The following is a 72,089-nucleotide window of genomic DNA, read 5'->3' on the forward strand; positions in this document are numbered from 1 at the left end:
CAGACACTCCTAACAGTAGTGTGTTTTGCAATCTAGATGGCTAAGAACTCTCTCTTTCATCAAGTCCTGACTTCCTTTTGACTAAACTCTTTCCTCTTCCTTATCTTTTTCCTCTTCTATTTTACTCTAAGAAGCAGTAAGAAACCAAGCCATATCTTCAGCATCTTCAACACTTTCCTGGGTTCAGAAAAAATATCCAAGTTCATCACTTAAAAGTTCTGCTTCCCATGGAACTGTAGGACACAATTCTGCTAAACTTTCCGCCTCCATATAACCAGAATTTTTTTCTGCCAATTTCTGGTAATGTTTTTCTCATTTCCTTTTGAGCCTTTACCAACAATGCTTTTACATTCCTTTCAAGAGCCAGCTTATGATAACTAAATATTATCTAAGAAAATACAGCTTTTCTCTACTTTTCTTCTCACTTCCAAGTCTTTACTAGCAGAGTCATTCAAATCCATATTTTTACCAACAGTCTATTCAGAGCAATCTGAGCTTTTTCTATCATGTTCCTCAAAATTCATCCAGTATCTATCCAAAACCACTTGCCCATTTTTAGATACTTCTTTCAACAGCATCTCACTTTTTGTTACAGAAGTCTTAATAGTTTCCTATTGCTACTTTAACAAATTACTACAAACTTCCTGACTTTAGTGACTTAAAACAACACTAATGTATTGTTTTATAATTATGGAGGCCAGGAGACCAAAATACATCTTACAGGGTTAAAATCAAGGTGTGAGTAGAGTTCTAGGTGATATTTTTTCCTTTGTCTTTTGAAGCTTCTAGAAGTTTTGCCTATGTGGACAATCCAGGGACATCTTCCCATCTCAAGATTCTTACCTTAGTCACATTTGTGAAGTTTCTTTTTTTCCATGTAAGGCATTCACAGGTTCCAGGCATTAGGACTTGACATCTTTGGGTGGTGGGAGTGAGTATTATTATTTCTTACCATGAAAACATTTCCTACCAGAAAAACATCTGTTTCTGCTTTATTGACTATGCCAAAGGCTTTGACTGTGTGGATCACAATAAACTGTGGAAAATTCTGAAAGAGATGGGAATACCAGACCAGCTGACATGCCTCTTGAGAAACCTGTATGCAAGTCAGGAAGCAACAGTTAGAACTGGACATGGAACAAGAGACTGGTTCCAAATTGGAAAAGGAGTACATCAAGGATGTATATTGTCACCCTGCTCATTTAACTTATGTGCAGAGTACATCATGAGAAATGCTGGGCTGGAAGAAGCACAAGCTGGAATCAAGATTGCCAGGAGAAATATCAATAACCTCAGATATGCAGATGACACCACCCTTATGGCAGAAAGTGAAGAAGAACTAAAGAGCCTCTTGGTGAAAGTGAAAGAGGAGAGTGAAAATGTTGACTTAAAGCTCAAAATTCAGAAAACTAAGATCATGGCATCCAGTCCTATCACTTCATGGCAAATAGATGGGGTAACAGTGGAAACAGTGGCTGACTTTATTTTTTGGGGTCCAAAATCATTGCAGATGGTGATTGCAGCCATGAAATTAAAAGACGCTTACTCCTTGGAAGGAAAGTTATGACCAACCTAGACAGCATATTAAAAAGCAGAGACATTACTTTGTCAACCAAGTTTCATCTAGTCAAGGCTATGGTTTTTCCAGTAGTCATGTGTGGATGTGAGAGTTGGACTGTAAAGAAAGCTGAGCGCTGAAGAATTGATGCTTTGAACTATGGTGTTGGAGAAGACTCTTGAGAGTCTCTTGGACTGCAAGGAGATCCAACCAGTCCATCCTAAAGGAAATCAGTCCTGGGTGTTCATGGAAGTACTGATGTTGATGCTGAAACTCCAATACTTTGGCCACCTGATGTGAAGAATTGACTCGTTTGAAAAGACTCTGATGCTGGGAAAGATGAGAGCAGGAAGAGAAGGGGACAACAGAGGATGAGATGGTTGGATGGCATCACTGACTCAATGGACATGGGTTTGGGTGGACTCTGGGAGTTGGTGATGGACAGGGAGGCCTGGTGTGCTGTGGTTCATGGAGTCGCAGAGTTGGACACGACTGAGTAACTGAACTGAACCATGAAAACATACTACACAAAAATTTCTTGAGATCAGGGTTTGTACCTTCCTTTTTCCATCACAAATCCCTAGACCAGTCAGTGCCTGTTACCTAGAAGGCACTCAGCAAATTAATAATTGCTTCAGTAAAAATAAAAATGTATTTGGTATCTATTATAAGACACAGATTTTCTAACTGATGGGAGATGTAGTAAATGAAACATTGTTCTTGTTTTCCTAGAACTTATATTCTAGTGTGAGAAAGCACAAGATCTACACAAAAAATAGGTATCAGATGATAATATGAAAAAAATAAACCCGGGTAAGAAAAAAATGTTCTAAGTGTGCTTTGTAAGAAATCCCTTGCCATTTGATTGGAGATTGCAAAGAACTAGGTAATCAAGAATTATGAACATTTTGGCACATGAACATTTCAGAAAGAGGATATAAGAAGTGCAAGATTCTAAGGTAGGAACTTGTGTAGATTTTGAAATTTTTAAAGAATTGTAAGGATGTAGATAAGGCTTACAATGAGAGAGGATGGAGAATGGTATAAGGTGAGTTCAGACACTAGAAAAATGAAAGACTGCATATGACTTTGTAGTCTATGGTAAAGAGTTGACTTGTATGCAGATATGAAGTATAAAAACATTACAGCATTGGAATTCAGTTCAGTCGCTCAGTCATGTCCAACTCCTTGTGACCCCATGAACTGCAATACACCAGGCCTCCCTGTCCATCATCAATTCCTGGAGTTTACTCGAACTCTTGTCCATTGAGTCAATATGACAAGGGGACGACAGAGGATGAGATGGTTAACCATCTCATCCTCTGTCGTCCCCTTGTCCTCCCACCTTCAATATTTCCCCGCATGAAGGTCTTTTCCACTGAGTCAGTTCTTCACCTCAGGTGGCCAAAGTATTGGAGTTTCAGCTTCAGCATCGGTCCTTCTAATGAATATTCAGGACTTATTTCCTTTAGAATGGACTGGTTGGATCTCCATGCTGTCCAAGGGACTCTCAAAAGTCTTCTCCAACACCACAATTCAAAAGGAATAGAGGCTGGCAAAAATCCAACTTGTTTCTTAATAGATTACTCTTGTTGCTGTGACAAAAATTAACTGTGGGGAGGTAAGGGTAGAAGCAGTAAGACAAGACTGGGCTATTTAAATAATCCCAGGAATAAATGACACAGACTTGATTAGAGTCATAACAGGGGTAAGGGACACAGATGTAGAGAACAAACATATGAACACCAGGGTGGGGAAGAGGGGGTGCAATAAATTGGGAGATTGGCATTGACATATTTACACTGCTGCTGCTGCTAATTCGCTTCATTTGTGTCCGACTCTGTGCGACCCCATAGACGGTAGCCCACCAGGCTCCCCCGTCCCTGTGATTCTCCAGGCAAGAGTGGGTTGCTATTTCCTTCTCCAGTGCTTGAAAGTGAAAAGTGAAAGTGAAGTCGCTCAGTGGTGTCTGACTCGTTGCGACCCCATGGACTGCAGCCTACCAGGCTCCTCCTCCCATGGGATTTTCCAGGCAAGAGTACTGGAGTGGGTTGCTATTGCCTTCTCCAATATTTACACTACTATGTATAAAATAGATAACCAATGAGAACCTACTCTATACCAGAGAGAACTCTATTCAGTGGCCTGTGATGACCTAAATGGGAAGGAAATCCATAAAAAGAAAGGGATTTGTAATTGTTTAGACGCTAAGTCATGTCCAACTCTTTGAGGACCACATGGAATGTAGCCTGCCAGGCTCCTCAGGTCAATATAATTTCTGAGGCAAGAATACTGAAGTGGGTTGCCGTTTTCTTGTCCAAGGAATCTTCTGACCCAGGGATCAAACCCATGTCTCCTGCTTGGCGGGTCTTCACCACTGAGCCACCTGGAAATTCTACCTAAAATGTATGTATACATACATACAGCTGCTTCACTTTGCTGTACAACGGAAACTAACTCAACATTGTAAAATAACTGTCCTCGGTACAAATTTTTAAAAATCTATAGCTCATTCTGGATATACTTCTAAGGTGGTTCTTTTATGATTTACATGACAGATTGCATGTGGTAGACGTGGTGTGAGAGAAAGAGAGCACTTTAAGAAATGACTTCAAGAATCTGGACTGAGCATTTGGTAATTAGAGGCAGCATTTACTGAACTGGGGAAGATTACAGAACAAGAGCACAATTTCAGTGTTGGTTGTGTTTTGACTGAGATGCTTATCAGAGGTCAAGTAGAGATGCTGTGGAATCAGATGGATGTGGGAGACTGGAGTTCAGAAGGGAGACTGGGGCTAGAGATAGACTTGGAGGAATCTCAGCATGTAGATGACATTTAAAGCTATAAAACTGCATGAAATGCCAAGGGAAACAATTTCAGAAAATAAATATTGCCAGAACTGAGCCAAAAGACAGTCTTGTGTGTGGAGGTCAGGAGAATGAAGAAAATCTAGCAACAGAGTATTCCAACAAGCAGACAGCAGCAATGAGGGAATGCATGAGATAGGGATGTTCTAGATGTCAGATGAAGACAGTCTTGCAAGAAAGGAGTGATCAAATTTGTCAGTTATTGCTGAGATGTCAATGAGATGAGAACCTCAAAATAACTATTCATTTTGGCATCATGGAGACAATGGTGTTTTGATGGACTCAGGAATAAGAATACACATTGACAACACTGATCGTGGAGCCGCAAGTACCTTTACAATTCACTCAGCAACAAAGAACCATATTGCATTTCTTGTTGTTCAGTTGCTAAGTCATGTCTAACTCTTTAGCGACCCCATTGACTGTAGCCCACCAGGCTTCTTGGTCCATGGAATTCTCTAGGCTAGAATACTGAGTGGGTTGCCATTTCCTTCTTCAGGGTATCTTCCTAACTCAGGCATCAAACCCAAGTCTCCTGCCTTGGAAGGCAGATTCTTTACCACTGAGCTATCAGGAAAGCCCACGTTGCATTTCTAATGGTTGGTAAATACCTAGAGCTAATTGATGCTGTGTACACAGTTTGGGGCCAACATAGTATAAATACTGGAGTTTCTTTGAAATTAAGACTTGTAAGTTTTAATTAAGACTTCTTGAGTTTCCTTATTTGCAAAACTCCAAATATGTACTAGCTTTAAATTGCCTAAATTCCTTACCTCCAATTGTCTTCTTCCCAGTATAAGACAGACAAATCCATAAAATGTAGAGGCTACTGTAACTGAGGAAAATTCCATTTTTCTGGGAGAACACAACTCAATGTGGGTGAAACAATTTGAAGGCACTTGAACTTTTTACCCCATTTCCTCATGGTGCCGACAGAGATCAAGTATCAAGTATTCCAGCTCATAGATTGGTTATGGGAATTATTTATTTGAAAATGCATCCATTCTCTTGAGACCAATGAATATGTCCATAATTAGTGTTTAGCTGCATATTCTCCTCTTAGTAAAATCAACTATCAAAACATTGTTGGTTTATATGTGACTCCATATGTCTAAATCATAGACTCTATATTTGGTATCTTCTACAAAATATAGGAATTACAGTATAAATAAGTATATAAAATAGTATATAAAAAGTGTATAAAAATATATAAAATGAAACATATAGCCAAAACATTTTCATGTTTTCTGCCAGTGTTCATTATAGATCCCTTAAAATAAGATGCATAAATGAAAACTGTTCTACACATTTCATTCATATTGTATTCAGGATTTTTCACTTCCTTTCTATAGAGAGGAAATTTATAGAGGGCCTGGGATGAATAGATAGCAGGGGAAGATGATTGGAAAAAGGAGCATGCTAAAGATATTGGTCAGATTGAATTTACAAGTGAAACAGTGATCCAAGGACAGAATTCATCTTTCCTGTGCCTGGCTTATGCTAGACAAACCTCAGGTTTTGAAGAAGTTAGATTTAGCCTTGATGCCTCTTACAGTTTTGCTGTCTCCTCACTTCCATCTTGTTGAACATGTTCTTGCAGTGCTGTAGACGTATAGTTACAAATATCATTACTCTCCGTTTGAAATTCGTTAGTCTTAGGTTCTATCTACTTGATCATCATGCGTGTTCTTGGATTTTAATCTGGTAAAAAAAAAAAAAGTCTGTGCTAAAAATTGCTTGGTTTAATTCCACATTAAAACCAAACAGAATAGCCAACCCACTAGCCTTTACTAAGTTTAAAATGAAAGCAAGTAGAAAGGGGTGAAAAGATGGGGAATAGCTGGCATGTGGGCAACTCCCTGGTTTACCTATAAACACAACACTGTCCATGATTTCAGGAATGGACTCAAAAACCTCAGGATTTGAGCATGTAGGTCCTACTAATTTAGAAGAAAAATGGCAGGTCACCTTTTGTCACAGTTAGCTTTCTCATCTCCACTTTATTTAACTTCCATAGGTACCAAGTTTTATTGTTAGAATAAGACAGGCTCAAGTTTAAATCTCATTTTTGACACTTACTGGGAGATCTGACCCAGTTACCTACCTTCTTTGTGTTTCATTTTCTTCAAACACAGAAGGGAGACAATCCTGACATCCTGAGATTGTTGTTGATGAGGATTTTATCTACAATTTATGAAAAAAACCAGTGTTAAATATAGACCCTGTAGATCTTAATTGGAAATTGAATAATATATAACTTGGAATTAATAGATTTGACATGTGTGTAATACGTATAATAACAAAGGAAATTTGGGGGAAATATTTCTGGAGTATGGCCATTTTTCAGTTACAAGTAGAGTTTTTGGTTCACACTGTCAAGTGTTTAGTGCAGAAACATATATCATTACAGAGAACAGTTTGAAATCTCAATTAGATTTACTCACAAGGAATCATCAAGGTAAAATAAATGTAGAAGATTAATATCACATTGAAAGTTTCAGTACATGAATGATATTTTCAGACATCATTCCAGAAAACAAAGAAATTATTTATTCTTCTCAGAATGAAAGGATCTATTAGGTTTTGTAAGTAAATAGTGATTCTACTTCCCACTCCATCCATCCATCATCCATCCATTGTATGAATCTATGTTTTTATATATCCTATAGTTGCAAAATTCTTATAGTAAACATCAACAAAATCTCAGAATACAATAAATCTAGGACACCTTAACCTTTAATCACCTTCTTACTTAATTTCAGTTATTCTTTGAAATTTGGGAAAATCATATATTTAATTACACAAATTTGTCTACAGCTTGAGTTAGAATCACTGGTGACAAAATGATCATCTACAGTATGAACACAAAGTTGAACTGAATACATTGCATAGAGTTGGTTCTTCCTAATGGTTGTCATGAGAAGTGTGTGGCTAACGGTATTACTGACTTCACATTAGGAACTTGTGGCCTCAAAATAACACCTAGCTTAGTCCCAAGGATGTTGCCCAACCTAATATAAAAACAGTAATAAACCTGTGTCTTCTGGAAAACAAACCTTTGAATCATTTAAGAATACAGACAACAAAATCAGCTATTATCAGACTTTGGTTTATTGTAAAATTTAGCGAAGTTTATTTTGTAATCCCTGACCCCTTGCTCTGAAAACAAAAGCAAAGATATAATTATTGCTTATTCTTTTCCCCCTACTTTATTTGTGCCACTGTGAAAGAAGGGAGAAAAATCATCGTAATAAATAGAGAGACTTAAGAGAGAAAAAGAAATCAGTGTAGATGAGAAATACTAGGAGCAACAGAAATACCATCAAGCCATTCAAAATAAGCTTCCTTTTAAAAGGTTGTCGTACTAAAACACACACACACACACACACACGCACACACCAAAAATATAGCAGCGGAGAAGGAGGATAAATACAAGTTAATTGCACACCAATCCCATGCAAAAAACTGGGGCATTAGCCAAAGCAGTAGTATTCGGAATCCAGTTTGGGACGCTTGTACAGTGCGTGCGAGTCGCCTATGACTGAGCTGTCACTGAACTGGTCCAAGTCTGAGGGGGTCTGGTGGCCGGGGACATCGTCTGCCAAAGTGTCCAGGTAGCTCCCCACGGAGATGCCATCTAGCCCGTCACTGCCGTCGTGGAGGCTGCTGTAGCTGCCACGTAAGGAGGTGCTCTGACTCTCCAGTAAGCTGCAGAGGCTGCCGCTCAGGCTGCTGCCTCGGCTGGTGATGGTGGCTTTCTCTTCAATCATCCACTTGATGGACTCGATGCTCTCATTGATGAGGAGCAACTGGCGCATGAGCTTCCCATCTGTGGCTCTGAGGTTAACCTGTGGAGGGCAGAGAGAGGGGAGAGACCTGCCTGTTATTCTGTGTTCTTGAAAGACCCCAGAGTCATTTAAATTCTGTCTCCTGCAGCCCATCATTTTACATTCAGAGAATAAAATACAAATTTACTTGAGCCAGGATCTTTTTGAAAACTGCTGACAAAGGGTAGGAGTCATCATCAAAGAACTCACTTCCTGCCAGCCCTCACAGGCTCTGAAAGGGGCTATAAACTCTCACTGCATCTCTGACCCTCACCAAGCTGCCTGGAAATATCCTATTGAATGACAGATTCCGTCAAGAGACTTGTTCTCTCTGTGGCCGGATCGTTTGTTGTTGTTGTTGTTTTAGTTGCTTAGATGTGTCTGACTCTTTTGTGACCCCATGGACTGTAGTCCTCTCTCCATGTGATTTCCCAGGCAAGAATACTGGAGTGGGTTGCCATTTCCTTCTCCAGGGGATCTTCCTGACCCAGGGATCGAACCTGTGTCTCCTGCATTGGCAGGCAGAATTCTTTACCACTGAGCCACCAGGAAAGCTCAAATTTAATAGTTTATCCTTGTTAATTGAGAGTATGTGTGTGGATATTGAGAGAAGCAGGGGATAGCAATCTGTAGAAATTAAGGAATCATCATCATCATTGCAGCAGCTCCTATTTTTTGAATGATTATATGACAAACACCATTAATAAAAGCTCAACACACATTATATTGGGTTGGCCAAAAAGTTCATTCAGATTTTTCAATGTTACAGAACAACCCAAGCAAACATTTGGTCAACTCAATAATAGCCCTGTGCCTTAAGTATTATTATTTTTATCCCTCTTTTGTAGATGAAGAAGCTGAAATCTGCAAAGAAAAAAGAGTACAGAAAAGGTCTCCACCTTTTATGACTATACTGACAAATACGTAGTGCTGAGTTTAACAAGAACTTTCATGTTTAACAAGAATCAAATTGTTTCAATATTCCCTGAATCCGAAAGGCTAATAAATCAGACTGATCCACTTTACACAATGAAATGTACAAGTATTTTCTGTAGATTTAATTATTTCCTTCAGCTGCGTCAAGAGCAGCTCCAATCAAAACTGGCATATGAGACTCAGGGAAGGTTCCCTTAAATGACTTCTAGGCATATAGTCTTTCTGATGGTTTTAAATTACTTCAGAGAAATCTGTCTCCCTAGTTACAAAGCAGAATTTCTCTGTAGGCCCTACAGTTTAACAGGAATAACTGTTAACATCAAGGGTATTTCTGAAGGAAGTAGGGGGAGAGACGCTGCAAGATAGCCCTTGTTCTGGATGGAATTGAAGAGATAAGGCTCCTACAGAGATTCCAGTGGACTGGACTGTGAGGCAAGGACAGATTTAGCCACCAGAGGTCCTAGTCACCTTCATCAGGGTTTAAATGAAATTCCAGTTTTTTTCACCTGAGGTCTTTTAACCCTGGAGACTGGGCCTTGCTTATGCTCTCTTGAATACCCAGGACTGATTCAGATTTGCAGGTTTCTAGAATTACCCAAGGCACTCAGTTGTGAGTGACTCAAGTCAGAAGAGAGAAAGAAGCTTATATATGCATTCATATTGTAAACGTATTTCTAGGAATCAACCCATCTCTGAAGGGGAACTTTGAGTTGAGTGAATGTGACACACAGCTATTAGGAGAGATGAAATTTCTAGGATAAATTCAGAGATTTAAGATCGCAGGTAAAGTCCATGTGTATATGTACAAAAATGCTTACGTTTGTATGTATAAAGTATGAAGTATAATTTAAAAACTGTTAACCTGCCTAGGATATTAAATAAAGTGACTTAGGAGACTACCTTATCTTCTCTGAGAAATGTACCAAAAATTCTTAGGGAGTCAGCAAGGAAAATCAATTTTCTCTGAGATATTCATGAACAGAACTTAGTAAGTCTTAAGATGGTTTTCTATTTGTGGTGATGTCTCAGTGACCTTGCTTTAAGGTTGTGTGGGGGAAGGAGATTTTGTGGTGATTTTTTATATTTGAATTTACCCCCACACCCTATGAGTCATCAAGATACTGTTCAAATTACAAGTAATACACCAAATATTTACAAATCATCAACAATTTGCTTACGTCCACAGAGGAGCCAGGAAAATCAATAGGAGTCAAAGTCTTCCAAAATTGTTCAGTTAAGCATCTGTAGCCAATAAAACATGCTGTGCCCATTGTAGGCACAGTGCAATGTAATGTGACGATTTCCCAACAGCTCCCCAAATGAACCGCAGCTGCATTCGTTCACATCCCCACCCTGTCCTGGCAGGATGCGCCCGCGCATGCCCAGATCTGGACGTATTCCCTGCTCCTCCCTTCACTTGAAATACTTGACTGTTTGTTTTCCCCTCCAAACCCTCCCCATTCTTGAAGTCCTAATTCTTCCATGAAGTGTCTCTTCTGCTGGCCTGTTTACCCTCTACTGAGTAGTTTGTATCTGACAGTCTACCTTAATTTTGTACACTTATGTTGCTACCTATTATTGTGTCTTTTAGCTGTTTCTTCAGCTAAGCCTTCAGTTCCTTGAAAAAAGCCATGTCTTTATGTTTCGTGCATCTCTTGTGGTCTGTTTTAAGGATGGATTGATTTTGCAGAGGGGAAATAGTCGTAATTTTAGGATCTGAGAAAGTTCAGCTCTTCAGACAATAATAATGCCCATTCCCAGCAATGGTGTCACTGGAGGGTTAAAACATACTTATACTTTTTTCCAGCAGTTTTTGTCTGAGCTACACAGTGGCTGCATCACATAAGAAGTGTTCAGTTTTGTTGAGCAATATGAATGAGAGGGGAGTAGACTCTGAAAGGAACAAAAGCTTCCTTTGACCATGAAATGATTTATTTAAATAAAAAAATTCTTTTCTTCTGAAAGCAAACATTCACAAGGCCATTGAACCACTGTAGGGGAAAATATGACGAAAGCAAGTCACTAAGAACGTGTTGGTCAGGCTGATAATGATTACACACGTAACTGCATCTAACCCTGTGTCCTCCGGGGGAGAGAGTAAACAGCTTCCCACCGTGGGAGCCCTGGGTGATTCGGTTCACACGGCTGCCTGCCTGTTACCTGGCACCCCACCTACCAGTGCTTTCTCCTGGAATTAAGGTGCAGTTACGCTACTCCTGGTGAACCTTCAAAGTAGGAAGGATCCACCGCCAGGACCAAATCACCAAGTGGCTTCTGTCTCCAGCAGCTGCTCTGCCCTTCCTCACTGGTATGCACATCAGTCCTTAGGAAGTCTGGCCATTCATTCAGAAGAGTCTTGCCCAGTGGGCAGGAACCTGTGTGGTTTTCTCACTTGAGATCTTACAAGATCCCATGAAGTTTCTCTGAGGATAGTGGTTGTTGGGAGGACTTCCTCATGGTCTGAGTTTAAGTGACCCCTCCTTGGAGAGCCCCTTCCTGATCAATCATAGTATCTAATTCCTATGCTTAGTTGTACACAGCATTTCTATGTTTTTATATTCCCTTCGTAATACTTATGACTCATGGAAATCATCCTACTTATTACCTGTTTACTTTTTATTTTCTGTCTCCCAAATGAGCATGTAAGCCATCACAGAGGGCAGGGGACTTGGTCTATCCTGTTCGCCACTCTGTGCCCAAGACCTCCAAGACTGCTTAACGCACAGTGGATGTACAAGTCTTACTTGTCCAAGGCCTGAATGATTGCCGTAGGTTGAAACATCTGTCAAGAATGCCCTCCCTTGAGTTTTGCTATAAGTCAGTAATACAATAGGGCTTCCCTAGTGGCTTAGATGGTTAAGAATCTGCCTGCAATATGGGAGACCCAGGTTCAATCCCTGGGTTGGGAAGATCCCCTGGAGAAGGGAATGGCAACCCACCCCAGTGTTCTTGCCTGAAGAATCCCATGGGAAGAGGAGTCCATGGGGTCACCAAGAGTCAGACACAAATGACTGACTAACACTTGCTAGTGATACAGTGCTTGAGGGTAAAGAACAAGGTAGCAAGAAAGAGTTCTTCAGTATTGAAGAATTCCAAGCTTGAAATCCCACTCCCACTGATTCACAGAGTTCAAACACTGAGTAACTAGGGCAAGGTTATTCCCAGCTTAAATGTACAGGTTACAAGATAGTACCTCTGAAAGGAAGTGGACTTCATGATGTAAATCACAGTCTCAGCATTATTCTGTTTGTTCTGAGGTGATAACTAGTACTAATATAGCACCATTGTTCTGTAAACACTTGGTGAAAGAAATTAAACAAAGGGAGCAAACAAATAGGATGTTACCCAAAAAAAGATTTTTTTTAAGGTTTGCATTCATTGATCCAAAGAGATGTCAATGTCCTTTCCTCTTTTCTTCTTCACTTGTCACTCTGGCCCTTACAATTATTGCTGCAGCCCATTTTCATACTTAACAAGCCTCTCATGCTTCAATATTGTTGCATAATAGGTCTCTCAACTCTAGACAGAATGAAGACTGAAATTTCATGTCAATTATGATCAATGAACTGGTCTATAGAACTTAATAGTGGTGTCTTGAAAAAAGCAAATATTCTTAATAATAAACTTTTCCAGACCTATGTTTTTGTACAATCTATTATTTTTTAATACTACAAAAATACAAAGGTTATGAATTGTCTCACTGGAATCCAAGAAAGAGAGAATATGGTCATGTTTTCACTACATCACAAAGCTGCCAAATAAATTGACTTCTTTGGTGGTGGTGTGTAAGGAACACAGGCAGAGCCTCTGGCCTGTCACTATCACAGTCTACCTTTGGGCAAGGTGGCTTGGCATATACAATCTTTTTATACAAGAATAATCCTGGGGATTAATTTTCAGCTGCGGTGGACCCCAGGACTCAATAGACATAGTAAAGCAGTCTGTGAACAAAGTCTAATTTCTGCCCGATATTGAAAATTTAATTCAGTAGAGAAATCCACGTATCACTTTTCTTTGCTCTTTGTATTGAGATTTCATTGAAAATGTTATAAGAAGATTCTGTGGATCAGATAGTCTCAGGATTTCCCTTCATTCTAACACAGTCTCTGTCATTCCTGTGGCCGTTTGATTACTAAATTGTTTCTGCTATGAGAGAATCATTCAAGCTATACAGGAGACAGAGCCATTAATTTACTGCTCCATCTCTGGCAAATTACTTAGCTAGTAAAAGCTCATGGCTAGAGTTTGAGCTCTATGTGAATTTTAATCACCTTATCAGAAATTCTGTGGCGATAGTAATTTTAGCTCTTGCCATTTGGGTTTCACTAGAAGTAATATTTGTGTTCTGTGCCAAGATAAACATACATACCATGTTTAATGGGTCTGTATATTAACTGAACTGTGCACATGAGCTGCTGAATATATCTGCCAGATAGGGACATTGCTCACTCCATCTTGTCATCCTGCAGGCTGACATAGCACCAGTGTTCATCTCTCCCAAAGCTCTCCTGCACCATTCTTATCTTTTTATTTATGGGAATTGACTAATCAGATAAAAGCAGGCCATCTCCCAGTTATGCAACCTACTGTAAAATCCACAGTAACCATGACCCAAATCTCAAATGTCCAGCAAGCTGTTATAGGAAGAAGACTACTTTGCAAGCAAGTTTGTGATCCTGAACATGAAGGAAGGAGAATAAATTAGATTTGCTTTTTAATGTGATGCCCTAATCCTAGTGTCTAAGGTGAAGAACCTAATCAGCATTTTTTTTTCAAATTTGTAATTGATAGAAGGTCTTTTTTCTAACCATATTTATTTCTAAATATCTAAGAAAAAAAAATCAAAAGCATCTAATGTACTAAATTAAAGGGCTGTTGTAAAAATACTTAGAATATTGTTTCTCCAATAGTTTATCCCAGTTTATCTGCATGTTCCCTGTGTATAACCTCCTCTTGTCTAAATGTACTCCCTCCTCAAATTCACCACATCCTCAATTTGAAGAATACAGATTTCCTGTCTACTAATCCTTAAAATTTCCAGCAGTTTTATTAATAGCTGTATTTCTAAAACACTCCTGTTTTGTCCAGAGGACCCATAAGGATAGCACCATCTTACTGGAGTCTGAGAAGGCACAGTACAATACTTGCATCCAATGCTTTAGGTTTAGAATGCTTCAGAAGAGCATGCAGCATTTGCAAGTCAGAGCTAGTCTGCCAAAGTTTTGCTCTGCTTTCTCAGCCAGTTCAAAATTTACAACAGAATTTGTTTTGAATTGGGCAACAGAGGATTCCATTTTTATATCAGTCAACTTTGTCTTCCTCCATTTGAATTGTTTTTATGTGGAACTGAACAATAACTAAAACAGTTCACTGTTTTCCCAAAACCTCATGGAGGAGTAATTTCCCCAAAGACTAAATTACATACATAAAAACACTATCATCAGCACAGCTGACCAATTGATATTGTTTTGATAAATTAGATAGCTGCATCTGGTTTATTTGAAAGGGGCACATGTGACTCTCCTGAATCTTGAACATAAATTCCTGCCATCAGGCCTGCTCATGAGATCTGTGTAGTGTCTGCTGGTGCGTCCTCTGATTACCAAGGTAAGACAGAGAACTCTACCGCCTTATTCGGTCAGGTTTTAACTCCAGTTGATACTTAGATGCCTCTGATGAAAACTCCTTTACCATAACCTAATACAGTGAAAATTTTTTTCTTGAGAGATTTCAATATGTATAAGCAAAGTATAATTCTGGCTAATGTATGAGACTATAAATCAACTGAGCTGAAATTCATTTGGAATGATGTCACTGAGACACGGACTCCCCATATTTGTAATAGAAGAGCTCCCACACAGAACACAGACCAGAAGAGTTTCTGCTAACTCATAATAAATGTTCTTTCTGCATGTTCATTTTTCTTATTTAGAATTTAAAGTGGGATTTTTACATGGAAGGCTCGGATTTGGTAACGTGCCCCTCTGTGATTTGTAGTGCCCGTGTCTCCAACGGGAGGGAAACAGCAGGCAGGGTGGTGTGCTGGGAAAGGCTGAATGGTTGGCTCCCTGGAAAACTACACACACACATACACGCATACATGCACGTAATAGAAACTGTGCTGATACAAATAACTAAAATATTTATATAAAATAATATATATAATTTATATAAAATGTTTCATAAAATATACAGTACCTTTTATTGTAAATTTCATTACTGTAACTGATTCTCAGAGACTCCTTTTGTTTATTTTTATTGAATTATTGTACATACAGCAACTTCTAGTTTCAGTCCAACAATAATTGAACAAATAGAATTGATCCCAGTCCTCTCTTTTCTAAATAATTTTTCTTCCTTAAGTCTGATATGTGATCTGTTGTTTAACCATTTTCCACCCTAGTGCAAATTATATTCGTTAAACTGAAACCTGTTTCAGTCTCAGCATGAGTTACATCTGAGCTTTATGGATTTATCAGTGATGGGAGCAATTTGGCTGAGTTGGATGAGTTTTTGACTCCATAGACAGTTATTTCCCAGTAATTTTTTTTGTGCTATGGATAATGTAATAGCTAAGGACATGACACAGTTTTAAGTCGAATCTGTAGTATCAGCATTTTCCCCATTAGATCATTTTCCCCTTAAGATCATTGTCTTAATCAACAAAGTTAAGTCAAGTTCTGATTTATGAAGTTTTACGGTTTCTATGCTGTAAATACTCCTACAATGGACAGTGTCAAGCTGCCAACATGATGTCACTAAACATACAGTTGGTATGGAATGGAGTTTTATCTTTTCCCCTAAGTGGAATTTGAGGGAGATGTAAAATATTTATACCAAAGTTATTAGTGGTCTTTTATGGAAAGAGTTCAAATACTGAATATAGATTATTCTTTAAGCATCATTGAGATATAAAATCTATTTGGAAAAGGAATAATCAAGATACTTAGAACCCACTTAGTATTTAAATTTTTATATTATAATTTTTCATGGATTTATTTCTAAAATATGCTGTGTACTTCTCCATCTCTGTAAATATAGCAAAGTAGTAGAACCAAACAGAATCAAGTAGTAGTAAGAGGCCACCACCATGAACAGAGTGTTTCTAATTCAGAGTTATTCAACAATGCACTTAGGGGTTATTGTGGTAATAGCTTGTTAGTCCTTTTTTCATATGGTCCCTTCTTATAAAAGTGCTCAGTTTTCTCTTTCAGTAACTACTAGATATGGATATTCGACCTCTTTGCCACAGTTCTTATGCCCCCTTTTCTTCCTCAGTCCCTCATTTCTTTCTAATCTGCTATCTGCAGCTGAGCAGTACTTCAGTAATACTACAGTGACTATAATTTTCCTATTTGTTGAGTATGAGAGAACTGAGTTGCAAGGAAAATTAACCTTTGCAATTCTTAGAAAGTGACTTTAAGCAGTGAGTAAAATTAGGTGAAGAAGCTGCCTTTGCAAAGAGTAAAGCACGTGGGCCTTGCTCCCTGGAGCAGTGCTTCTCGACATACACATTATCTTGGAGTCTTGTTAAAATTCAGATTCTCTTCTCTAATTCTGTGATCCTGCATTTCTAACAAACTCTCAGCAGATGCCAGTACAGGTAGGCAGCCTCTAAGTCTCCCAATAAAACCCCCTCTTTCCTGGTATCTACATCCTTGTGTAATTCCCTGCCTGAGTATACACTGGACCTTTCGACTGCCTTCTTAGGAATACAATATGGCAAAAATGATGGGATGTCAGTTCTGAGAACAGATTACAAAAAGACTGTTGACTGTCTTGGGTACATTCTTCTACTTGCTGAGAGGAGAGGCATCTGCCAGGCTGTGAGGTGTACTATTGTGAGATCTCCATGATAAGGAGCTGATATCTCTGGACAACAAGGGGCTAGGCCTGCCCACTACTACCGCCTCTGTGAGTGAGCATGAAGCAGTGAGGGGGCTGTGAAATGACTGCAGCTCCATCTGATGTGCTAATTGCAGACTTCGAAGAGACTCAAGCCAGAGACACTCAGTTGACCTGTGCCAGATTCTGACTCACAGAAACTGAGATAACACATTTGTTGTTTGCCTTGCTAAATTTTGGAGTATTTGTTACACAGCATGGATAAACATATATCAATGCCATTGGTATATGGGCTACAATTTGAGTAGCAAGGACCTATATATCTTTTCTATTTGTGAGTAATTTGGGGTGATAGATACTGGACCACCATGTCTGTGGAATGCTTGTCTATTGGCATATTGTTTTATAGCTTGAAAAAAGTAAAAAATTGAGTAAATAATGAAATATGCATTGATGGAGACAAGAAATGTTAGAGGGAAGTCATGGTCTTCTTTGAAGGGCTATCTGCATCACCCACAGGACAAATGTGTGGTTTATTATCCTGAAAGAGAAATAACAAATGATATCTCTGATATTTAGTGACACAGATGATGCTTTAAATAGAGATCACTTATAAATAATACTCCTATAATTTAAGGGCCATAAAAAGTAGGATATACAATGATAAGATAATAAGCTTAGATGTTAACATTCACATAGCTTAAGAACTTAGAATACACTAAGACTAGTGACATCTTTGAATTTTCAATACTGACACATTGACTACATTTTAATCCTGCTTTTCTGGATTCAATTAATTTGAAGAATTCACTTTAATGTGTCCTCACTAGGGGAAAGGAAGGAGGAGATAAGGAAAGCGACACATGTGTTTATTGTCTCCCATGAACCAGACTTTGTGTTTCACATATTAACCCATTTTTTAAGAAAGGGCCTCTGTAGAATGGTCCTTGTGCATAGGGAATATAACTTAGACACAAACTTTTTTTTTTAGAACCATTCATTTTTTAGCTAATCTTAATAATTTTATAATATTTGGAATGCTTCCTTTTATGATGAAGATTAGTTTTATTTTTCATGTGATGCCTAAACACCAAGTAAATATTGGCATTTGGGAAAATTTGGGTGGGACTCTCCAGATGACGTGAGTTGCCGTGCAGCAGTGATCTCACTCTGAAGTGTGGCCAGTGAGAAACAACTGCCATATTCCATCACTCACTGATAACACCCCGACTTTCTTATTTAGTGATTTTGTCTGATTAAAAAAATCTTTAAGAATATCAATAAACATATCTTCCATTTATTATTTGCTTCCTGTATATCATGTCTTAAATATTAACTTATCTAATACATTTAATGTCATTATCACAATAAGTCTATAAAGCTGATTATGAGTCTCATTGTGGTTCCAGTCTGACATATAAAGAGGTTGAAAGTTATCATTCGCGTTTCCCCAACTAGAAGAAAATGGAATAAACTGAAGATCAACAACTCTTCTTACATCCACCCAGAGACTTAAGGTCACAGGGTAAACTGCTGCCCGCAAGGAGACAAAGAACTGGATACAGAGAATCTTTGCTTATCAAGAACAGATGCCCAAAAGCAGAAGGCCCCTGCTGGAGTTAGTAGGAAGACTTAAAACTATAATTGAAGAATCATTGGAGATTTATTGTAGACCAGCTTGAGTTAAAAACTCCACGTTAAAAACTTCAGGGGAAGTCCCACACTTTCATGAGTTTTACCTCCAGCAGCCCCACCAGGACCCAGCTTCCCTTGATCTCTGATAGGGGCAGGAGCAAAGAAACCATTCTAAAAATGCCCAAAGCTCTCTGTTCTCCTTCTTAGGGCCTGCTGTCAAGGAAAACTGTTTACCAGAGCCTCACTGACTGGGGTTTTACCAAAGCCTAACCAACCTTTTTTGTTGTTGTTTAGTCGCTGAGTCATATCCAGTTCTTTCGTGACTCCAGGGACTGTTGCCTGCCAGGCTTCTCTGTCCATGGGATTTCCCAGGAAAGAACACTGGAGTGGGTTGCCATTTCCTTCTCCAGGGGCTCTTCCTGACCCAGGGGTCAAAGCCTCATCTCCTGCATCTCGTGCATTGGCAGGTGGATTCTTTACTGAGCCACCAGAGCTGGCTAGGGGTGAAGGCTAGGGGTGAACCAACTAGGGGTGAAGAGAAATGCCCATCTCAGGCTCACAAAAAGACTGAGACCTAACCATGGACTCTAGACCGCCTCTCTGCCCTACACCATACACCACATCAATAGGGCTCCTGAGGATACCAGGGACTGCAGCTGAAAGTCCCACAGGCCTCAGACTCTATTTAAGGAGTCTCTAGGAAAACCCAAAGGCAAAAAGAAGACCAAAAAAGAAAAAGATACTAGAGGAAATATTAGTCTCTGACACCTACAGCTAACAGTAAACACGATTTAACTCCTATTCAGATAAATATAAAACCTCACATCTCAGGTCTCTCTCAGTTCCTTTTATATCATACACAGCTTGTAGCAAAAAATTACAAGACATTCTGAAAAAGCAAAAAGTCTAAAAAAAAAAAGCAAAAAGTCTGAAGAGACAAGTCATGCATCAGAACCAGACTCAGATATGGTACAGATTTTTATATTATTAGATTGGGAATTTTAAGTAAATATGATTAATTTGATAAGGAATCTAATGTAGAAAGTAAACAGCATGCAAGAATAGGTGTGTCATGTGAGCAGAGAGATAACATTTGCACAAACAATCAAAAGGAAATGCTGTTAAGTCAGAAACACTGCAATATAAATGATGAATGCTTTTGATGAATGTATCAGTAGACTGGAGACAGCTAAGGAAAGGATCCATGAGCTCAAAGGGTTTAAAAATCTCTTCAGCAATGTGTTGAAGCATAGCCTAAGAGGCTTACCAAAGCATAATTTAATTACAAATGGAGAGATACGTTTGTATGACCTGTAATTTACTACTAATTTGGCTCAGACTTATGAAATTGTAAGTTGACGTATAGATGTGTGTTTTGAAGACCTGAAAATGATTTTTGGCCCAGTGGAAAGAAAAACATCTCAAAGTTATGGTTTTATTGTTTGATGTTAAACAGCTTTGTCTCTAAACAGATTATTTCATATGTCTTTCCTGAGAAATTACATAAACTCTAATTCTCTTTTGGGCCAGCTGTATCATCTTGCTGCTTCTTTCATTAAATAAGCTAAATAAATCTTCAGCAAATGTTTCCTCTATGTTTGTATAAGAACCATGTTTTCAACTACTTAAAAATTACACTTTGATAGGGTTGGAGGTTGCCGTCAAGATACATAGTATGCTTGCCTCCTGGAACTAGTGAAACAGTTCTAGAGAAGTGGCCTCTGCAGTGAAATCCTGACTTGATTTTCTTCTGATTTGGTGCCTTTTATTCTGGTTTGCTTGCTTCATTATTATTGTTTTGGATCCTTGGCTAATAGTTACCAGCTTTGGTTAACTCATTGTGTAGGTAATGTCCATTTTCTCAACTAGGTACTGAACCCTCCTGTATTAAAAAAAAAAAAAAAAAAAAAAAGTATGCAAAACCAGTCAATTTCAGGAACTTGTGCACTGAACCAACAGACCAGTCAAGGACCCATAATCTATATTTCCCTACTTTTAGAATAAATTAAGTTAGAGTGTCTTGGAAAAAAGAGAATTTTCTCACTAGAGATAATAATAAATACTTGGAAATTTTAATATACTCAGAATTTCAAGAATGTAAATTGAACTTTAATATTTTGAATGTACTGGCAGTTTTAAGGGAAAAAAAAAAATCCTTCACAATGTTAGCTTAGAAACATCAAAGTAAATCTTTAGACATGAATTGGTTTGGTAAATTTAGGTTATAAATAACTAAATGTCTTTTCCTGGCTTTTTTCAATATGGAGACTAGATAAATTTTACTTGTTTAAGATTTGGATTTATTTTCTCATGAAAAGACCATTTATTGCGAACTTCCTGAATTCCTTTAACTGATTTACTGTTGAAATAAGCTAAGGTTACTTCCATACATTGAGATTAAAAAAATATACAATTATGTATTCAACTATATTTTCTTGGGCTCCAAAATCAATGAGGATGGTGACTGCAGCCATGAAATTAAAAGGCGTTTGCTCCTTGGAAGAATAGCTGTGACAAACCTAGATAGTATATTAAAAAACAGAGACATCACTTTGCCGACAAAGTTCCAAATAGTCAAAACTATGGGTTTTCCGGTAGTCATGTATGGATGTGAGGGTTGGGCCATAAAGAAGGCTGAGTGCCGAAGGATTGAGACTTTGGAACTGTGGTGCTGGAGAAGTCTCTTTGAGAGTTGCTTGGACAGCAAGGTATCAAATCAGTCAATCCTAAAGGAAATCAATCCTGAACATTCATTGGAAGGGCTGATTCTGAAGCTGAAGCTCCAACACTTTGTCCCCTGATGCGAAGAGCTGACTCATTGGAAAAGACCCAGATGCTGGGAAAAACTGAGGGCAAGAGGAGGAGAAGGGGACAACAGAGGGTGAGATGGTTGGATGGCATCACCGACTCAATGGACATGAGTTTGAGCAAACTAAGGGAGATAGTGCTGGACAGAGAAGCCTGGTGTGCTACAATCCATGTGCTGCTAAGAGTCAGAAATGACTTAGCAACTGAACAAAAACAATATTGAGTTATAATTCTTAATCTTTTTTATTCAACTGTAATTGTGTTCTGTCAGTTCAAACATAATTTGGAAATTGTACATAAATTGTAGAACTTAAACTAATATAAATCAAGTTAATAAAAATTTATGGCTATGTATAATTTCTAAGGAAAATAGAATATTGAGATGTGTCACCAGTTGTTATGTATATCATTGCTATTTATTTAAGTAGTAACAGTGGCTGAATCTTTGGGTCATTTTAATAAACATATTTTTGTCTCCACAAAAGTGTTAAAGGTGTGCATTTGACTGTGAAGATCTTATAATATAGTTGTATAAGCTTTGCTGGTTTCCTTAATGCTTGTATATGATAGTGGTTACTCTCCAGTTTTTCTCTGAAAGGTTAGTAAGTTTGATTAAAAATTATGGCTTATATAGATGGTTCAGACTATACTAGAAATAATCATGGCAAAGAACTATAACTAAAATATGTTTTTGCTTGTCAAAAAAGAAGAGTATTTTTGTTCTCAGTAAAAGTAGTTAATTCCAGAATGTGAAAGGAGATGGTAAAGAACAAAGCTTGAACTGAAATTGAAAGCTGACTAAATATACCAAAAAACCAAAAATTATTTGCCTTTAAATATCATATCTACAAAGGCTTTCCTGGTGGTTCAGATAGTAAAGAATCTGCCTGCAATGCAGGAGACCCAGGTTCAGTCTCTGAGTCGGGAAGATCCCCTGGAGAAGGAAGTGGCTAGCACTCCAGTATTCTTGCCTGGAGAATTCCAGGGACAGAGGAACCTGGCGGGTTTATATAGTCTATGAGGTTGCAAAGAGTCAGAAATGACTGAGTGAATAACACACAAAGAATTATATGGGGAAAAAAGCAATGTGTAAAAATGTTGGTAAAATTTGCTCAGTTTTGATGGCTTTATTGGGAGATAAAATTTTTAAATCTAAATCTTTATTAAAAGAAAAATAGGCTTAAAATAATGAATAACAACAAATTTCATTAAATGTTAAACAGTTTAGTTACCAAAGACATTTAGTCAATATGTTAGGAAACAATTTTTTAAAGGTGTTTATGGATAAAATATTACATTACCAATGCAAAGCTCAAAGTTGATTTTTTGCCCTCTTCTGTTGGAATGAAAAATTGATGTAGAAGAATTTAGTTTACTCTTAGTAAGAGATAGTAAAAGGTTATTCTTCTGTGTTATCTGCCCAGATAGTAGAGATGCCTTATCTAACCTGAAAGTTTTCCATTCTTTGTTCCATTCTTTGATTTTGGCATGTCCTTGAAAAAAAAAAACAAGTTACTTAAGGAATTACTTAAAATTGTGTTGCATTCTTAATGCCAAACAATGACCATTCATTATTTCAAAGCATATAATGCTAGTGTTTTAATCAAACAGCTACATCTATGCTAATAATACTTTCACACTTTTGATTTTACCTGCCCAAGATAAGACCCTAAATTCAGGGGGAAATTTTTTTAAATGTCTTCTACGCCCAAGCTGTTCCTTATAGTCTTCGCAAAGGTTCCCATTTGCTAGACAGCAGGCACAGCAAATGACTGAACATGCGTGTGTTCCAATAAAAGTATTTACAAAAACATGTGAACTGGATTTAGGCAGTGGCTGCCAGGGTCCTAGCCTTACAGTATTAAAACAAACCAAAAAAAAAAAAAAAAAAAAAAAAACGCAAAAAAACATACATCCTAACGAATTAAACTCAATGTATCTTTTTTCAGGGACTTATTTGACCTCTGCACCTCTATTCTTCCTTTTCCCACCTTTTCCATCCTTATAGTTTCTCCTCATTAAAGGGCTAAAGACACCTTAGCATATGCTTGCTTTAGGTTTGTATGAGTCTTTTTTTTTTCCGTATTTTTTTTTTTTTTTTTTTGAATAATGTGTTTTGGTAGATTCAAACAGAGCCACAGCCAGAAATCTACTTAGAAAAGGCATAAATGCAGATGGGTCCAGGAAAGCATTTGTAACACAGATGATGTATGTGAAGGAACTGAAAAATGTGACTTTGCTGTGACAAAAGTTTCTGTTAAGTATGAGTCACTAAGTCTTTAACTCCTTTTTATCTTTAATCACTTTTAATCTCCAACTTATTCCAAAAAAAAACTTGCCTTTATTGTATAATAGAATATGCATACCCTGAATTTAATACTTCAAGTAAGACTCCATAAGCTTTGTTTCTTCTGGGTGGGTCCAGGTGAATTCCAGGAGGAAGGAATGGATTAGCTCTTCATTTTGGTTGGCTACCTCTCTCTGATTATCTGTGTTCAGCATTTATCTAATATTGTGGTGATCCAGTGCTCTTCATTTTACTAAACGCTTTACATTTTCCACAAATAGCTCAATGATATTCCCTGTCCCCAAAGATTATCAGTAACTAAATTTATATGCTTCTATCTTTAGTGTTTTAGAAACTCAAATGTTTAAACTGCCCCTTTGCATAATATGATTTTGAAAAATTGTGTTTGCTTCATTTTAAATGAAATTTGTTAGCTCTTTAACATTGCCTCAAATGCTGTATTCATTTTCCCAATTTAGTACTCTCCTAGAATTTTACTCTAATAGATGATTTCACCTGGATGTGTAAGAATTTGTTGTTCTTTGAATGTGATGTAGTTTGTCATATTTATATCTATACTGATCTATTTCTGGGAGAAATAACATATGATGCTTTTAAAACAGAGGTGATGACTGAGTTGTTACTTATTGATACTGGTGATGTCCTGTGATTCAAATACCCATTGAAGGTGGAGTTCAGTGAGGATGGCAAGAAAACCTAAAACTTTGAGTCTAGTCTTGGTTCCATTAGTAACTTAACTTGTAACAAGTCACCTAATCTTCCCATGCCTCCATTTCCCTATTAGATAAGAATATTGGAGATCATCTTTTAGATTCCTTTCAGCCCTAAATTGTCTTGATTCTCAAATGTAACACATTAATAGTATATGACCAGTATACACTTTGCAAAGGAAATTGGAAGTTCCTCCATTTGTCCAATAGAATGCTGTCGGGATGATCCCAGAGTTTGATTCTGGTAGATGACTACATTGGTAGAAAGTGTTTACCCAGGAATGAGGGGATCTTTCAAGATAGAGAATTTTTCAAGACATGGTGGCAACAAACTTAGTGGTAACAATCGAATATAGAGACAAATGACAAGGAAGTAGTAAGCAGGGCCTCCTCCAGTGCAGTGGGTCGTCCTGTCCATTCATCCTAGTTTCTTACTGGGATTATTAGCACATGCCAAATCTACAAAGGTGTGTTGAATGGAGAAATGAGTGAGAATGGAAAAACCAGGTCTATATGCATATGGCAATGTAGCAGAGAGTAAGTATGTATTAATTTTCTTTAGGAAAAGAGGATGTATTTCAGTTGCCTAATGAAAAACATGATGGATTTGGATACAGAGAGATGGGTATGGGTGGCCAGTATCAAGAAGGACAACATAATTTGAGCCTGTAATGAAGAAAATAAGCAAAGGCCTAGAAATGTGTAAGTTCACTTCCTGCTCAGGCAGTAGAGAGCCGACCAGAGGACCTGAGGATCAAGAATGTGGTTGGAGGTGGGAATGTAGTTTGAAAGCGGGCCTGTTGGGCTGGGAAGATCCAGAGGAATCGGGTGGAGAGGGAGGTGGGATGGGAGACCGGGATGGGGAATTCGTGTAACTCTATGGCTGATTCATATCAATGTATGACAAAACCCACTGAAAAATAAAAATTTAAAAAAAAAAAAAAAAAAAAGAAAGCATATCATGAAGGGAGTCTGGAGTGCTGAGCAAGGATAAGATGCTGTGACACTCCATGCCATAGAAGAGTTCACCACATTCTCTTAAACAGAAGCTCTCAATCAGAATCTCGCCACACTGCTGTGCTGTGGGTTACTGAATCTAAGCTGCCCTCAAGGGAGCTTCAGAGGGCTTCATTAGTATCTCAGGCCTATTTTTAGTACAGGCAAAATTTTACTAGTTGCAGCAACAAAAGATATTACAGAAAACAATTTGGCCGTGTAGGGACATTAGCTAGGACTGGAGCTTAAACTGCCACCAGAAAGCTTTATTGTGTGCATCTTTTTCTTCTTGTTCAGTTGCTCAGTCAGTCATGTCCAATTCCTTGTGACCCCGTGGGCAGCAGCATGCCAGGCTTCCCTTGTCCTTCACCATCTCCCAGATCTTGCTCAAACTCATGTCCATTGAGTCTGTGATGCCATCCAACCATCTCATCCTCTGTCATCCCCTTCTCCTCCTGCCTTCAGTGTTTCCCAGAATCAGGGTCTTTTCTAATGAGTTGGTTCTTCACATCAGATGGCCAAAATATTGGAGTTTCAACTTAAGCATCAGTCCTTCCAGTGAATATTCAGGACTGATTTCATTTGGGATTGACTGGTTTGATCTCCTTACAGTCCAAGGGACTCTCAAGAGTCTTCTCCAATGCCACAGTTTGAAAGCATTAATTCTTCGGCACTCACCCTTCTTTATGGTCCAACTCTCACATCTGTACATGACTACTGGAAAAACCATAGCTTGGCCTATACAGATCTTTGTTGGCAAAGTAATGTCTCTGCTTTTTAACATGCTGTCTAGGTTGGTCATAGCTTTTCTTCCAAGGAGCACATGTCTTTTAATTTCATGGCTGCAGTCATCATCTGCAGTGATTAGTGATTTTGGAGCCCCCCAAAATAAAGTCTGTCACTGTTTCCATTGTTTCCTCATCTATTTGCCATGAAATGATGGGATCAGATGCCATGATCTTCATTTTTTGAATGTTGAGCTTTAAGCGAGCTTTTTCTCTCTCTTCTTTCACCTTCATCAAGAGGCTCTTTAGTTCCTCTTTGCTTTCTGATATAAGGGTGGTTGTCATCTGCATATCTGAGGTTACTGATATTTCTCCTGACAAACTTGATTCCAGCTTGAGCTCCATCCAGCCTGGCATTTCATATGATGTACTCTGTATAGAAGCTAAATTAGAAGGGTGACAATATACAGCCTTGATGTACTCCCTTCCTGATTTTGAACCACTCCCTTGTCCTGTGTCCCATTCTAGCTATTGCTTCTTGACCTGCTTACAGGTTTCTCAGGAGCCAGGTGAGGTGGTCTGGTATTCCCATCTCTTTAAGAACTTTCCACAGCTTGTTGTGATCCACACAGTCAAAGGTTTTAGCATAGTCATGTCACCATTGCTGAGTTTTCCAAATTTGCTGGCATACTGAGTGCAGCACTTTCACAGCATCATCCTTTAGGATTTGAAATAGCTCAGCTGGAATTCCATCACCTCCACTAGCTTTGTTCGTAGTGATGCTTTCTAAGTCCCACTTGACTTTGCACTTCAGGATATCTGGCTATACATGAGTGATCACACCATCATGGTTATCTGGGTCATTAGATCTTTTTGTATAGCTCTGTGTATTCTTGCCACCTTGTCTTAATATCTTCTGCTTCTGTTTGATCCATACCATTTCTGTCCTTTATTGTCCCCATCTTTGCATGAAATGTTCCTTTGGTGTCTCTGATTTTTTCTTGACAAGATCTCTAGTCTTTCTGATACTATTGTTTTCCTATGTTTCTTTGTATTGTTCACTTAGGAGGGCTTTTAATGTATTCTTTGGAACTCTGCATTCAGATGGGTATATCTTTCCTTTTCTCCTTTGCCTTTCACTTCTCTTCTTTCTCAGCTATTTATAAGGTCTCCTCAGACAACTGTTTTGCCTATTTGCATTTCATTTTCTTTTTCTAGATGGATGCAAACTCATCCAGGACTAATTTGCCAAACTAAGTAACCTACTAGTTCATGCTCCTGAATGCAAAATGATAGATTCATGTTTAGGAGGAACTGGGCTGAGCATTATAAAAATAGATAAATAAAAGTCTGTACATGTGAAGCAAGGCTGTTTTCTGTTTTTCAGTCAGAGGCAAAGATGTGGGTGAAGTGACAGAGAAAGGCCCAGAGGTCTTGACTCCAAATTCTTATTCTGATCTCCGATTTCCTCCCCATAAACCCAGTCTTACTGTTCTTAAAATTCTCATAAGAAATATGCATTTCCTCTTGAGTTTTGACTTCTTCTCCCTATTTAGGGACATATTTAAGTTTCTCTGAAGTCTATGTTTATGCTGCCTTTTTTGTGTGTGACTACAAAGGAAGTTAGTTACATGCCTTTCAAATGCAATAACATTGTTTCTAACTTAATTACTAAACAAACTATGTTTTAAATTGCAAACAAACTTTATGTTTTAAATGAGTGCATTTAAAGTGTTCTCAAGAGAACAAGCAAGATTTCCTTTTGAAATTGCATCCTTACAGCAGTTTAATGAAGTTAATGTAGTAAATATTTCTTAAAAGGAGTGATGATTGAGAATCTCACATTTCCCTTTAGAAGAAATGTCTGATACTCCATCCTATAAACAAGGATATAGATTCCTCAGATATACAGTGACACCTGGTTCATTTCATTGTGAGCCATTTCTTGACAGCTTTGGCTATCTTTTACATATTTAACCACTTTCAAAATAATATCCTGAGGCTACCTTAGAGACTCTGCTAGCTGGTAGAGTTGTTAAATATTCTTGGAAAAAAGGTGCTGTGTGGAATAGCAATGTGATTATCATAATTAAGAAATCATATTCTTAGCTTATGAAACTCACTGGGGAAATTTTTCGTACCAATGGTAAGAATCTGATCCTTATCTCTATGTATTAATAAAAGACCTAAATAGATTCAGTTGCTTTTACACCTTAATTTTATGATTAGTCCAAATTAAGAGGTATCAGTTTCTCTTTGAGCTTCTCAAGAGACACTGCCGTTCAGAAATAATTTCTTTTTCAATGTGAAAATTACAAAGGTACCAGACATTCAAATGATCTTAACAGATTCTTGCTCTCACATTGGCAATACCATTTTACAGAAAGACTTGACCTCTTTCCTCTAAATAAACTATGAGAAATAGACATTTTTGCTTTATTTTATCTTTTCCTTTTGGACTTAGTATATTTGGGCATTTCTTTTCTTCATGCAGTTCCAGTCTCAAACAGGTAGGAAAATGGTATCCCAGGCAGTTTGGTATCCTGGAAAGAACTAGGGTTTGGATCTTGAAAGTTCAGGTATAAAATCCAGTTATTCCATTAATTAGCTCTTAGGTTTTGTCAGTGAGACATGCTATTTAATATTTTTTCTGAACCAAAATTTTAATCCATAAAGTGGTATATGTTACCCACTAGATTACTGTATTAGTATGGTTGGAAGAACTGCATGAAATAATATATGAAATAATATATACACATAACATAAAGCCTGGCCCAATGGTGCTCAACAAAGTGTAATTAACTCCTGAAGTTTGCTGCAGTAAATGCCTACTTGAAAAAAGAAAAAAAAGTCTCAAATCAACAACCTGATGTTATATACCTCAAGGAACTATAGAAAGAACAAACAACTGAAAACTAGCAAAATTAAGGAAATTAAAAAAAAAAAATAGAACAGAAATAAATAGAATAGCAAAATGATAAAAAAAAGAAATAAATGAAGCTAAGAGTTGTTCTTTTAAAAGATTAAAAAACATGACAAAACCTTAGCTAGACTAAAGAAAAGAGAGAGAAAACTTAAATAAGAAAAATTAGCAATAAAAGAGGAGACATGAAAACTGAAGCCACGGAAACAAAAGATTTTAAGAGACTACTATAAACAATTATACACCAACAAATTGGATACCTAGTTGAAATGGCTACATTTCTAGAAAACCTATCAAAACTGAATCATAAATAAATAAGACAACCTAAACAGACCTATTCATGACAGGCTACCTCTAAGAAAAAGACACCTTGGTATGTTGAATATTTCAAGCTGAAGGAAACTGAGAAGATAGCAGAAGCAGGAAGGTCACTCTGACCACCTTCCCACATTCTTCTCCTGATACACATGCTGAAACTCTCAGGTAAGAAGTACCTTCCCTTTCTTCAGAGGAAAGATACATCCTTATATTTAAAGACCAAGGGTATGCTAAAAAGAATCTGAACAAATCAGTTCAGTTCAGTTGCTCAGTCATGTCCGACTCTTTGTGACCCCATGAATCGCAGCATGCCAGGCCTCCCTATCCATCACAAGCTCCCGGAGTTGACTCAAACTCATGCCCATCGAGTCGGTGATGCCATCCAGCCATCTCATCCTTTGTCATCCCCTTCTCCTCCTGCCCCCAATCCCTCCCAGCATCAGGGTCTTTTCCAATGAGTCAGCTATTCGCATGAGGTGGCCAAAGTATTGGAGTTTCAGCTTCAGCATCAGCCCTTCCAAGGAACACCCAGGACTGATCTCCTTCAGGATGGACTGGTTGGATCTCCTTGCAGTCCAAGGGACTCTCAAGAGTCTTCTCCAACACCACAGTTCAAAAGCATCAATTTTTCGGCACTCAGCTTTCTTCACAGTCCAATTCTCACATCCATACATGACCACTGGAAAAACCATAGCCTTAACCAGATGGACTTTGTTGGCAAAGTAATGTCTCTGCTTTTTAATATGCTATCTAGGTTGGTCATAACTTTCCTTCCAAGGAGTAAGCGTCTTTTAATTTCATGGCTGCAGTCACCGTCTGCAGTGATTTTGGAGCCCCAAAAAATAAAGCCTGACACTGTTTCCGCTGTCTCCCCATCTATTTCCCATGAGGTGATGGGACCAGATGCCATGATCTTAGTTTTCTGAATGTTAAGCTTTAAGCCAACTTTTTCACTCTCCTCTTTCACTTTCATCAAGAGGCTTTTTAGTTCCTCTTCACTTTCTGCCATAAGGGTGGTGTCATCTGTATATCTGAGGTTATTGATATTTCTCCTGGCAATCTTGATTCCTACTTGTGCTTCTTCCAGCCCAGTGTTTCTCATGATGTACTCTGCATATAAGTTAAATAAGCAGGGTGACAATATACAGCCTTGACGTACTAATTTTCCTATTTGGAGCCAGCCTGTTGTTCCATGTCCAGTTCTAACTGTTGCTTCCTGACCTGCATACAGGTTTCTCAAGAGGCATGTCAGCTGGTCTGGTATTCCCATCTCTTTCAGAATTTTCCACAGTTTATTGTGATCCACACAGTCAAAGGCTTTGGCATAGTCAATAAAGCAGAAATAGATGTTTTTCTGGAGCTCTCTTGCTTTTTTTTCCAGCAGATATTGGCAGTTTGATCTCTGGTTCCTCTGCCTTTTCTAGAACCAGCTTGAACATCTGGAAGTTCTCAGTTCACATATTGCTGAAGCCTGGCTTGGTGAATTTTGAGCATACTTTATAGCATGTGAGATGAGTGCAATTGTGCAGTAGTTTGAGCATTCTTTGGGATTACCTTTCTTAGAGATTGGGATGAAAACTGACCTTTTTCAGTCCTGTGGCCACTGCTGCGTTTTCCAAATTTGCTGGCATATAGGCCTTGTTAAATTTCCTCCAGTTCACTATACTGAGCTCATACTCTTCAGCTTATGCTATCTCTCCATGAGTGTCCACTTTTCAGCAAACCTAACATAAAATATTCAGTTTTAATCTTTTCTTCAGATGTTTGTTTCCTTATGCAGACTCCTATGTTATATAAACTTTATATTAAATAAATTTTCATGCTTTCCTCCTGTTAATTTGTCTTTGTCAGTTTAATTTTCAGACCCAGTTAGGGCACCTAAGAGGGTCAGGAAATTTTTTTCTCTCTTATAAATTACTAAGAAAGTTGGATTATGAGTCAAAAACCTTACAAAGAAAAGACCAGAACCAGACAGCTTCACTGGAGAATTCTACCAAACATTTAAAGAATTAAGTACAATCCTTCTCAAACTCTTCCAAAAAACTTGTTAAGGAGGAAGTACTTCCTTAGTCATTTTATGTGGCAGCATTACCCTGATACCAAAATCAAAGACACTATATAAAATGTAAAATATAGCCCTAAAAGCCCTGATTAACACTGATGCAAAAATCTGCAACAAAATGCTAGCAAATAGAATTAAAATATAAATTAAAAGGGCCTATGACCAAGTAGGATTTATTCCTGGAATGCAAAGATGATTAAACATAGGAAAATCAATTAAATATGCCACAGTAGCAGACTGAAGGACAAAAGCCACATGATCATCTCAATTGATGCAGAAAAAGCATTTGACAAATCTGACATCCTGAATTGTATCTAAAAAGGGTTGAAATGCAAGGTAATTTAGCAGGTCAATGAAACTGACTTAATTTGTTTCCAATAAAAACCTGGTTGTTCCCTTGCTCAAAAAGATTATACTGTGGTTTCAGGATAGAAAATTTGCATGATACACATGAGTTAAGTCATTTTTATTTTCATTTTTAAAGTCATTGCTATTTCAATCAAAATATCTAATATCATTGATACCTATTATACTTCAGAATTACATGTACACAATGAAAATTAGATGAACTGATGAACGCATGCATGATTAATTCCATGCAACCAAAAAGTATATACCTTGAAGACAGGAATAAGAATCTCAGATTGCTAGTGGTAAAAGAAACCACAGTTAATAATTAAATCAGGCTACCATATTCTGTGAGACCTGTATGTCTACATAAGATTGATGACTTGCCCCACACTGTATCACCACTTACTGGCAGAAATAGTACCAACACCTCTATCTTCTAGTTTCAATTCATTGATATTTCCACAACACTAAAAAGTTGAGATATGTTAAATTATGGTCTGGTCTGTAGCATTAGCCCTTAATAGGCCATCCACACCTTTTGATGATAGTTTAGGATTGGATAAAAATGAATCTTTTTTTTTTTTTTAAAGAAATCTACTACTTGGATTAAACAGGCACTGATTTGAATAAGGATTCATGAACTATTTGATCTTATTATATTTGATGTTATATTTCTTTGATCTAAATTTAACATGTGTTTTAGAATCAAGAATCCTCTCTCACATTTTGCTGTGAAAAAGTGGAGCCATGGAAGTATTATAATTACCTAAAACTTTCACACCTATTTAAAAAGGTAACTGAGAATAAAAATATATTGTTGATTTCTACTATCCTTGCATATTCTGTTCCACCTGAAAAATCACTGAGGCCAGTTTAAATGGTTTGCAAATAACTGTTCTCTTACAGTAGAAAAATTAGCATAAATTCAATGTTAATTTATCACTTCTAGCTTTGAAAGATCACAAATGAGGGTGATAAAAACAGATGCCTGGCATATGGCAACAGATGGGTCACCACATTTAAAAAGAGCTACTGGGAACGGGATGGTTCACTTTACTTAATTCTTATCACATAAGGTGAAAGGGATGGGAAAGAAAACAGTCAAGGCAATGCAGGCTTAAGTGGGTCCAATTTTCCTATAGTTTTAAGATGTGTTTTTAAAATACAGGACTTATAGTTTGCCCCTATGTTTTACATCATAGTATTGTCCATAACCATGTAGAAAAATCAATAATAGAAAGAGTCACACAAATATGGATAGAAACCTACAATACCTATTGGCAAAAAATAAGGCTGCTGGTGGCAAGAATTATTGGAGCAGATGGCACATGATGAATTCATCAGGACATGTCTAGACACCCAGATTCATAATAATATGAAGTGTTACTATTTTTACTCAGATGATGCCTGATCCTAATATTACACTGAAAATTTCATCTATGAAGCATTTACAGTTTTAAAATTTATATGCCCTTTTTTATAAATTTGAAATAAGAATGATGCCTATGATAAAACTTACTTAATACCCATAAACCACTACAGAGATACCCTAAGATGCGATGTTTGCCTAATGCACTAGCCTCTAAACTACTGTTCGTTTTTAAGAAATAGTCAATGATCTATTTGAATTTGGTTCTATAAATATAACTATAAACTCAATTGATAAAAAAGAAACAAAATATTTGCATCCACACGTGTTATATTGGCTTCCCTGGTAGCTCGGACAGTAGTCTGCCAGCAATGCGGATGACCCAGGTTTGATCCCTGGGTTGGAAGATCCACTGGAGAAGGAAATGGCAACCCATTCCAGTATTCTTGCCTGGGAAATTTCATGGATGGAGGAGCCTGGTAGGCTACAGTCCATGGAGTTGCAAAGAGTTGGACATGACTGAGCGACCTCACTTGCACTTTTCATGTTATACTACATAATAGCTGGATTTTATATAAGTGTGTGCCACATAATTAGCAAAGATGATGCCAAATCATTTCTTTTCCTTTGGGTGTGAATCTTCTTAATAAAGCTCTTTATTAATATCTATCAATATCTATTAAAGAAAATACATAATTCCAACTGAGAAAAAAGTCCTTGAAGAATTTTCTGAAGTTAAAAGTCCAAAGCTTATCCTATTATTGTTGTTGTCATTGTTTAGTTGCTAAGTCTATCTGACTCTTTTGCAACCCCATGGACTGTGTGTAGTCTGCCAAGCTCCTCTCTCCATGTGATTTCCCAAGCAAGAACATGGGACTGGGTTGCCATTTCCTTCTCAAGGGGATCTTCCTGACCCAGGGATAGAACCTGAGTCTCCTGCATTGACAAGTGGATTCTTTACCACTGACCCATCAGGAAAGTCCCATTCTACACTGTTGTTGTTGAGTCGCTCAGTCGTGTCTAACTCTTTGTGACCCCATGAACCACAGCACGCCAGGCTTCCCAATCAGGGAAGCCCCATCCCATATTGTGCTGGTGGTGGCTTAATCACCAAGTCATGTTGATTCTTGAGACCCCATGAACTATAGCCTGCCAGGCTCCTCTGTCCATGTGATTCTCCAGGCAATAATACTGGAGTTGGTTGCCATTTCCTTCTCCAGGGGATCTTCCTGACCCAGGGGTTGAACCTGGGTCTCCTGCATTGCAGGTAGATTCTTGACCGACTGAGCTATGAGGGAAGACCCTAGCCCTTATTTTAATACAGAATAAAAGCAAAACTACTATAATAACAGCTCAAACTTACATTCAAATATCACTAGAGTTTATAGTTATTGTCTAGAAGCTAAAATTTTGTTGGATGCAATTTAAAACATAACCAATGTTGTGCCTAGGTTCCTCCAAAACTAGGGAATTTTATTTTCTTTTCCCATTGTCTATCTTCTGATTCAGAGATGTACTTCTTGCAGTCAGCTAAAACTTGACATTGGTCCCACCTAACAGTCTGTATATGTGGCTTCTCTAAACTTATCAGAGTGATTCCTATTACAATTCTTCAGTAACAGCATCTTTCTAGGCTGGTTATACAATGTCAGAATTCACTGCTCAGATAAACAGCAGCTGGAGCTTATGTGTTGAATTCTGGGAAATAAGCATAGGTACCATTAGTAAAGCCCTGTGACTGATGTCAGAAATAGGAGGAATCCTGGTAGCAATGCTTTTTAAAGGTAGTGGAGGTTTTATTTTGACAAAGTATTCACAGTTTTAATTTTTGTCATATTGTTTATGTAATCCCACTTAGAAAATTGTAGTGTTTTAATAAGTTTAATATGTGTTAATAAGTTCAGAATAACTTCCAAAGTGACAACAAAGAACTCCAACAATAATCATATTGCATACAAAATAAGGGCTAGTTTTTGGTAAGGCACTAGTTCATGATGTGTGTATGTGTGTATTTCACCTAATTTTCACAAAAACTTTGATGGATATCATCATCTTCAAATTGCAACTCAAAGAGATCTGTAACTTGCCAGTTTCACACAATTGGAAACTGATGGAGCTGGGATTCAGACTGAGATCTATAATGTATGGTCACCCAGGTGCTTACCTACTCTTTACCCCTCTGCAAGAGATCAGAAAACAGTATTTATGCACCCTTTAAAGAAAAACAAAGTACTTAAATATTCAGTCTGACAAAAGAAAAAGGAATGAAGAGTTGGAAAATCATGTTGCAAGAGGAATGACAATTATTCTGCCTGCCTAGGAAATTATTAAGGAAATATTACATCAATATTACAACAAAAATGTAAGAAACAAGTTAACTATCCAGTATTAGGGAAATGCACACAAAACTGTATTTTTCAGGCAATACAAATTAAGTTTAGAAAAATCATATAGGAAAAGGCTTATGATACAATGTCCAGCAAAAAAAAGAGCTCCAAAAAATAAAATATAAGGTGTAACTTCAACAATGCAAAGGAAAAATTATAGGAGAAAAATACTTTAAGACAAAAATGTTACACCAGTGGCCTCAGAGTAATGTAATCATTTTTTGGTCCCTCCATCTTTTCTTTGTATTTTATGTACAAAGAATGTATGTATCAGGAATGTATATTACATTTTAATCAGAAAATTACTTTAATTTCAAAATAAAATAATAAATATAATAATAAATCAAACAGTCATAAACAGAATTATATAATTAGTTCATAGATGTCATTTGGATAATTAAAACATAATTTTTTTCTTAGAAAATATCAGCATATAATAAAGGCAACTTAAATTTATTGAGGGTGTATATTGTAATCATATAATCTGTAATTATGAAATTATACCTAGTAGGAAGAAAACAAAAGTTTTTGACATATTTATATTTTGAATAAGTAGAATCTTTTCTCTTTCCCTGTTCCAAAAATATTTTTGTCATTTTTTTATTCTTCTGCATACTTTCATTGCTCAGTAATAAACAGCATGCTTTCTTATTTATGAGTATTTCAAAAGGACAGCATACTTTAAGGATCCTGTAATATAAAACACATGGAAACCATTTACTTCTCAGGAATAGAACTTAAGAGAAAAATAATATTTTAAAAAGTATAACACAGCTTTTGTTACATGGTCTTTAGTGAAAAAAGTGAAAGTGTTAGTAGCTTGGCTGTGTCCAACTCTTTGTGACCCCATGGACTATATATAGTCCACAAGGCTCCTCTGCCCATGAAATTCTCTAGGCAAGAATACTGGAGTGGGTAGACACTATTGGTCCTTATTGCCAGCCAAATCCTATTCAAACTTCTTAGATTAGTGTTTTTTATTCATTTAGGTAATTTTACCTTTCCAAAATTCTTTGACTCCAGCATAATCTTCCCATCCACCTCAATCATTCTCATTACAGTTGAACAGGCAGTCAGTGCTTTATACTATCCTAAATTTGCTCAAGCTATTATTTCTACTGACAGTTACTCTCCTAATTACTTTCTAGACAGCTTTATTCATTTATTCCTCCAATACTGAGCTCTTATACTCTGCTGAATTCTAGAAATGAAATAACTGAATGAGATTCTGGCTTTGAGAGAACTTATAGTCTTATGAGGGATATAAAAAAGCACAACAAAATACAGTATTATCCATGATATGACTTGAAGGATAAAAAATCAGAGTTAACAGGATGTGGGAAGGATAAGGATGGGAGAGGAAAAAGGATTCAGACAATAGGAATGGCATGTACAAATGTCAAGACAAGAGTATACACAGAGCATGTTGAAGAACTTGAGGTGGGGTGATATATTAAGATGTAAAAGATACATGTGTATGCACAATATTAAATAGTTAGATATAATGTTTCCAATAAAAATTACATTTTATTATGGATCAGAACCTTTTGGCATTAGACCAGAATTTTCAATAAAGTGGAGGTTAAATATTGTTATTGTTTTAGTAACAATCTCATGCCTTATCTGATTAACTTGCAAGTTACCTGAAATTCTTGTCTTAAATTTGTTTGTATTTTTCCTGGCATTTATATGGGAGTGGGATAAAGATGATGTTTAGAATGTGTTTTATTTACTTGATCTCTATTCTAGAAAACATTTCTAGAAGCAGAGATGGGGAATAGTGTCCAGGGTGGACATTTACATAGTTAAATAATTTGCAATTGAGAGTTTTTAAGGGCCAAAAAAGAGTGAGGATTTGGAAAGATGTATATTTACTATAGATAGTGAACAATTAAAATTTTTGGCTGGGGAAAAGTTAATTTCATGTATAAGGTCAAGAGAGAGAAAATAGATTCACACACTTGAAAATGAGTCTAACAAGAATCAACTTGACATTCTTAGTATATACTTATTTTATTTGTTCTCAGAGGAGTTAGTGTCCTTGAGTAGCACAGAATTCTGCTTACAAAAAGGCACTGGGTTTCATGTAGATAAAATTTTCAAGTTATTTGATCCTATTGACAAAAAACCAACTCAAAGATGTAAAAAAAACTAAAAAGGAACAGTGTATCTCTCCTTAAGGAATACTGGGTGAAATCCAAACAGAATCAGTCTGTCTTAAGACTGAAAGCAAACAAACATAACACAACACTTAGTATTAAGAAATTTCTGAGCATTCCCATAATGATATCTGGACTTTGGGAATTAACATATAAATGGAAACGCATCTCTTCTTATTTATGTTGTCCATTCCACAGCATCCGGAACAACCAGTTTGGAAAGTGGGAAGTCTGGCCTGTCTCAGTCTACTGTAAATCACTCTGTCTCTGCATCTCCATTTCCGACTCGGCAATGTGAGAGTTTGATAGCGCTCCTAGGAAACTTAATTAGTGGTTCATGGTTTAAGTAAAAGTGTTACAGACTCTTAACAGTAATTATTTTAACCCACTTGCTTGTTAATGTCAATAAGGTAAGATAGTTGTGCTGTGATTATTTAAAAGTATCCAACACAGAAAGTAGTATCCTTTTGTGAGTTTAGCCTTGTTTTTTAATTTATTGACTGCTAATGACAATATTCTGAACTCATTTTGTTTATTAATTAAATCAAAATGCTTGAGCAATTCCATTTTGTGCTGGCACCACCCTTCAAAGCTTGTTGATTTTCCTTGTCTATTGCCAAGTAAAGTTATGGCTCACCAAAATGATTGCTTTGTACTGTGACTGGAAGGAATACTGTTTACAGAAATTCTTTCACTGTCTTCTTAAATTCCCTTTAAAGCTATAGTATATGTTAATATTGGAGAAGGAAATGGCACCCTACTCCAGTATTCTTGCCTGGAAAATCCCATGAACAGAGGAGCTTGACATGCTACAGTCCATGTGATCACAAAAGAGATAGATGCAACCTAACGACTAAACAACAATACTACATTAATATAATACATGACAACCATTAAGATCTCTTGATCTTAAAAATTCCTCTAAAATTCCAAATATCTCATCATGCCGGCAAATGCAGGAGACCAGGGTTTGATCCCTGGGTCAGGGACATCCCCTGGAGAAAGGAGGGCTACTCACTCCAGCATTCTTGCCTGGAGAATTCTATGGACAGAAGAGTCTGGTGGGCTATAGTCCTTGGGGTCGCAAAAAGTCGAACATGCCTGAGTGACTAACACTCACTTTTTTATCATCTATGAATCCAGATGACATTTCAACTGCAACAGAATAGAAGTAGTCAATTGCTTCACTGAATAAGTTTCCCATCTTCTGTGAAATTGGTGTTTTTTAATCCCACTTATAAATGTAAGTCATAACTTGGTTGGAATGGAGGGCCATTAAAAATTACTGCCAGTGAGCATCTGAACCAGTTCAAAAAATGCTTACCAGGACCCACAGGATATTCATCAGACTCCACTCTGAAGTACAGATCAAGGCAAAGGACAATACTATGCTGATAAAAATCAACTCAAATAATAACCCAAAGAAATTATACCAATACAAACATCTAAGAAAATAGTTTCATGATGCATTAAGCATACTGATATGGAAAATTCAAATTTCATTTCCCTGTGGTACCAGATTATCTTGAAGTAGGACACATGATGGTAGACATGGCAGTTTAATTTCTGTATAATTTCATAGACTACTGAAGGATGGTGGTTAGAGGGAGGGGAACTGGGCAGAGTGGAGGAAATTTCAAAATCCATTTCTAAGTCCCTGTGTAAGCTTGGGCCCCATGAAAACCTGTGGGTTCATCATCATAGGTCCAGTGTCTACCAAAATAATCCTTGTCATATTCTAGTTCATTTTTTCCCACTGACGAAAATACACATAGAAAGAAAACTATAAATCTCAACTCCTCGTTATCCCGACTTTCTTCTCACATATTTATTCTGGCTTTTCCAAACTAACTTTTAAAAACTTCCAAATAAGGAATAATTGGAACAAGTATTACTTTATAAAGGAAACAGACATTTTAAAACTGAAGTAGTAAGCTCAAAATTAACAAGCAGAATATAAAAGTTAAAATTCTCTTTCATCAAGCTTGTCAGAGCCATAGTTCCTGGCAAACTCTGAACACAGCCAGATTAAAGGAAAAACAAGTGGGTATTTTTCAAGACTTAATTCAATATATGGATTTTACTATTAAATATAATCCCCAAAAGGAGTTTGTCTGAATTTTAAATGCTAAATTTAATGTAACACGATGGTGGTCATAGCAAAGCTTGATTTATTACTTCTTTAGCCAAGTGAATATAATATCAGGCAGAAGGCTGTATTATTAGTCATATTTACAAGGCAGATACTATATTCTAACAAATGAATTCTATAAACATTGTAAAACAACATATGCTGCAAATGTTACATTCATTGTCTGATTGTTGTAACCTCATAACCCCATGATTGAGAAAAGAAGATAGCATATGTGAAAATGCTTTGTAAACTATGGTGTACAGTGCAAAATAACAATTCATAGGGGAAATATTTTCTTAGACAAAAAAAATGCTAAAAGGTTATTTCCTTTGCCCACGTGGTCTTCTCTGCTCTTCCTCATTTAACAAAACTAGCTTTCAGCATCCTTGCCCCTACACAGCTTAAACATCAGTTGTAGAAAGTGTCTAACACTCAAAATGTATTTACTGAATACCACCTAGGGTCCAAAATCTTCCAGTTACCCTTTCATTTTTTCACATGGAGCCCAAACTCTGAAAAGATTATTTTGTAAGAACACAGTTTCTGGCATTAAGTCAATAAGAAGGTAGGAAATTGAGAGCATGTTCTTCCAATTGCCCCAAATACGCTTCAGGTAGACACACTTGTATAATTTAACTCAGTACTGGCCTGAGGTATGCTCTGACTGATGTAAGGTGGCCATCTGTTGTGCTCTGTTGAAAAATATTCTAAATTCAGCAGGAAAAAGTGATGTAAGTCATTAATTATGAATATACTATATATAGGAGGGAGGAAGGACAATATTTATAACTTCTTGTGCTGAAACGTTCACTGAAGTATCTAGAGGGAAACTTTTAAGTTGAAGAATGTTTAAGGAAAAGTGTGTTTTTGTATGGGTATGTGGATATGTGCGTAGGAGGGAGAGAAAGAGGAAGGGGAGAGGGAAAGAATGAAAAGGTAAAGGTAACATATGGGAGAGCCTGGGAGGGTGGTATAGCATGCTTTCAGTACTGTTTTTGTAGCTTTTATGTAAAATCCAAAATTATTTTAAAATACAGTTTAAAAAAAATTCCCCACATATTTGTAAATTTTTCCTGTTAGTAATATAAACAAAAAGTAGGAAGATTAAAAGCAGCAAAAAACTATGCAGTGTAGCTTCTTGGAAGGGGATAAAACCAATGCTTTTTGGAAAGTGAGTAGTATTTAAAAGTTCACATAGGGACAAAAAAAAATCCTGAAGGAAACCCATGCAGTTGCTAGTTGAGTAGTGATACTAACATATCTGATAGCCATTTTTCATCTTTGAAATCTAGTTACAAATTAAAAACAGAAAACTTGGTTCATTCTTTGAAACAGCCTCCAGTTCTAGAATCTTATAATAAATACTGAAGAAACCTGACTTTTCTCATTCTGTCAATCTAATTGACCCATCTGGACATTGCTGATGATGCTCCCCGTGAGTTTGCAGGCTGCCTTAAACACCTCAGACACAGTGTTCCCAAGTCTGTATTGAGGATGTGCCAAGGAGACTCAGAGAAGAATGCCCAAGGAAGCAATGCTCTCTGAGTACCAAGGTAGGCTGCAAAACAAATTATCATTTTCAACCAAAACCACATAAACTGTGTTATATATCAATATGTATTGTACATATTATAAATGATGTCTCTCTTTCTTATAGTTCCTTTTTTTTAAACTCTGGGACTTCAGAACTTCATTCCAGAATAGGAAAAGAAGATGGCAGAAACTAAAATGTGCATTTCTTTGTGCACCTAATGGAGATGAAAACCAATCCTTTCATTCCTATGTGGCCAGTATCCCTGAGAGTAACAGATTCTGAAACTGACCACATGTGAGAATAGAACAGGTCCGGAAACCAAGAAAAATTCTTCTGTATCACTTCACAGAGGAAAAAAGGTTCTTTTCTTTTCCTTCCTCCTTTTCTTCAACCTCCTTCCTCCACCCACTTACTCTCTCTTCTCCCCACCCTCTCTCCTGTTTCTCTCTCTCTCTCTCTTAAGTGTCACAGTAACAGATAATAGGAAGAAAAACATCTGTCTTTCTTAACCAAGAACTTAAGTTCCAGGTGACTGGGCATGGCTGGTGGGAAGCAGTGGAAGGATTGGGGTTCTATGTTCAAGTCCCAAAAGGCAATGTTGTTAATGCCTTCCAAAGCCAAAAATTAGAACCAGGACTAAGATGTACTTTGATTTACACATTAAACAAATGCTGAGTCCCTAAATGATTGCTTGGGCGTTAGGGAAACATAAGCAGTGTTTAATCATAGCTTCTGCCCTCAGGATTATTATAGAGAGGGAGAGAAAGACAGTAGTTTTCTTAACCAAACTGAAATATACAACCAAAATTTGGCCCAAATAGAAAGTGACAAATGAAGTCATGTACATATAGATGGGGAAACAGTGTAAACAGTGTCAGACTTTATTTTTTTGGGCTCCAAAATCACTGCAAATGGTGATTGCAGCCATGAAATTATAAGATGCTTACTCCTTGGAAAGTTATGACCAACTTAGACAGCATATTAAAAAGCAGAGACATTACTTTGTCAACAAAGGTCCATCTAGTCAAGGCTATGGTTTTTCCAGTAGTCATGTAAGGATGTGAGAGTTGGACTATAAAGAAAGCTGAATGCTGAAGAATTGATGCCTTTGAACTGTGGTGTTGGAGAAGACTCTTGAGAGTCCCTTGGACAGCAAGGAGATCCCACCAGTCCATCCTAAAGGAGATCAGTACTGTGTGTTCATTGGAAGGACTGATGTTGAAGCTGAAACTCCAATACTTTGGCCACCTGATGCAAAGAGCTGACTCATTGGAAAAAACCCTGATGCTGGGAAAGATTGAGGGCGGGAGGAGAAGGAGATGACAGAGGATGAGATGGTTGGATGGCATCACTGACTCAACGGACATGAGATTGGGTAAACTTTGGGAGTTGGTGATGGACAGGGAGGCCTGGTGTGCTGTGGTTCATGGGGTCGCAAAGAGTTGGACATGACTGAGTGACTGAACTGAACTGAACATAGGATTTTATCAGACTTTCACCTTATGGAACTCTTTAGCTCCAGAGATTTATAAATATGTCTTAAATAATCATGTGCTTTTTCTGCAGAAAAATTGTGTCAATAAACAATATTTAAAATACCATTAAATCATTAAGTTTTATAATGTGGTTATAAAATCACTGATTTAAGTGATGAAACTGGTGGCCTTCTGGCACTACTGTTTTATCATCACCTTGTAAGATGGTAGGGCTTCCCTGGTGACTCAGAGGTTAAAGTGTCTGCCTCCAATGTGGGAGACCCGGGTTCAATCCCTGGGTTGGGAAGATCCCCTGGAGAAGGAAATGGTAACTCACTCCAGCATTCTTGCCTGAAGAATCCCATGGGCGGAGGAGCCTGGTGGGCTACAGTCCATGGGATCACAGGTTTGGACGCAACTGAACGATTTCACTTTCCTTTCCTTTCCTTTGTAAGATGATAAGAGGCTAGAATATGGTTTCAGATGCTTATCCATGAAATCCCATAAAGGGCTTTGTTTGTCCTTTTCTGCATTCTGCAATGACTGCTTTTCTCACTAAAATCCTATGTAAAATCTATCAGAGCCAATATTTTCTACCCACCTATTTCTGGCAGGAGGCATGGGCTCATAGGAGGAAATTGTGGAATGCTTGGTAAATGTTCTCAAAGAATAGTCGTCCAATCCATTACCTTCCTTGTGGTAGTCTTGTCCATGATTACCATCAGCCACTGCAACTAAGATCCTAAGGAGTCAGTTGATTTGTAATTCACCTTACTCAATAGAAAGGACTTGTCAATGTTGAAATGATCATTTCATACTTGGGCAATAATCATTTCAGATGTTGCTTTTGTGAAAGTATGTTCCAGGTCTGTTTAGCAACCTGGATATAGTTCATGCAGGACAAGAAGATATTTTGTGTGTGTGCATGCTAAGTTGCTTCAGTCATGTCTGACTCTTTGCGACCTCATGGACTGTAGCCCTTCAGGCTCCTCTGTCCATGGGATTTTCCAGGCAAGAATACTGGAGTGGGTTGCCATGCCCTCCTCCAGAGGATCTTCCTGACCCAGGGATTGAACCTGTATCTCTTATGTCTCCTGCCTTGGCAGGCAGTTTCTTTACCACTCGTGCCACCTGGGAAGCCTTTTAATATCTCACTCTTCTGATTTTTTGCTTTGCAGTCTTCCAACTGTCCATAAGACGTGCCTTCAGGGAGAGGGCAAATTGGTCAGTAATATAGTTCCACTTTTATATATCACTTTCACGTAAGAATCAGTTTGAAGGATATTAGTTATTTCTTCAAATAAAGAATCCAGTGTCGTGATTATGTCTGACCTCTGTGAGTAGAACCTGTCTTGTCCTCATGAGCCTTCCAAAGTCTGAACAAATCTAAGATGGTTTTGAGCCATGACCACAGAGGGCACTTTAGTTTCAAGGATGGCCATTCTGGTTCCTCCATATGGCATGAATCATCTTGTGCCATGTTAGCATTCTGACCCAACTTTTAAAAGTTTTGTTGATATTATTATTAAAAAAAAACTCAACACGGAGATTATGTTAAATGGCAAGTGACTGATGAGAAGTACATTCCAGTTTGAAGACTTGGTTACTTTCTTCAAAGGAGTGATGAAGTGGTCTGATTAAGTCAGATTTCTATGGGTGGAATTTGATTCTAAAAGAACTACTGAATATTTGGATAATCATTTATTATTAAAAGCAAACTAATGCCTTTTTCATTTTAATGAGTGACTAGCTGAGATTCATATAAGTGAATTGATTTTATAAGACACAAATTGACTAGATGAATGTTTCTTAAACTCTTATCAGTAATCTGTTTATATTACCTAACACCCTACAGGTCTTACCTCACAAGTGGGTTAGGAGTGAGAATGAAATGGCACAAATCATGAAACCTATTTACAGTTCCAACTGGCACATTGTACTAATCCAATAAATGCCAGGTGGCATAATAAAGTATTATTGTGTAAAATAAGAAAAATGAAATCCACACATGTTAAATTCTATAAGTGTATATATGCCTATATACGCAGGCAAAGACATAGAGAAAGACCCAAGAGGATTCACACCGAATTGCCAACAGTGGTTTCCTTTGGGGTCAGGAGTAAGAGGGAAGATGTGTTGAGGGTAGGTGAAAAGGGACTTTTGTTTTCCTTTATATAATATTTCTGAAAGTTTTATAATAAGAGAGCGTATATTTAAGTTCAAAAGGAAACAATAATATTTTAAAGGGATACCAAAATATCCACTGGTAGTTGTGTGATGAAATTATTGTAAAAATGTCCATTCACAATAAATGCACACTTCATGGTACTGAGATAATAGGACTGTTTGGGAGTAATTTGGATCCAGCAGATACCCAGGGGTTCTTGTTTGAATGAATGGCTGGGAAACCACTTACGGTGACCTAGGCAAATTATTAACCCCTGTGACCATAGTTTCCTTATCTGTAAAATTAACATAATAAATATTGAGCACAGTATTTATCACCTTTTTTAAAAGGAGAGTTACTTGGGTTTTATTTTAAAGACTGAGACTTTTGAAATGTATGTTTGAAAATATAATTTTTCCTTATGAAATTCTATGACTAGTTTACATTGAGCACAGTTTGGATCAAGGTGTTTTGAGCACACATCTGTTAAGTCCTGGCAGGTGTAAGGATTTCTCATTTCTACTACTTTCTAGTGAGTTATCTAGGAGCCAAGCTTAATTTCAGAGAATGTCTCAGGGAACGAAAATGCGACCAGTGGTAAGTTTTTAAAATTCCAAGTCATGGACACAATTGAGCTCCAGTATTGAACTCTGAGCTTGTCAAGGCAGGGCATTATTCACCAGCAGCTTTTGTAAAAAAGTATTTATGGAGATGTTGGTGATGGTGGCAAAGAGAAAGGGTACAATTGCTAGATACAAGCTGATTTTAAACATGTTCGTCCAAATCTTGGTTGTTCCTAAGACAGATGTCTTTAGTTATTGTTCCCCCCTGCAGGGTTTATGGTAAATGACCACATAGTTTAACTCATTTTGTAAATTCTTAGAAGACAATCACACATGTACATTTAAACCTGAATATCAACAGGGACAACAGGGTTCTCTAAAGGGTGAAATGTAGTAACACAGGTTTAAAGCTCAGATTCTGACCCCAGCCTAGCTTATCCCCACTCTCTCAGTAGTTTTGAGCATTAACAGTAAGCCTCAATGCTTTGTCTATAAAAAAATCTGTAAATAATATATTTAGTTATGATTATATAAGAATGGGATAGTACATACAATTGTTAAACTAACACAGTGCCTTCTACATAGAAAAGTCTCACGTTAAATAACCAAATACTAGTCTCAATTCCTCAGATTTCTTAAACTACCAGAAATTCAGTTCTACAATTCTTTATGCTACTATATTTTGCTTGCACTAAAGCTGGGGAAAGGTTTCACAGGTTTCTTTTTTGCTTTTTATGAAAAGGCGGTCTCTATGGAAGATCTGATGCATGAGAAGTGCTATGACGGTCAGTCTGATAGAAGAGGTACCGGCACTTTCATCAGTCCCATCAAGGGCTCTCTGTGTATGATCAACAGAACAGCCATGTAATTGACAGAACACCTATTACTGTCATCACTCTTACTGCTTTTGGATGTATCAATGATAGCTGATTTTTTTTAATATTGTTTCATTGGATTCTTACAATGCCTTATGAGAGATGCTTTAATCACTATGTTAACAGAAAGCAGAGTCCTAGAGTAGTTATATAACTTGCAGAGGCCACACAGCAGTGAGTGAAAGAACCAAGGTTAGAATGAGGGTTGCTAAGGACTGGACAGGCCCTCCCACCAGGAAAGATGGACTAAAAGTCTCTGCAAGAACAGGGTTCAGGGCCTTTGCATGCTGGTGGGCCCTGTGGTTCGTCTGCACCCTGACTTGCTCTAGCCTTGACTGGGAATCCCAACTTGTCCGATTTCAAAATGTACGAAGGTTCCACCGAACCAGAGGTTCACCACTCGAGTAGTGACTGAACAAGCTTTAAAAGACAATCAAAAAGGAATGTTCTTCAAAGAACTCCACCCCCCCCCAAAAAAAAACAAAAATAACAACTTGTCAGGGATCCCAGAGATTCCAGCCATGAATCACAGTTTCAGAAGTAGTATCTTCAAGAACTAAAGTCTTATGTGAGAAAGTGTTTTAATTATGATTCATTACCATAAAATGGAATGTAAACGGAATGTTTTTATGCTACCAAGGAAGTAAACATAATCTTTTATGAGAAGTTAAAAAATCCTCATAAAGTTTGTGGTCTCTCAAGACTGAAGCAGTATGGTTGTACAACTTGAATGGAAGGTAATTCTTTCCATTCGATGTACATTCCTGGGGACAGGGCAGGGCTCATCAGTTCTTTGATATATTACTTTTTTTTAAGTTATGCATAAATCCTCTGAATTCTATGTGTTTCTAGCAAAGAAAAATTACTATCTTTGTCTACACTGCTGTCAGTTTTAAGTCACTGTGTAAGGAAACACATACCAACATAATTTACTAGATTAAGTATAATAACATTCCATGTGCAAAATTACAGAAGAAGCTACTGTTTAGGAGTCAGATTTTTCATCTCTTTGATGTGTTTATCACTAATATTTAGCCCTTAATTTGCATGGTTATCAGCACTTTTAATTCCTTGTACAAGACACATTTGCCAGGAGAAATCTCCTGAGCTTTATCTTTTAATCTCAGCAGTTATGTCTGATTTCCACTATGGCATGCTGACATATTGGTTTGTAATCTTTCCCTGGCAAAATTATATCCCCGTTTTATCTTTTCAGCTGACTTGTGAACTCATCAAGGAAAATGCCTTCCATGTTATGAATTCTCAAGTATATACCCAAGAGTTTTACATAAAGTTTTGTCCAATTAAAAAAAAAACCACAACTACATGATAAAACAGTAAAAATACTACTGAAACAGTATTATGGAACAAATGATAGAAATCTCCTAGCCTAATTTGAAACACGTCCAAAGCAATTGTGAAATTAATTTAATGAAATTATGATCACTTTTTGAGGAAATATAAAGTAACTTTAGTTTTTATTACAAAATAGACAAACCATTTGTTATGAGAAGGGGCATGGAAAAGATAGATAAGAGAAACTATTGATAAAAACCAAATACAATTCTATCCTTTTCAAAAATTTTCAATTTATGTTCTAGTATCATTATGTGCCTTGTATTTATGTGTGTTTATGTCTAGCCCTGGGTATTATCTAGAAAACTTTATTAAAGCAAGAGTTGAAGAATTAGGTGGGGTATTTGAATGCTTTAATAGTAAGACAAATAACTAACTTGAAATTGTTTATCCCTGACTATTACACAGCTGCAAAAGTAGTTGCAAATATGTAGTTGCTTAAATATGGGATGAGGAAACAATATTTTCAGATTAGTCATTCTTAATGGCACAACATTAACCATTCCAGCATGACACAGAATTGACTAAAATTCCAAAAATCCGGAATGTGGCATAAGTAAGTAGTATATACTTCATTCATCTTACTTTCTTGTTCTGAACAGTAGTTATCTAGGAAAGCAAACTTGAATGGGTCTACTAGATCCCTTCTAACTCCAGACTCTGATTCTTGAGTAATTACCATTATAATCTTATACATTACAAAATTTTTCCATAGTAAATCAACACACATAATGTTCACTCTTAAACTAGAGGTATGGTACAGATGTTATGGAGATAACACTAAAATCCATGGAACATCTTGTTAAAGAAAAGTGCAGTATAAAATTTACTACTAACTGGTAAACACAGATTTTGACAGAGATTATTTACATTTACTAGAAAAATATTTCAGATATTATGTGACATTCTAAAACTTAGTATTTGATAAGCAATATTTAAAGTCTTATTCTTAAGAAACCTTTGCAAGTGGAGTCTGCATAGGTAGTAGAATGAAAAGTCGAAATATAGGACAGGGCCTCCAAAGACTGACTTTTTAAAGTAAGTATTTTGTACTAAATCCCCAATGTCTCAAGGCAGGCCTGGTACATTGTTGGCAATTAATAAATACTTGTTGGTTATTGAATGAACCACTATCTGAAACTACCCGTGACATGACATCATGACTTCTTTCTGTTGGTCCTTTAAGTACTGTAGGGGTTGTGACTTATCACAGATTTATAAAAGTTATTCTGTATTTTGAAGAGAAATTATTGGGATGCAGACTGGAATGGGGGAAAATCATAGTACATGGAGTCAGATGATACACGTTCAAATTGTGATTCTGTTTACTAATTAGCTGTGTGACCCTGGCCTGTTTTCTCAACCACCTCTAAGCCACAATGATCTCATTCCCAAAATGTGAAGATACTTCCTTCTCAGTTATGACCTGAGGCTCAAATAATATGACCGATAGTAAAACACTGTCCATTGAAGAGCAGTGAACAGGTATTACTGGGCCGACTTTGCACAAGACATCAGGCATCTATTTCCAGTTTTGTTATAAATTTCCTATATTTATCCCTGAATTTGCTTATTGTATTGTCAAATTTCCGTATCTCTAAATTGAAAAATATTTTACCCATTGGGAAAATGTGCTCCCTCTCAAAAATCTCCTGATGGTAACTTTGAATTGACCTACTGTATCAAACATATGGGCTTCCCTGGTGGCTCAGCGGTAAAGAATCCACCTGCCAACTCAAGAGTCACGGGTTCCATCTCTGCATCGGGAAGACCCCCTGGAGAAGGAAATGGCAACCCGCGCTAGTATTCTTGCCTAGGAGATCCTATGGACAGAGGAACCTGGTGGGCTACAGTCTATGGGGCCACAGAAGAGTCAGACATGACTTAGCGACTAAAATAAAAACAGCAGCGATCAAATATATGCCTGAAAATTTTCTTTTCCAATATTTTCCTTCCCACACCCTTCCTTCCCATGTGAACATGCACTATTCATGTTGTTAACAAGAGTTTCAAGGTTAAGAAGTTTGGCTACAGAAACAGCTCCTCCCCACTTCAATCTCTTTCATCTTCCTTTCTTTACACCTGAATCTCACAGACCTCTAAGAACTTTGATTGTAATATTTACAGATAAGAGTTAAGGTAATGATTCACAAAACCATAAAAGGAGATGAGAGAGAGACAATGAGAAAACCAGGTGTATGTAAAGAATTTCAAGTGTTGAGATTCTATCTTACAAAAGTCTATGGTGCCTTTGGTCAATGGTTAGCACACACATTTTAATAGGAAAAGGAGGAAGTCTTAATTCCTGCAAGTGTCCAGAGAGTCTTGTACAAGGCTAAGGTGTTTCATAGGAAGAGTTCTGAGGGCAGGACCCAAGCCTGATAATTCCAGATCATCCAGAAGAAAAATCTGTGAACACAAAGTAATGAGCATAAAATGTGGGTCAGGCATAAGTCCAAACAGGCTGACTCAGTGCTCACAGGAGAGGGCAGAAAAGAACATACAACTCACAGAGGCCTCGCCCCAACTTCTCTCCAGGAGGATGCGAGAAGGAGACAGAAAGAACTGTACAACTACATCTGTTCCACATTTATAACAAAACTGCCAAATCTACATAAAAACAGATATGTTGCTTTGCAATTATGCTGAAGCTGGAGGTTTTAGCACCCACAAGAGTTACATAAAATGGGGGGGGGGGGAATTGTCTCATTGGAAGGGGAATATACCTGTTTTTTATTCCTTCCCTCTAAACTCCCATGGCCAGTGGCAGTGTTATCATTTGCTCAGTGGAGACCTTTATTGGAGGACAAAGTTGAGGACAAAAACATCTGCTCTGGCATAAATTCTCCTAGATCCGAAGATAACTATGCTGCGTAGAAAATATAGTCAATTTAATAATCTGCTCCTGCTGTTGTTGCTATTTCTGTCTGTTATCTTTAAATTTATTTATTTATATAACATAGTTATATAGCAAGACCTGGCTTGGGAAAGCAGATTTTTATTAATTCTATGACATTTTCATGGAGAAAAACAAGGCTAGAAAATACCTTTCATTGAAAAATAACAATTTTCTAAAAATCTTACAAAATTATTCAGTACACTTGGCTTGATATACTGTTAATATAAATAATAAATGGTGAGTGCAAGAGATTTGAGAGCCCTAAATGGCAACCCAGTCCAATGTTCTTGCCTGGAGAATCCCAGGGATGGGGAAGCCCAGTGGGCTGCCATCTATGGGGTCGCAGAGTTGGACACGACTGAAGCGACTTAGCAACAGCAGCAGCAAATAGGCTCCTTGAACTTTTATGTTGTATATTTTGAGCACCTGGTTAATTATCAGATATAGTAAATGCACTTACTGAATACTTATTGAGTAATATGTATAACCTGTGGAGTGTGTGTGTATATTTAGTGAAATATAGTAATAGGAATAGAGTAATGATATCTTTGCATTACATATATATACATGCATACATAGAACTATGTATGTATGAATCTCTACATGTTTGCTTTCAACATCTGGTGCATTCCAGTTGGGAAGAAAATGAATACTTGAGGCATAAAAAGTAAAGTTCTTAAGTAGACCAGTTTAAGAGATCTTAAGAGAGGTTTTTGGAGCCCTTGTGTTGATAGTGTGGTAAAAATTCTGAACATAGGACATGATCTCTGAAGAATGGCTTTTTGTGCTAATATGTTTGCCAAGATTACTTTATGCTGTGGAATGTATTCCCTCCCAGTGTTCCAACTGCAAAAAGAGAGGAGCTAGGGGAACACTACCGGTTACTTCTTTTTCATGCAAAGCCCCTATAGATAGGATCACTTATGCAGAAGTGGCTGAGGCTCCGGTTGTTACTTTCCGCCTTTCCAAGCTGGTGGGAAATGCGGTTTTGTTGTGTGGTCATCTTTAAAAGGATTTAGGAAGGAATCATTTCCTCCAACCAGTTCACTGTAAAAATTAACCCGAGGTCCAGAGAGGTTAAGTAATTTGTCCGAGTTCACGGCAAGTAAATAAAGTGTCTCTAAGTACATCCGGAATAACAAGTATTCTGGGACCCTCGCTAGCCCCATTGTCCTATTCTTGGGCTAACGTTTGCAAACAGCACAGAAAACAATTGCAGATTGAGGACTGAGGGGGAAGGGTAGGAAGTGGGTATTAGCAAATCCCTGGGCCTGGGGATCACCTGCTCTTTTGGATTAACCGGGAAACAAGCTATTCATAAGGACTTCGAGGACGACTGAGGCATTGTTTTCAGAACCAGCAGTGGGGAATCAGCTCCACGGTGGCTTGGGGGTTGCACCAAAGGATGGGAGCAGCAGTGGTTAGGAGGAGTGAGCCAGGAACAAGGGCTGCAGGGACCCCGCCGCGCCACCTTTCGGCAAACCAAGAAGTGTTTTTGCAATAAGCGCAACGGACCGACCCACGTTTGGAAACGAAAGTGTGAACGGCAGACAGCAGGCCCCAGATGGGTGCAGTAACTGCAGACCCTCAGGCGGGGTTTATGCCTGGGAGGCTGTGGACCGGCAGCTGAATGGTCAGAGCCGGTAGCAGCGAGTAGGCTTCAGAAAGTACGCAGAGCAGGGAGGGCAGGCTTTCCCGTCTTAGCGAACTGCGACCGAGCAAAGTCGCCGGTAAACAGGCTTCCTGCAGCCACATCCATATGCGCACCCGCTGCGCGCCCCTCTCACCCGCGTTTCCCATGAACCCAGCCCTCGGCTCGCCGCCCCTGTCGCCCTCTCTCCCCTGCCCCACCTCCCGGGTCTTGCTGCCCGGGTTCCCACTCCCACCGCCGGCGCACCGCACTCACCATCTCTTGCCTGAGGAGGTGAAGCTTGGTTTCCAGCCTCTCCAGGGTGCTACTGGAGTGGCTGGGCTGTGGGGAGCCAGAGGTTGGGGAGGACGAAGAGGAGGACGACAAGGAGAGAGGGAAACTGCAGCAGCTGCTGCTGCTGCTGCAACCGCTGCCGCCGCCCCCGCTCCCCCCTCCGGGGTCTCGGTCCCTCTCCGGGGGAACCGGCTCCTCCCCACGGAGCGAGCGCAGTAGGCTCTCGGGCACTTTGCGTCCCAGCTTCAGCTCGATGTCTCTGAGGTCGGGCAGCGGGCCGTCTTCCATGACTTTTCAAGAACGATGAAAATGGTAATCAAATGCTACCGGCGAGAGTCAGCAGCGGCCTCCAAGGCTGCCTGGAGATCGGCACACCCCTCCCGAGCCCGGGCGTCTATCCTCCGCGGTTCAAATGCACTGTCCACTCCATAACCGCCTGCGCGCGGTGTAAGTCCTGAAATCCGCACAGGACGCGGCGGGTCGCAGCCGCAGTTCCCGGGGCGCTGTGACTCGCCCAGCACTTAGAAGATTATAAAGCCGTCTTCATCCTCTTCCTTTTTGGCCACCCCACTGCAAAGTTGAGTTAACTGATATTGCAGAGAGGGGGAAATTCCGAGTGCTAGAGACCAAAAGACAAGAGAGGGAAATGTCTGTTTCAGCTCTATGGGGGAAAAATTCACGTTGTAACACTGTCCATTCACATCCCAGCGCCATTCACCAACTGCCCATCTGGTACCATGCGACACAAAATAATGATGTGGCCACACTCCAAGGTTGTTTCATTTCCCAGCCATATGTCTTCAAGCTTTTGGTACAGCCTGGATTATCAGAAATAATTTCTGGTCCGTGAGAGAGGAGGTCTGTCGTGGGCACAGACACATTAAAAAAAAAAAAAGTTTGCTTAACAGGAGTTTAACGGCTTCCTCAATGCTGCAGAAATTCCCATCTTCCCATTTAGGCTGTTAGATCCAAGTCATTGTGTTCCTGCAAGCCTCGGAAACTTTAAACTCTGCTTGGCAGGTGGACCAAACCGGGGCCAACCCTTGTACCGTAAAGCATAGGCAAGAAGAGCAACAGAAAATTTCCCACCCCTGTTGCTCCCTGTAGTTTCAACGTCCTGTCTTAGTTGAAAGCACTTATACTTTGATTAGACTTTCGGTTCAGTTTTTCAAAATTGCCAGGTAACTACAACTTCTAGAACTGGTAACAAATATTAGAGGCAGAAAAATGTCTTTAATTGTAGTATCATTCCCCGTCCCTCGTCTTATATGGCAAAAATTTTGCTTCAGAAGCCTTTCCTAATAATTTTGTACTAATGTAAGGTGTAATAATCCCACAAAAAGTTCATTGAGTGTTCAACCAGTTAATTGTCTTATCAAATGTTACACTATGGCAGCACAAGCAGATGTGAAAAATTAAATAGCCAGAATAATGTATATGATTACTGAGTGGTAGATTTTAAAAGGGGAAAGTTGCTGAGATACTTTTACCTTAATTATGGAGGAAGAATTTTGACTATAACTAGTAAAAAAAATTGTCTTTGGTAATTTATCTTATTTTTTTTTTCAGTTATTTAAAAGAAACCCAAAGCATGCTGTCTATGGATCTGAGACACTTGTACCAAATAAGTTATTATGAACTCCGTGAATTATAGTTTTGATTTAACATTGAATTTGTGTTAAGAATCTTCAAGCAGAGGGTACTGTTTTTCAGGCTACTAAACTAATATTTGGGATTCCATTAGGATTTTTCAAAATAGGGACCCCCCTCTCTTTCTGGGACAAATAAGTACTTGTACTTGTGTTCTTGGTCTTTCCCAGAGACATCACTTAGGTTTTACACTTATGAGAACATGGGCAGGTACATCTCAGAGTATGTTTTTAGCAGAGCCACATCCAGGAAGCCTAAGGATAGAAAATAGGCCTTCTGAGTGAAATATTTCATATTGGGGAGAAAGTTGCTAAAGTTCTCTTGTCAGCATGTCAGAAATTATAGGTTATTTCTTCTCTTAAACAGAACTGAAACAAATAAAAAAAGCTGTAAATTAAGTGACCCAATCAAAGGGGAACAAAACTAAATCTCAACTCACTGATAAAACTTCATGCTTTGTCCTAAATTTGGAAAACCACAAGCTCATTGGGTAGGAATTATAATGAAGAGGTTTTTTCTTTTTTAGTATTTTTTTTTTTTTTTTTTTGTCATAAAGCCCTTACAGAGCTCAGCATAGGGCTGGTTGAGAAAAGTAGCATACAAACACAGTATCTAACTTGAACTTGGTCCATAAAAATAGTTTATTTTTAAATTATCATCGATGCAACTGTACAAAAGAGGAACACCTCTTTGCTGTGAGTCACAGGAGGTAAAATGTGTGTTTGATACTGAAGGTAATTAAAAAATAGAAAATTTTTTTTTCTGTTTTAGATTTCTGCAGAGAAAGCATCTCCAAAAGTAAAAATGTGATCTATATGTAAATTAATACTTTGTGCCAGTGCAATATAAAACAAACATAAACTTTTAAGGAAAAGTTTAGTTATGTTTACCTTTAAAATTTCTCAACTTAATGCTTTATGACATTTTAGTTTAAAATAGAGATGTTTTGAATGCCAAAATGATCTTTTTCAGAACATGTTAGAATCACAGTAGTCTTAGCAGGCTCTAATAGATTGTATGAACCCTATCACTACTGCTTTATTTGGTTTGATCTGAGGACATTCCTTACCCAAAATATTCAAAAATAATGGTCTTTTTTACTTTTGGGTCTTGAGAATATTTTGTTTTCAAGATTTTTCTATTATGAAAAAAAAATGTGTGAGAGCTTTAACTAATTGCTGTTAGCCCTATATCACACATTGATTTGGGGGATTAGTTGATAAGAACTGCAGTACTGGGTCTAAGATGCGGGCTGAGAAGTAAGGTCATCAACAAGAAGAGGGCACAGGGGGAGTAAAGAGAAAAAGAAATAGAGAAAAACTCTTCTGTATTTCACTAAGCCCTCAGTCTTAGCGGTATTGCCTTCCTACTTCTGCTTTTCTCATCCATCTCCAACCACCTCTTATTTCCATAATTGATTGCATCTTCCAGCAACAACCTCAATTCAGGATGTTTCCCCAAGCCTAATATATTGAAAAGTAAAATCCTAAAAGTTAAAGTTAGGGTTACTGTATTATTTGTATTTGTAATATAATTTTCTAAACCCAGATTACTTTATTATATGCATCCTTTATCTGATGCATTATATTTGAGCTGTATTTGCCCTTTATCCATTTAAATGCCTAAGGAATCTAGGACTTCCCTGGTGGTTCAGATGGTAAAGAATCCACCTGCAACGCAGGAGACCTGAGTTTGATCCTTCCCTGGGTAGGGAAGATCTCCTGGAGAAGGGAATCGCGAAATACTTGGTATTCTGGCCTAAAGAATTTCATGGGCAGAGGAGCCTGTTAGGCTACCGTTCATGGAGTTGCAAAGAGTCAGACACGACTGAGCGACTAGCTAGGAATCTAAGAATGGTCATTAAACTATGGGGATCTTTAAGAGACTGTGTTTCTTCCTCAGTTGGATTGTGTTCACAGAGAAAGAAAGAGAGCCTCTTATTTATTATCATTTTAAAAAATCCAGTAGCTAATGAAGTGGGAACATTGTTGGACTCAGATGACAAGTTTTAAAAGAATGCCTCAGTCACAAAAACAGAGTGATGTGATGTAAGCTTCACACGTTCCACCCTTAGAACACTTCCTGGTATGAGAGTGTTTAGAGCAAAAGTACACTCTCTAAGACCGTGTCTGTTGTGAGTAATGTCACTCTATAATCTGCTGCTGGCCTTGTGGTGAAAGGAAAAAAAAAACAAAACAGGTCTTCTCCCTTCTCTGTGTCTCTGATTGGAAGTTTTCAGCTTTCCCAGCTCTGTTGGCACAGAGTTCAAGGATTAGGACAAAGTCTCTAACATGAGATTCCACTCCCCACAGTTCAGAGGAATAACAAGCAGTTAACAGCCTCAGGTTACCTTTAATAGTTTTAGGAAGTATCTTTTATATTTAATGGATATGGGGTTCTTTCAATCTTTGTTTTAAATGTGTAGAGGTAGTGTTCTTTTTTGTTGTTCAGCTGATGATGTGTTTAACAAGGAAGGTGTCATAGCAAAACTGAATCTTATTCATACATAGTGGAATTACATATCTGCTAAAGCTGCAAAGATTTTCCCCTGCCTGTTTATTGTCATTCAATTTGTGTATAATTTTGTAGCTGAGTTGGGTCTGTTTTACTAAGTAAAATCATCTGATTTGTTGCCAACTTGAACAACTTATACATGTGTATGTATACATGTGTATACATGTGTATGCTCTATATATCCATCTATTTCTGAAATATCTTCTCCCAAGAAGCACAGATCCTTTAAATAGTACTCTGATTGGGATCTAATAAATATTTATTACCAGAGCTAAACACTTTCCTGAGCGGTTCACTAGACAATACTAAAAGTAGGTCACCAGCATTTAAGTCTGTCTTATCCCCTCTTCATAATCCCTGTCAAATCTCTCTGCCTTCATTGTTTGTAATAGAGGCTTTTATTTCCTTTTACTTGATGTCCTAAACTCTGAATTTGAACAGTGTATAGCAGGGCCCAGAAAATAGATATCTTTAATAAACCTAACTTGCTCTTTTCTTCTGTAGCCATCCCAGTTTGAATGGACTTAAAGGTTGTTTCAGTGGAGTGCTGGTAAATGTTTACAATTAACTGTTTGAAAATATAGAAATTGCTGACTTGTAGCTTTTGACAGTTTTCATGATGTAAATATTTCCACCGTAGCTGATTTCAAGCTTCCAGTGTGATTTGGAAAAAAATGGGCAGTAGTACATTTATTACCTACTGTTTCCTCCAAACAGATAAATTGACATAAATAGTGTCAAGAGCACAGATTGTAGTAAAATGTAGTCAAATAATTAGGAAGTGATGAGTTTTGATATTCATTCCTGTGGTCTTAGTATAATTCACCTAACTTAAAGCTTATGCAATGCAATTTTTAAAAATTATGGCTGTGTTTAGCAATTGGTTTACAAAATTCCAGTTGGTTGCTATAAACTGGTATGGGCTGGCTCCAGTGTACCTGTCTCATAAAATCTTGGGGGATGATCACTAATTATAGTTAAGAGATAAAAACTAAAACCAGAGAAAGCAGTGCAGCTTTAAATCTAAGGGCTGGGTAAAGTGGTAATGGGAAAGTGAGTCCTGAAGTTGGAGCCAGAAGTTTACAGGACTTATAAAACTGTGTTGGTTTCCTGGAGCTGCTTTAACAACACAGATGGAGTGGCTTGAAACAAAATTGTCTTACAGTTCTGAGAATAAGAAGTCCAAAATCAAGGTTGACAGAGCCATAATGCCTCTGGAGAGTTTAGGAAATGATCCTTCCTCACCTCTTCCAGCTTCTGGTAGCCCTGTACATTCCTTAGATAGCATAACTCCAATCTCTGCCTCAATCATCACGTGGTTATCTTCCTTCTCTGTCTGTATCTCAATTTCTGTCTGCTTGTAGGAGGTCAGCAATTTGGGTTATGGACCCACCCTACTCAAGTATATCTTCACTTAGCAAATTAAAACTGTAACAACTGTATCCTCAAATAAAGTCACATTCTGAGGGATGATTGTGCCAACTCCCAGAGACAGTGAAGGACAGGGCAGCCTGGTGTGCTGCAGTCCATGGGGCTGCAAAGAGTTGAACATGACTACATGACTAAACAAGAGCAACGGGGGTGTGATGGGGCTAGGATTTCAGCATAGCTTTTCCAGTGACACAGTTCAACCCATCACACTGTGAAATAATGTCTGGTCTTGCAGATTTGCTTCAGGCATGAGGCTGTGAATCATATGAAAGAACTAGAAATTTATTTTTATTTGGTACTTTTTTATATTTGGTAGTGATGTATAGAGGTCGCCTTAAAGGCTGAAAGCCACAGAAAGGAAATAGTTAACCGACTCTTTCCCTTCTATTAATAATCACTTATGAGGTAGATAATAACAGCTATTAGCTTTTATAGACTAGGAAACTTGGATCACTGAAACATCCTGATCTTTAAATGGCATAGTCTTTGACATAACTCACACAATCCACTTTTGATATCTTTCATCCAATACCTTGACAATTTCTGAAATTGAATTTGATGTGGGCTCTAATAGTGTATAGTATAACACTAAAACAAAAAGGTGGAACTAGTGGTAAAGAACCTACTTGTCAATGCAGGAGACTTAAGATACGTGGGTTCCATCCCTAGGTCAGGAAGGTCTCCTGGAGAATGAATTGGGAAACCACTCCAGTATTCTCGCCTGAAGAATCCCATGGACAGAGTCTGATAGGCTACAGTGCTTGGGGTTGCAAAGGATCGGACACAACTAAGCAAGTTAGCACCAGCAAAACATAAAGGGACTTAAGAAATATCATCTTTCTATGTCTTAGCTTAGAGGCAGATTTATAAATTTTATTTGAAAATTATTTGACAAATTTTATTTGAAATATTGGTTTTATAGAACACAGAAGCAAAGCATATGGAACTAGAACCTCAATTGGTAGAAGAAAGAAATGCTGAATGCCCACAGAGAGGAGGCTGTCCAGGAAGTTTACAGAGAGCTATGCTTTTCCACAAAGGTTTCAACCTGTAGATGTGGCTCATGCCATAGAATTTGAACCTGGATGCAAGGTTCAGGGTCAATGCCCATTTCTGGCAATGTCCTATGAATATCTCAATTCCTACCAGTGTTTTAGGCTTCTAGTTCCTCTTTATTCTTAGGGTTATAGGTACAGATGGAAAAGCAAAAATGCCTTTCAAAAGCATGGGAGGAAGAGAATGAGGAAAACAAGTTTTATGCATTTTTTAATTTCAGAAAGATCATAAAGATTCTATATAAAGACACACATAAGGTTAGTTAGTATCATTTGGGATTGAAAACTCAAGAACTTCTCATAGTAGAGTGATAGATCTTAGTCTTAGGACTTAAGAGCATTACTCAACGGTTGAAATGAAAACCTTGTTGCATGGACAGTCACAGAGAGAGAGAATGTGATTTTCTTTCAGAAGTCTGTATGATTCAACGAGAATACTTATGTGACCATAATGAGACATATTGAGCATATGCATCTTATATAAAAGATAAATACTGTAATTACATCTTCAAATATTAAGGCTGAAAGTTACTGGTTATAACACGTATTTAATGAATCAAGCAAAAACCTTTTTGGAGTTTTAAAAAGTACTTTTAAACCAGAGCAGCACAAGTCACAGTGACCAAATGGAGAATGTATCTGTTCTATATGCATCTACAGTGGAAACTAATACCACATTGTAAAGCAATTACATCCCAATAAAAAAGTAATTAAAAATAATTTAAAAATAAAGAGGAAAGTCTGAAAAAGAACTGGCTAAAGGAGAAAGTGTTATATGTTAGACATTATTTTGTGGCAGATTCTTTACATGTTTTGTATCGTTTAATCCTCAAAACAACCCAGAGAAGCAAATGTTATTAACCCTGATCTCTTAAGATTCATTTGAAGCTCCAAGAGGTAAAACCATTCACCTAGTGTTCCAAGAGCATAAGAGGGAAAGCTGGGATTTGCCCTCAGCTATACTGACTCCCAGGGCTTCCCTGGTAGCTCAGCTGGTAAGGAATCCGCTTGCAGTGTGGGAGACCTGAGTTCAATGTCTGGGTTGGCAGGATCCCCTGGAGAAGGGAATGACCACCCAGTCCAGTATTCTGTCCTGTAGAACTCCACGGACTCTTCCATGGTGTCACAGAGGCAGACATGACTGAGAAACTTTCACGTTCACTTTCATACTGACTCCCAAACTCCTGTTGCTTCTATGTTTTATTTTTTGAAGATATGCATTAGCCCTTTCAGAACTGTTATGGGTTCCACTGCTACACATATATTTTTAAGAAATCAACATTGAGTTAGTGCTTCCTGTGTTCTTAGAGAAACTCATATTCCAAATGAGGTAGAGTTAAAAAGTAAAATAGTTTAGAAAAAATAAAAGTGCATTCATGGGAGATTCATTTACAGTGCATCATTAGGGAGCATTTAGGATGTTCTAGAATGCTGTTCCCGTTCTCCATCTTTGATTTCAAATGAATTATCACTCCCTCCTCTAGCAGGGAGCTGGAGTTTGAGGCTGAATCTGGCACTTCATGGAGCTCAGATTTGAATAGATATGGGAATTAATTGTTTGGGTCACAGAGTGATGGCTCTATAAGAAATGATAGGCACAGGCAAGCAGAGAGGTCATAAAAAGGTGCTGTCTGGAAGCTTGTGCAATAGTCAGCGCTGGGCAGAAGGGTTTATGACCAAGGAACTTGCTCTTTTCCAGTGTGATGTGACAACTGCCTAGGGCAATGCAAATTCACAGGGGTAAGAAAAAGCCCAAGGCCCCTAGCCATTCCAGAAGATGAAAGGCAACTGAGATGGCCTGACTCAATCTCTTCTTTTTGCACTCATTTTATACCCAACCTCCATGGTGTAGCTGGTTTTGCAGTAGCTGATCCTCCTTTCCATAACCTTTGGCTTATTTCCTGAGGTTATACTTTGATACTTCAAACATGCCCAGGTTTGATTTAAGAACATTGCTCAATTATATGTAAATTTCAGTATGCTGTACCAGAAACACTTCATGTTGGAATTGAGTTTGCATCAGTGCTGGGCCTTAGGAGTCTGTGGAAATGATGTGGTCCTAAATATCTGAGGTGCTGTAGGACAAGATGTGATCTCAGAAAGAGAGAGGGAAGGAGGGAAAGAAGGAAGGGGGAGAAAAAAAGGATGGGCAGTAGAAATTGGGGGAGAGGAATAGTGCTTCTAACAGATGCACATCTAGCAATTCCACCAGACAGTGAAGATCACTCTTGTAACAGCAACCAGTTTCATCTGACAGCTGTGGAGAAATGGAGAACAGAAGCACCTTTCATTCCATTTTCATCCTCTCAGTTTTGGTTTTGTGCTACAAGTGATTTAAGGAGATAATAGGATTCTGAAAAGACACATTTTGATTAGGATTATTGCCTGATATAACCTGGAATGTCGTAGTTAAAAGCAGACTACGTGTGACATAAAATAATGGGTGCTCTATATTTTTAGTAAATGATCTAGCAAAGTTATCTTCCCACAGCATTATCACTGAACTTTACTATTTTCTTTTTCACATTCCCATTCAAAATATGTTAACTAGAAAGGAATTCATTTATGAATGTTCAGGAACCCTTTAGCCTGGTTTGTTTGTACCATGTTGGGTAGCAAATAACTTGGTAGCAGTACTTGAGAGATGGGATAATATTAATGGGAAGGGTCCAAAGCCATAAATGGAGTATAGGGACTTGGTCTGGAGTCCTGTGTCTGGAGGAGAGATAGATGAATGTCTGGGTACATGTATCTGGATATACAGGAGGAAAAGAGAGTTGAGAGGAGATGGGTCATCAGATACAAGTGCTGATGCTACAGTTTTCCCCGTGGTCATTCATGAATGTACATGCCTTACGTGTTAAAGTCTCTTGGCCATCAAATCTGTAATTCTGTTTATATGAATGATTTCTCAACTCACAAGAAAACTGCATGTTTTATCTCAGTGAACTTGTATCACTTATTCATCTTCATTTCCTTAGTGTAATATGAGCATTGCAAATTGAATTATTTTTGGTTCTTGTGTGAGAACTGGATTAATCCATAATACATAGTTATACCATAGAGTTTATTCATTTCTTCAACATACCATCAACTCCAGACAGACTCCTAGGCATTTGGGTCAGAGATTCATTGAAAGAATGGCTTAGTTGGCATGTAACCTGGCATTACATCATTCTGAATTGCGTATGAATAGGGATTATTAAAAAAACATTTGCTAGTTGGCCAGAATGTAGACTCCCTTTTATAGAACTTAAGTTTCCTGGTGTAATGTAATATCTTCGCTTTGTATTATGGTACCTTTGCTAATTATATGTGAACTTCCTTTAAAAGAGTGTATAAGGGCCAAACCATATTTGACTAAGGAGGCTTGCAGTGCACATTATTTAAACAAGCATTTTTATGTAGCTATAGAAATATGAAAAAGAACAGAAAATAATTAGATGAAATTATATTCTTCTTTTAATCAATTCCCACTTGTACAACACTAAGGTTTTTTCCTCCCTTATGTTTCTGCTCTCCAACTAAGCTTTCCTCTGCCATTAAATTTTTTTTCCCAATTTCATTCATAATTTTATTGTGTTCTGCTTCTATTTCAATGACAAAGGAATGATATGTGGAAATGTCAACTTTGACTCCTGAAATCCAAAAGAGAGGGGAGAAATGTATATGTATAGACGATTCACCTTACTGTGCAGTAGAAACTAACACAACATTATAAAGCAAATATACTCCAGTTAAATTAATTTGTTAAAATATGTAAATAAATAAGACTCCCTCCCTTGTCCCTTTCCCCCACAGCTCTTGTCAGTTCTTTCCTGTCACTTTTTTCCCCCTTCTTCATTTTTGTCTCATTTCTCCTTTCCCTATCCTGGTTGCTAGTACTTCTCTCTCTCCCTCTTGCTCTCCTTTCTTCTATTTTCTCTTTTTAATCCTTAGTTTTAAAGACTAAAAACAGTTAGTGGTGTCTCATGCTGATTTGGGCTGATCTAACACTGTTTCCTTTTAATAATGTTAGTTAGTGTTTCTTGAGTACTTGCTTATATTTCATCTTATCTTCACAGCTCTAGGAGGTGGGTGTTCTTAGGGTCCCCATGTTACAATGTATGGCTTAGTTAACTTCAGCAGTTTTCCTGTGGCCACACAGCTAGGAGCTGTGTTTTATCTCAAGATAAACGCTCTTCTATCTGATTCCAGAGTCCATGCACTTCACTTAATCGTTATTGAATACTTTCTTCCCTTTTCATCAAAGGCCTGTGATCAGGTCCCTTCCTTCTCTTTGATGCTATCTCCTTGTAGACTGCTGTAACTCAGCTGTATACTCCAGTCACTCGCAACTATTTTCTCCCTCTTCTACCCTCCCAATGTACCTGTCCTTGTGTTTCCTGAAACTTGTAGAATAAATCAGTTAAATGAGTTGGGGTGTCTTGTTCTTACTTTATAGTTAGGAAAATAGGGGTAGGTGCTTGGGTGACAAGAGAAAAGTTCAGTCTATCCTAGGATATGGGTTTGTTTTTTTTTTTAGAAAATTACTCCTATGTTCACTGTAGTTTTATCTTCCATCTCTTTGAAAGTAGATATGGGTGAGTAACAACCTCTGTGAGACCCTAGAAAGAGCAGATAAACCACTTCTATGTGAATCAGGCAAAGACGTATACCTCTGTCTTAGATCTTGAATTTATAACTTACATAAGATTTGATAATAAGCAAGAAATCGAACTATCACCATCTATTTTATCCTAACAGCATTGTAATTATAACAGGAATTTATGTGCTTTTTAAAATATTTTAGGAAACATAAATACCCAGAGATGTTAAATGACCTAATGAAAACAATAATTCAACAAGTACCTTCTTCATGCTCTGCACAGAGCCCGAGTCTTTGCTTATTTTATCTCAACTATGATGTTCTTTCTACTACTTCATGCTACATAGAATCATCATGTCTCAAATTTGTCATGTTCTTCAAGCTAGTTATTTCTGTACTCCCTTATTTTAATTTGTGCTGTGATGTACTCAGTCCCTCAATTGTGTCCAACTCCTTGTGACCCCATACAGTGTAGACCCCTAGGCTTCTCTGTCCCTGGGGATTCTCCAGGCAAGAACACTAGAGTGGGTTGCCATGCTTCTCCAGGGGATCTTCCCAGCCCAGGGATCAAACCCAGGTCTCCCATATTGCAGGCAGATTCTTTACTGTCTGAGCCACTGGGGAAGTCCATTGTACCACAGTTTGTGAACTCAACCTCTTTCATCATTTACAAGTTTGAGAATATTTACTATGTCTTTGTCCCTTTTACTCTTCTATTCAGTTAATCATCAAACCCTACTGATATTTTTTAATAAAAAGATTTTCTATTTTGGTGACTCTGCTATAGTTCAGGTTCATCACCCCATGATTACATTATCACAATTGGATCTAAATGGATTTTCCACCTTTAATGTTTTCTCTCATCTGCTTCACACGCTGCTGTTTCTAAGCAGTTTTCCTAAAAAGGCTTTTCATCATCTTAAGAACCTGTAATGGCTCCATTGCCTCTGGTCCTGGTTCTAAATTATTCATTCTAACTTTCACAGTATGACCTCTACAGCATGAAAAATATCTTACCTATTCAACACAATGTAACATGTCCTCATAAAGAAAATTGCCTGTTCCAGCTGGAATGCCTTCCACATAGTTTCACATACATGTACACACTCACACCCTGCCAACGTAAACCACTTTGCCTTTCCCGGTAATGTCCTTCTTGTCTAGGATTTCCTACTTTTTTTCATGAATCCATTCTTCGGTAAACAGACTTATTCTTCCCTTCTTCCAGTTCTTCTCCCCTTCTTACTTTCCTTCCTTGTCAAACATTACCATTTCTACTATGTCAGGAATCACACTAGGATGAAAATAAAGGACATGTGTGAAAAAGACCTAATCCTTTGTGCTTAAGAAACTCAAGATCAAGTGAATCCAATGTGTTTGTAACATACCCTCATTCATATAAGTGTTGTTCCTGTGATGACTCCATTCTGTGAATTTATACTTCTCAGTAGCAATTATCATTGTTTTCTTGGTAGTCAGAAAAAACAATCAGGAGTACATCCAGTGTGCAAAGCAAAGTATCTGGTTTTGAAGATATAATAAAGGATCATATGTGGTTTTTAATCAAGAGACTTAAGATCTAGTGGAGAAAGCAGGTTGTATATTAACAAATTCACAGATATATACAATAATTGACAAAAGTTGATTAAAATGTGGCTAAGTAAAAAGTGATCAAGGAAGGAATCTATGAATCAGAAAATCTGGGAAAGACTTCCCAGAGTAAGTGGAGCTTTAGTTGTTTTGGGGGAAAAATATGACTAACAATAGTCGTTAGGTGGGGGCAACATGCTTTATACCATTTGATTCTATTAATATATTATCTTCTAGTGCATATTGATGGTTTTATGTCTGTAAATTCTATCTCCCTAACTACCTGGTAGGCTTCTCCAGGAGACCATATGTTTTCATATGTTTATTTTTGTCTCCTAGAGCATCTAGATCTGATGTGGACAATAAAGGACCATCCGTTGATTGTGTATAAGCATTAAATTATACTGGCCATAATATTGTGAATTTAAGTTTACCACCATCTAGTTATCCATTGTTTTACAACTCACCCAAGTTGTATAATTTTTATTTTATAGCTGATAAAACCTATACATAAAAGGATTAAACAATCTAGTAGTAGAAAAATCCTCAATGTGACCTGGGATTAAAACATTCACATCTTCCCATTTTCCACTAAAATTCTTAGGAGTTATCTATAAGAGAAGATTATTATTTGCCTTTAAAATGTATCTATTGACTTTCAAAAGTGTTCATTGAATTTTTTTATACTTTCTCATATGTACACACATACCTAAAGGAGACTGATGACAATAAACACTATTGTTAGTTGTACTGTTTTGTCCTCATTAAATATTTCTTAGACAAAGGTGTTCCCAAAACATTATTCCCTGAGCCATGCTCATGGATACAGTACAAGACGTAGAAAAGTCCAAATTAGGAAGAGTCAAATAGGGCTTCAGAGTAACTGTTTTAATCTAGGATTTTCTATTTGGTGCAAATTGATTTACCCCTCTAAATTCAACTTTTATCATTCATAAAATAAACCTCATAATATTTAAAGCACAGAATTCTTTGGATAGTTAAATTAATTTTATCTGACAATCTTGTTTTAAAAAGGTGACTTCTTATTTCATATCAGAATATTTTTCTCCATGGAAGAAAAGATGATAGTGCTTAAAACTCACATGGTCTGAAATTAAGAATTATGTGGTAATTTTGAAAAGGTTGGCCAGTCCAGACTTAGCTACTGTAGTTTCTTCATAGCTTATGGGAGAATGAGAATTCTGGGTTCTCTTTGAGTGTGTCTTCTGAAGTGGTTCAGACTTGAGCATGACTCACTTGTGGCCTTCTTTCTGTATGCTTAGAAGCACACAGAATGAGTGAAATTTCTAAGGCCTACACAGCTGTTAATATGATAGAAAGTACTGGAGCAAACACTCAAAATGAAAAACAGCCATCCCAAATGTTCCCAGAAACCATACTGTTGTCATAATAATCCAGCCATTGTGTTTTAATTTTCCTCACAGAAAACACCATCTACTGTGCTATGGATTTCCATTTCTGTGTCTGTGTGTGTGTGTGTGTGTGTGTGTATGACAGAGATGATAATGTCCTGAGTATTGTGTTTCTGCCGCTGTTTCTGATGCGTTGTATCAGAGAGATTTTTGTGCCTTTTCATTGCTACGAAGAGAAGTTGAATAAAAGAAGAGGAAAGGTGAAGGTTTTCTACTTTATGTTTTAGTCACAAATTTTTTTGTTTTAGGTCGTATAGAGAGTGTTTGAGAGGTGGAAAAATGATATGAAAATTAAAAAAAAAAAAACTTGTATTTGGGAAAATGGATATATGGGTGTGATTTTATTTTTCTTTCCATGTTAGTCCTTGCTTTAAATACCCACTCTTCATAATTTTATCTAATATTCATTTTCTTTACTAAAAAAGTAGAGTGTTGACCTACATAGAAGTAAGAAGAAAGTTGTTGTCCAAGCATCTATTCAAAGAAAAACACTAATTCCTGAAGAAATAAAACATATGGAGATGTATGTGAAATTAGTGTCCTATTAGTCTCTACTCAGAAAGAAAACTGGTACAGGAACGTTGTTTGCTCCCAAAATTTGGGTCAAATAATATTGCTTTTTCTCCTTAGGGCAGGAAGAGTGTCCAAATAGATGCTTATTGAATTTTAACATGGCATAAATCTGACTTAGCTTGCAAAAGGTGTTGAGAAAATCAAGGCTCTCTTATCTTTGATTGTTGTACACATGGGCACACATGTAACCTTTAAAGACTTAGATTTTAATGACTTGTCAGCCATGAGACTATTGCTTACATAAGTACTACTACGTTTGGAAGACTTACTGGGTGTCGAGTATTTCCATCTTATGTCAGTTAGTCTTCAAATAACTATTACAATTCCACTTAACAGATGAGGATAGCACATCCCATCAAGTAACTTCTCAAGGTATCTGGAATCCACCCTGTTCTGTTTGACTCCAAAACCATCTCAAATGTAATACCAGCATTCCCCCCAAATTCCTGTATTATGGGTAGGTCATTATGGATTAAGGGATAAGGCTGATTATATATATTTGCTTATGTATTTTTTTCTGCTTATTTAATATAGTACCTTGTGAGCTTAGGTCACAATTACTTTTTACTACTCCACAGAATGGGAATCCTTAATGGCTCAGTGGTAAATAATCTGCTTCAATGCTGGAGACATGGGTTTGATCCTTGGGGTGGGACGATCCCCTGGAAAAGGAAATGGCAACCCTCTCCAGTATTCTTGCCTGGGAATCCCATGGACAGAGGAGCCTGGTGGGCTACAGTCCATAGGTTTACAGAGTTGGACCCAACTTAGTGACTAAGCCATCACCACCTCTCCACAGAGTATAAAATAGAACAAAAGCATGAAGGATTTCCCTGGTGGTCCAGTGGCTTAGAATCTGTGCTGTCACTGCAGGGGGCATGGATATGACCCATGGTCAGGCAACTACAATCCCACATGCCATGAGGCGTTGCTTAAAAAAAAACAAAAGCATGAAAATTGTGTCTGAAATTTGGTGCTAGTGGTTAAGAATCTGCCTGCCAATGCAGGAGACATAAGAGATGAGAATTCTATCCTTGGGTCAGGAAGATCCCCTGGAGAAGGGCATAGCAGCCCACTCCAGTATTCTTGCCTGGGAATCCCGTGGACAGAGGAGCCTGGCCGGCTACAGTCCATAGGGTTACACAGAGTTGGACACAACTGAAGTGACTTACCACGCACACATACGTGTGTATGGAGGCAGGAAGCAGAGTAATAGACAAAAATTGTTCCCTAAATTATCCTTTGCTAATCCTTATGTTGGAATTTTTTAAAAGTGGTGTTTCTAACCAAAGAAGCTTCAGATCAATGTAGAGATAAATGCCTAATTCAGTGGAAGGTAGTGGAATTGAAGACATTATTGAATCAGCTGTGTACCCCTCACGGGAACAGGAAAAACAATTCAACAAACTGTTTCAATAAAAATCAATTTTAATTTAATTTATGGTGGAAATTATATACTACAGAGTTGTTCATGACTTTGGGGATTTATAAAACCTGCAGAATATATCCCTATGAAATGCCAAGAATTTACTAGAATGTTCCCCACAGTGTGCTATGCAGTACACTGGCTCACGATGTTAATGAGTGTCATGTGAAGAGAAGAGTTCGGTAGTCTAATCAGTTTAGGAAAAGTTTGGCCAAAAATGTTAGATTTCTAAAGTCTAAGTAGCAATATATAACACACATATGTTGTCAGCTATAGTATAATAGCTATTTGTGAGTGAACTAGATCTTTTCTCTGTACTTATGAGCCTATTAATATGACTGAAGAATATGAAGTATTTTACAAATCATAGCAGATCTTTATTATCACCACATATAGCTTGTGAAGTTGTTTGTTTTGCATTCAGTTTGAGTAGGAGAATCAAGAGATGAATTTTAAGGGAAGTTACTACATTTCTGTCACTCATTTCTGCATCTGATCTTATAAGTATTTTGAAATTTAGAGTATTATGGACATTGAATTGAAAAAATTATCCTCATAAACTCATACAGACACCTCCCCTCTCCAGTCAAACTAAACAAAATGCTTGTCTCATTTTTAATCCTTTGTATTAGCAGAAGGATTTTTAAAAATTAGGGGCATCTCTGCCTCACACTAACCCGCCATTTCAGGTGTCAGCATGCTAGAAAATCCAGAATTGAGTGTGAGTAACCTGTCTTGACAAGCTTATTTAAAATGCAAATGCTCCCTGAAGGAGTATGACTTGAGCAGTTCAGTATGATTTCATTTATCTAATAATTTCTCATCTTATACAAGAGGGCAGACAAGCCTGGGAATTTTGGCCAGTTAACTAGCTTGGGCTGAGAGCTGAGAGGACAGAAAGAACTGCCAGCAGAGACAGAATGCAGAAGGCAACTCAAGGCACATCTCCTACTGAAACATTTGCTTTAGGACTAGTTCTGGTATTCAGATGATGGGTTCTCCAGCGTTAATATGCACAAAGACCAGTATAATTTACTGCTTGTGAAAAGAAGAGAGGCTGTTCAAGTGAATGTTGATGTGCTTTTTCCTTCATGCATTTGATCTGAGAGAGTAAGATTAATGCATAGTCAGACAACAGTCACTATTGCCAGGGGAGAGATGATAGATATATGATAAGTCACTGGGCCAGGGAGACTATATTCTGGTGGACATTTCCATAGAGAGAAAAAAAAAAAGAAGGAAAGTTGAGTAAGGGAACACTGAATAAATTATTATAAGGCATTTAGGGTGGAATTGAGTGAAAGACTGTGAAACATGGATAGAAAAGTTTGGGTGACTTTATCTCACAGTTTCAAAAACTGAAGTTGAATGAAGAACTTGAATGGTTACTAATTTGTTAAAATAAATTTTTCTTTCAATGAGCAAGCTAGTTGGATGGAGACAGCCGTGAAAATGATCCCATAAAATGCATTTGAATTCTTGGGCTCACCCCTAAGCCAGGAATGGATATGATGCTGAAGAATGTATCAAATGCTTTGAGAATTGAACTGTGGGGTAGACACAGCCCAGGTCCCAGACTGGCCACTGGGTTGGGGACTCAGGGGGAAGTTGTAAATGGCCCAGCAAAGACTTTGGATAATTAGTTTATATTGGAACCGCAGTCCATAGAATGTGAATCAAAGTATGTGGAGAGTCTAACTGGCCTTCTAAAACAACACCAGGAAAAATACAACTACAGTGGGACTTCCCTGATGGTCCAGTGGCTAAGACTCCGTACTCCTATTGCAGGGGGCTGGGTTCAATCTTTAGTCAGGGAACTGAATCCCACATGCCAAAAATAAGAGTTCTCATGCTGCAACTAAGATCTGGTATAGTGAATTCAGTCAGTCAGTCAGTTCAGTCACTCAGTCATTTCTGATTCCTTGAGACCCCATGGAATGCAGCATGCCAGGCTCTCTGTCCATTGATAACTCCCAGAATTTACTCAAACTCATGTCCATTGAGTCAGTGATGCCATCCAACCATCTCATCCTCTGTTGTCCCCTTCTCCTCCTGCCTTCAGTCTTTCTCAGCATCAGGGTCTTTTCAAACGTGTCAGTTCTTCCCATCAGGTGGTCAAAGTATTGAAGTTGCAGCTTCAGCATCAGTCCTTCCAATGAACACCCAGGACTGATTTCCTTTAGGATGGACTGGTTGGATCTCTTTGCAGTCCAAGGGACTCTCAAGAGTCTTCTCCAACACCATAGTTCAAAAGCATCAATTTTTCGGCACTCAGCTTTGATCACAGTCCAACTCTCACATCCATTCACGACTACTGGAAAAACCATAGCTTTGACTAGAGGGACCTTTGTTGGCAAAGTAATGTCTCTGCATTTTAATATGCTGTCTAGGTTGGTCATAACTTTTCTTCCAAGGAGCAAGCATCTTTTAATTTTATGGCTGCAGTCGCCATCTGCAATGATTTTGGAGCCCAAAAAAATAAAGTCTGTCACCATTTCCTCTGTTTTCCCGTCTATTTGCCATGACGTGATGGGACCAGATGCCATGATCTTAGTTTTCTGAATGTTGAGTTTTAAGCCAACTTTTTCACTCTCCTCTATCACTTTCACCAAAAGGCTCTTTAGTTCTTCTTTGCTTTCTGCCATAAGGGTGGTGTCATCTGCATATCTGAGGTTATTGATATTTCTCCTGCAAATCTTGATTCCAGCTTGTGCTTCGTCCAGCCCAGTGTTTCTCATGATGTACTCTGAATATAACTTAAATAAGCAGGGTGACAATATACAGCCTTGACATACTCCTTTTCTTATTAGGAACCAGTCTGTTGTTCCATGTCCTGTTCTAACTCTTGCTTCCTGACCTGCATACAGGTTTCTCAAGAGGCAGGTCAGGTGGTCTGGTGTTTCCATCTCTTCCAGAATTTTCCATAGTTTATTATGATCCACATAGTCAAAGGCTTTGGCATAGTCAATAAAGCAGAAGTAGATATTTTTCTGGAACTCTCTTGCTTTTTCAATGATCCAGCAGATGTTGGCAATTTGATATTTGATTCCTCTGCCTTTTCTAAATCCAGCTTGAACATCTGGAAGTTCATGTTCATGTACTGTTGCAGCCTGGCTT

At 37.8% G+C, this 72,089-nt stretch overlaps 1 protein-coding gene across 1 annotated transcript; it reads right to left on the reverse strand.

Moving 5' to 3' along the window:
• Nucleotides 1-6,747: 6,747 nt before the first annotated feature.
• LURAP1L (leucine rich adaptor protein 1 like) lies at nucleotides 6,748-53,670 on the reverse strand. The gene is made up of 2 exons (XM_065908049.1): nucleotides 52,695-53,670; nucleotides 6,748-8,274 (listed from the first exon to the last, which is right to left on the reverse strand). Exons 1-2 carry the CDS (start codon nucleotides 52,998-53,000, stop codon nucleotides 7,900-7,902), a joined length of 681 nt encoding a protein of 226 aa, XP_065764121.1. The 5' UTR covers nucleotides 53,001-53,670; the 3' UTR covers nucleotides 6,748-7,899.
• Between the last annotated feature and the right edge of the window lie 18,419 nt (nucleotides 53,671-72,089).

Source organism: Muntiacus reevesi, chromosome 17, assembly GCF_963930625.1.
Source record: "Muntiacus reevesi chromosome 17, mMunRee1.1, whole genome shotgun sequence".
NCBI classification, from domain to species: Eukaryota; Metazoa; Chordata; class Mammalia; order Artiodactyla; family Cervidae; genus Muntiacus; species Muntiacus reevesi.

Coding starts and splice junctions, on each gene's coding strand:
- LURAP1L (XM_065908049.1), bottom strand. CDS start 53,000: ATGGAAGACGGCCCGCTGCCCGACCTCAGAGACATCGAGCTGAAGCTG. Junction 8,275..52,694: donor ACCTCCTCAGGCAAGAGATG/GTGAGTGCGGTG, acceptor TGCCCTCCACAG/GTTAACCTCAGAGCCACAGA.